The 72089-nt window shown below is 36.2% G+C and overlaps 1 protein-coding gene, 1 non-coding gene and 1 pseudogene across 2 annotated transcripts; 1 reads left to right on the forward strand and 2 right to left on the reverse strand.

Moving 5' to 3' along the window:
* The first annotated feature begins 18532 nt into the window (after positions 1–18532).
* Positions 18533–18606, forward strand: TRNAI-AAU (transfer RNA isoleucine (anticodon AAU)). The gene has a single exon. It is a non-coding gene; the product is annotated as a tRNA-Ile (tRNA).
* LOC149259924 (filament-like plant protein 6) lies at positions 18539–38958 on the reverse strand (annotated as a pseudogene).
* A 13242-nt stretch (positions 38959–52200) lies between these two features.
* On the reverse strand, positions 52201–52599 carry LOC149259925 (uncharacterized). Its single transcript, XM_089455740.1, has one exon. The coding sequence runs from the start codon at positions 52597–52599 to the stop codon at positions 52201–52203; it is 399 nt and encodes a 132-aa protein (XP_089311866.1).
* Between the last annotated feature and the right edge of the window lie 19490 nt (positions 52600–72089).

Here is a 72089-nt window from a genome sequence, read left to right on the forward strand (position 1 = left end):
CAGAGTCTAACCTTCTTGGTGAGCGAGACCCTGATACTTATGATTGTGATGTGGAGTATACAACTAGCTCTGATTCAATTGGAGTAAACTGCTGCTACTTGTGGTGTTTATGGTGTAAGTTGATTGAGTTGAGAAGTATCTAAACCATTAGAAGATGAGTCTAAATTCTTGATAGATGTATCATTTTCTCTTTATTTTCCATCTTTAGTATTGACATCACTTCCAACAGATTTCTGATTATGCACGAGAAGACTCATTATTTTTTTTGGTCCTCATGGTTAGTTATAATTTTTTCTTGTGTTTCTATCTGCCGCATTTATTATGGACTCATTTTCAAAAATTTGGATAGAATTAGTATCCTAAATGTTGTCATAGTCTGCATTAAGGACAACAACAATTACATGCATTTGACATCACTTCCAACAGATATTGACATCACTTCCAACAGATTTCTGATTATGCACGAGAAGACTCATTATTTTTTTTTGGTCCTCATGGTTAGTTATAATTTTTTTTTGTGTGTTTCTATCTGCCACATTTATTATGGACTCGTTTTCAAAAATTTGGATAGAATTAGTATCCTCAATGTTGTCACAGTCCCCATTAAGGACAACAACAATTACATTCATTTGATCTAAAGAACTATCTTTAGAAATATAATCATCTATAGAAATTTGAACCTCATTTATTGAGTGAAGTGCCTATGTTTTGACGAAGGAGTTTTAGAGCATGCTTAAGAATATGGTTCTGCATAGTCTTCTCCAGCTTCTTTGGAACTTTGAACCTCGAGTTTATTCCTCAATTCTAATGGAGAGCTTTGTTGACATATATAGACATAGTGTTCTAAAAGTGTTATACTACTATTATTTGCATTATGAGTATTTCTGCCATTGTTGCTTTGGGGTCAGAGCAAGTGAACCCTTATGTGAGTCAAAGGATGAATTCTTCAATAAACTTTAAAATCCTTCATGAGTCTCACATTTCATCAAAACCAAACGCTCAACAACATGCTCCAGAATTTATGGAAGATTGAGCATCTCCCGCTAACTTCATTGCAGTTTTATAATAACTATTGAAGATTGAGCATCTCCTGTTGACTTCATTGCAGTTTTATAATAATTTTTAGAATGGGATAGGTAAATTCCATTAATCTATCTGGAAACTTTTCTAAATTGCTACACATGGCTAATGAAAGATCTCTGATAAAGTATAGGTTGCAGAACCAACTGGTAGTTCTTTTAAACTTGAGCAACCTGACATATCCACTGATGAGGCCAATGCTTTCTTGAATACTTCTTAGTTTTCTACATCCTTTCAAATCTAATTTAATAAGTGACATTAAGTTTCCAAAGCGGTGATAAAGATATACTAGCCTTTCGCAATAGGCTAAATCCAATAATTTTAATGCTCCAAAATCTTTAGCCAATTTCCTTAAACTTAAGCAATAATTCGTTGCAACTTCTCTCAAATTTTGGAATTTAATCTGTTTACAAAATATATATTACAGATTAGGAGGCTGTTTGTTTTCTAAGCAAGCAATTTAAAAAAAAAATCAGAATCGGCAGGGACTACCCCTACCTGCAGGCCCTGTTCTTAGTGAGAGAACTCCAAATATTTACCTCATTATGAATTTTTTAGTTATTCTATTTAGTGAATTTAGAGAACTACGAGTGAGATATTCAAACATATGAATTATAGGCTTATTATGTGAACTGGTGGATCTACATGAGAATTAATCATAGTGCTTTTTATTGTGAAACATTCATTGTTTTGTGTGTTAATTGGCAAAGTCATATATGACTTTAGGAGTTGTGCATTTTGGTGGAAATCATATCGCAACATTTTGGATGTGTAAATAAAGGAATATCACATTTAGGTGGAGTTCTTATTGTAATATTTAGCATGGATGAAGATATAATACTTCAAATTTAATGAATTTTTTTATTTTGGTTTAGATCTTTAAATATCTATGTTTTTGAATGACTTTAGTATGTTTCCAAAATCATGGGTTGTTTAGATAAACATGTTGTAAGATATATTTAATAATATCAATTAAAAACTCATAGAAAAATGTATAAATTGCATTTCATGGTTTTTTTACAATTTTAGGTAGAAATATAATTATTATAGTTTTTAGGTTTTTATGGTTGGGATTATTGATTAATGGAGGAAGATCCATAAATCTAAAGGTTTTATTTGAAATTTTGTGTTGAAAATGTAGTAGGAAAAATCTCAGTTTGATTTGGCTTGGTCAAATTAGAGAAAATTCAAATTTCTATTTCAACAAATAACTTGGATGGGTTAACTTGTGTGACATGAGTTGTGTCACCCAATTAGCATAGTTAATTCGATTTGGAAGACTTGATTTCAGTTAAGCATGAGTGATTGCTAATTTGCAGTAATTTAATTAAGTTCAATTGAGTTGTTGTCAGTTAAACTAGTTTTAACTATTAGAGGAACTAGTGGAAGGACAAGTTGTGCATTGTGACTTTAGTCACACTCAGTGGTCAAACAATTAAGTGATTAATCGGCCCAAAATAAATGTTGCATGCAGATAATTTGGGTTACCTAGTTGAGGTGGAGGTTCCAAGGCAATGTACTATTAGCTGTATACTATTCCAATGTGTATAGGTGGTGCATGCAGTCAGAGGATCAACATAAAGGAATTGTGCAATCCAATTAAGAGAATTTCCTAATTAATAGGGGCTTAATTCCTCAAGGAACAACACAAGGAAATAGGATCTTGGAGGGCTTGAAAATTGGCTAAGCGTTGGCCATAGTCAGTCAATCAATTAGAGGGATAGACTATACAATTGTAGGTTGTGCTTAGGCTTGAGAAAACATATGTATTCATCTCTATTCTTTCATTAATGCAATACAGAAAGGAAGGGGTTTTGAGCAGTTGCTTTCCCCTAGATAAATATTTGTGTGTGTGCACGCTATTTATTGATGCATGTGTATGATATGTGTTCCAGATTGTGAATTGAATTCTACAAATAAGTAGAGTAGATTTGAGTCTTGTGACTTAGTAAATTTCATGAGTAGTTTCAAATCTACACATAATTTCTACATGGTATCAGAGCAGGATTCACAATAGAGCAGAAATTTTGAAGTTTGTTATTGCAGGAGGTTGCAGGATCAATTCTTCAGAGCTAGAAGGATGGATTTCTATGGACTAAGACTTGAGTATGCCCTTGAGGGCATCTTGAATTTTGTTGCTTGGAAGGATAACATGGAGACAATGCTGGAAGACAATGATTTGAAGGAATTTGTTGAGATTGAAATTCCAAAACCAGGGTCAGTTGATGTCAAGGATCTAGCAGAATGGAGGAAGTGTGTAGCCAAGGTGAAGAGAATAATATTGGAGGGAGTATGGGACCACATTGTCTCAAATCTCCATGGGAAAGAAACTTCATATGAAATGTGGCAAGCACTGAAAAAATTGTTCCAGAATAGTAGTGACCATGGGAAGTCGACGCTCAACGATAAACTTCGAAATATCAAGATGCAGAAGAATGACTCTATTCAACAATACTTGAGTAGGTTCACACAATGTCATGATGAACTTGGTGGAGTTGGTGTTACCATTGTAGAAGATGATTTGGTAAGCCTATCCCTTCTAGGCCTTCCCAAGAGCTAGCATAGATACCAATATTCGATGAACGAGAGGGAGAAACTACCAAAATGGGAACACTTATCGTTTGATTTGGTGCAGGAGGAAATAAGGCGAGATACTAGAGATGTTGCTTCATCCAAAGGAGCGGATGAATAAGATTTTTCTCTAGTAGAAAAAGGAACGAAGGACAAGGGAAAGAATTCCCAAGGTGAGGCTGATTTCAGCTAAGAGGGAAATAATAAATACTTGTCCAAAATTAAATGCTTCAATTGTATGAGTTTGGGCAATATGCTACTAATTGTCCACACAAAAATTCTAGCAATAATGAGCCTGCAGTAGTAGCAATAGGTGAAACTTTGGCTTCATAGTTCGAGCTTGACTTCACCCTTATCGCATGCATGGTGATCACATTTATGGTGAGTGTGTGGTACTTGGGCAATGGTGCCTCATTCCACATGATGGGGAACAAAAATTTTTTCAGTGAATTGGGGGAGAAATATCTCCAGAGGAACATTGAATTTGGAGACGACGGAAGGTACAACGCGACCAAGATTTGTACAATGACCTTTCATAGGGAGTTGAGCTCCCCTCTCAGACTCAATGATTTTATGTTTGTTCTGGGCCTAAAGAAAAATCTCATCTCAGTTGTAGTGTTGGAAGACCGTGGTGATGATGTGATCTTTAGCAAAGGGAAAGCATTTCTGAGACACGTAGCCACAAAATAGGTGAAGCAGATCGATGCTTGAGTCAAGAACCTCTATGCACTTGAGTAGAAGATGCATGAAAATGCTTCAAAAGCAAGCCAAGGGTTATAAACATGGTGGTTTAGAGGGAGAATGATTTACCTCTTAGAATGAAGACTGAGAAGGAGCCTCAAGAATTTGTGGAGTATCCACAAATGGAGAAGCAAAGAGAAGGCAAAGTGGAGACATCCACTAAAACAAAGACCTCCAGTATGGGGAGAGTTCGATCTAAGTGGGTAGAGGGAGCACATGCATCCATACCTCTAGGTGTGAGGTGGGCAATGTGAAGCCCTAGTCCCAGGAGTGTAGAAATTTGGGCGGGTTCCATTGAGGTGTTCTCCTCATGGATCATTACCTTGATACATGGGCCCACAATATTCAGTGAGAGGAGGATTAGTGTCAGTAAGATACTGAGAAGTGCAAAGGAGTGTTGACAGTAGAGTAGGAGGCTCAGTAGTAGATTCATCAACAACACAGTGTCCCCAGTATGTTGAAGAAAAATGTAACTAGGTTCACAAATATAATTTTGATCTTTGTACTTGTCAAGAAAAGGAAATATTATTTTTTTGAATTATAAGAATGATTTTCTTGCTCATTTCATGAATAAGTTTAGAAAAGTCAAAGAGTCAAAGAGCTCTTCTTGAGAATATATGTAATGTATATAAGTCTACCTAGTGTTTATATTAGCCCTCCAAGACAAGCACAATCCTCTTGAAGAAGAAAGAAAGCTAAGCGATGTAAAACGTAGTCATGTCGACCTGCAAATGAATTAAAAGGATGTCATCTCGGGTTGCATTAAAGACACAACTCTTCATTGGCTCAGGTCTACTAAATATTGAGGGAAAACCACTATATATAGCCAACTAGGGTATCTACAAAAGTGAGGCACTAAAAATTAGATTCCTCTGTGATTTCAGATGGGTACAGGATCTCGAAGGTCTCTGCAACTTCGGTGGTGATAACAGTGAGAATTACAGTCAAGTAATTTTTGCACTTACCTCTACAACATCGGATGGCACAGAGATACATGATTCTTGGATGAAGACAATAGATCAGTATTTCAGATAGTGAAGGATCTCTATGTTTTTCGAATACCTATGCTACTTCATGGGTTACAACAAGTAAGGGTATATCTCCTCATTGGTGACAGTATTGATCATGATCCTGGTGCAGGGAAAGATCACAATATTACGGTCTCAATATGTTTATGGTGAGAAGGATCACGATGATCCAACAATTGCATATACAGTCACAACGTATTTTCTATGATGAGGATATACCCTCGGATTGGTCATTGTCTCAGTCTCAACATACTAGACAATATCATACTATGTCTTGATACTCTTTCTAAACGCAATAATGAAGAAATCTAATGGTGACTTACTCTGTCTCGACATACTAGACAATACAATCATAATATATTCTATTATGATCTTGGTATAATCATGATCCTGGTTAAGACAAAGGTATAAGGTGGAGATCTCAGTGATGGCACAGAAACAATGATCTAGTTGACATGATGAAGATCTCATTGAAGGAACAAAAGAGTTGCAACAATAATGAAGATCTCAGAGGTGCAGTGGTGATGTCTTCAGTGTTGCAGCAATAATGATGATCCCAATAGTGACAAAGAAGAGGATTGGTGTCTTGGTCTTGGAGTGGCATAGTAGATCAAGGGTCATGGTCTTAGTATTCGTCAATTGGAATCTCTGTAAGAAGAATTTTGTGTGGGTTTTCCTCTCCAAGAGGGAGAGGTTTTGGCCTTAGTATAATGCCAACATCTTGTGTTCTTATCTCTTTGTTTTGGTGGCTATTTGATGAAATAAGAAGCACACACTCTAATAATGTCAAAGATAATATTGTACTAATAAGAAAATTAAAATGGCTCACAAATATTTATCAAGTCAAGAAGAATCTCATTAACTAAATGTGCCCTAGATTCTTCAACATGGTATCAAAGTTAAGGTGTTGAAGTCAAAGGAACGGCAGCAAAAGAGACATACAAGGATCAATCTTCAAGAAGGGCATCAAAGCAAGAGCTTTGTCAAGATTAAAGAATTACTCTACATCAGCAATCTTCAACAACAAAGGCTTTTGTCAAAGAATAAAGTTTTGATCACAAGTACTCAGAACTCAAGTTCATGGCAGCCGTTTTGATGCCTCTGACAGTCTTAGTCTATGGAATACCACATGGATCTCAATATAGAATGAAGGTGTTCATTGATGGGTCTCAATACAATAAAATGGTCATCAAGGCAAGAAACATCAAGACTCTATGGTTCTACACAATGCTGCATACTACAAGGTTCCATAATCCACTTATGTGATAGCAAGACAATGCCATCTCAAGTTCATCAACAATTTGTTAATCATAAGAATCAGATGTATAAGTCGAAGAAACTTGAAGGCAAGAAGGAAAACTTCATATCATTACATCAAGGATCTCATCCAGAGGAAGCAACAATGCATCTGCTTCAATCATCATCAAAGCAATCAAGGTGAATATTTCATCTTCACATGACAAGTAAGTATCTTTTCAATTTATATATTTGGTTAAATGACTTCATGATTTCAAGGACATCTATAGGTTGGATGGGTCATCAAGATTCCTTGCATGAAGAAGGAGGATAGAAATAGCCCTCTATATAGCTGAAGTCATCAAAAGTACTCCTCTGAATTCATGGAAAGGGATACTTATGAAAGATCCCCTCATATAAAAATATTGGAGATATAAAAGAAAAACTCACTCTTAGAAGGTGAAATTAAGAAGGTCACATGGAATACGATCTTCATGAAAGTAAAAGGGTATCAAGGGATGTAGGATATCTTCATAAGATCACATCTACAAATATAAAGGAAGGAAGATAACCATCATCATTCTAACTGATAGGCAAGGTAAAGAATGTCCATGAACAAGTAGGTTACCTCATTCAACAACTTGTGGTCTCTAGGCTAGATAGAGAAAGACAAGTTGATGACAAAAATATTGAAGGTTAAAAGAACTCAACCATGTGCAAAAAGGAAAGGCAAGGTTGGTCCTTAAGCAAGACAGAATAAGTATAGCTAAGATTCAATGCTATAGAAATATGTTGGAATCTCATATCATTGAAAGATGGAGGAAGCTGAAGAAAAGGGCCAAGGAAAGAGGGAGTAACAAATCTCTCCTATGGGTAACATAATATCCCTCACAAAAGGGTCCTATCATAAGCTCCTAAATCTTGTGTTATAAGATATGAAAATGATAATAAGATGCATCATGGCGTCATGGAAGCAATAGAAACAAGAGCTTGTGACCTCATCATGGGAATCATAAAGGACAAAATCCATGACAGACAAACATATAGGATATATAGCTCTTGGGAACCTCAGTGGACATTGAAGGAAAGAAAGGAGTCATCTAAGGCTCATCATACATCAAGTAAAAAAGGAAACATCTACCAGTTGGGGATATACAAGATCCTCAAAATTCTCTGATGGAATCTTCACTGTAGGGTTCACTAATATAGAGAGGAAGCAAGTGTTTCAATAGGAACTTCAACTTATGGAATCCATGAGACACTGAAATGATGACATAAAGCAGATCAAGGGATTGGATATCTCTTCAATCAAGAAAACTACTGGAAGAAGCCTCGATGACTTGAAGGTAAAATAAGGTATGTATGCATGTGTTTAATATTATAATTACATGTCATATGGTTGTCGGTAACATGGATCATTACTTCTATCTTGAGAAGCATGATCAAAAGAAAAAGGATCTCATCCTTTGAAAGGATGCAAGAAGACATTAGACACACTAGATGAAATCAAAATAATATGTCCTCATATGAAGTATGAGGTGGCTGATCACAACTAAGAAACTTTGATTAAAAGGCACCTGGGAATGGAATATGTAAGGAAGGAAGAGATAGTGAGATATGCAACCCCGATGAAGGTAATCAACCTCAAAAGGATCAAGAAGACTTGACTAGAAAATCTCCCAAAAAGATATGAAGACTCTGATGGAAAAGATGTAGACACTTAACAATGGATATCTTTGGGAGATGTGTCAATATGAATGCAAGATGTTGATACCTATAGAAAGATGTCATGATGAAGAAGCCACCTAGTAAGTTACGATTTGATTTAATGATATATTTTCTTGAATAATATATGGATAAGTTCATGCAAGGTTTACTTACAAGTACAACTAGCATTCATGTGATTAATGAAAGAAGCATGATGAGAAAGACGTAGTCATATGATGAAGGTTCCATATATGAAGAAGGCCACTTTTCATGAAGGAAGGAATGACATGACGAACTAAGGAGGAAAGTGATCAATGAATGTTTCCCTAAAAGAAAGAAGCTCAACTAACTTTCATGACATCAAGGAGAGAAGTTGATCAAGCAGCTGAAGGACCCATGAAGAAGAAGTTGTTGATGTATAGAAGAGCCCCTAGCTAAGAAGAAGCTTTGACATGTCCCTAATCAAGAGGGAGCTTGAATTAGATCACACCTGATTACAAAGGAGTGACAATTGTGTTTTTCTATTTCATGTGTCATGCACTAGACTAGGACTAATAGCCACAAGTCTAAGTGAAGGCCATGAACGGAAATGTAGACACATGATAAACACAACATTCTTGTCTTCACCTAGGAAGAAAGAATGGAGGCTTGGGTAATCATATGGCATCTGATGCTCTTTGAGGATGTGTAGGGCGTCCAAGATAAGAGTAGGCAAGAGGATTAATATTCTTTGAGGGTTGGGAACCCAAGATAAGAATAGTCTTAGAAGGTCATACTCAGTGAACACCCGGGTGGGTATGTACCTTGAGAGACAATGATAAAGGTGTCTATAAATCATTAGTTTCGCCAACATTGTGCTCTGATCTAATGAGAGATAGAGTTATCAGTCAAGGCCTTGATGTGGAAACAATGTTGGTTACTCTGATGCTATATAGATGGGTTACCAATACGATTCTTCTTATGAGAAATTCTTCAGATTGAGAATGACCAAGTACCACTATAAATACCTCCCTAATTAAGAGGGAGTGTTGAAGAAAAGTGTAACTAGTTTTGGTATTTACAAATGTAATTTTGATCTTTGTACTTGTTAAGAAAAAGAAATATACTTTTTGTGAATTATAATAATGAGTTTCTTGCTCATTCCATAAGTCTAGAAAAGTCAAAGAGTTAAAGAGCTCTTCTTGAGAATATATGTAATGTATACAAGTCTACCTATTGTCTAGATTATCCCTCCAAGACAAGCACAATCCTCTTGAAGAAGGCAATAAGCTAAACGATGTAAAACATAGTCATGTCGGCCTGAAAATGAATTAAAAGGATGTCATGTCGGCTTGCATTAAAGACACAACTCTTCACTGGCTCAGGTTGGCTAAATATGGAGGGAAAACCACTATATATACCTAGCTAGGGTATCCGCAAAAGTGAGGCACAAAAAATTGAATTCCTCTGTGATTTTGGATGGGTACATGATCTCGGAGGTCTCTGCAACTTCGGTGGTGATCACAGTGAGAAATTACAGTCAAGTAATTTTCGCACTTACCTCTGCAACTTCAGATGGCACAGAGCTACAGGATTCTCAGATGAAGACAATAGATCAATATTTTGGATAGTGAAGGATCTCTGTGTTTTTCGGATGCCTCTGCTATTTTGTGGGTTACAACAAGCAAGGGTATATCTCCTCGGTGGTGACAGTCTTGATCATGATCCCGATGCAAGGAAACATCACAGTATTACAATCTCAATATGTTTATGGTGAGAAAGAACACGATGATCCCACGGTTTCATATATAGTCACAAATTATTTGTAATGATGAGGATATACCCTCAGATTGCTCATTGTTTCAGTCTCAACATACTAGACAAATCATACTCCGCCTCAGTAGTCTTTCTAAATGCAGTAATCAAGAAATATAATGGTGAGTTACTTTGTCTCGACATACTAGAAAATATAGTCATAATAGATTCTATTATGATCTTGGTATAATCATGATCCTGATGAAGAAAAAGGTATAAGGTGAATATCTCATTGATGGGGCAGCAACAATGATCTAGTTGACATGATGAAGATCTCATTGAAGGAACAACAGAGTTGCAGCAGTAATGAAGATATCAGAGGCGCAGTAGTGATGTCTTCAGTGTTGCAGCAATGATGATGATCTCAACAGTGACAAAGAAGAGGATTGGTGTCTTGGTCTTGGAGTGGCATAGTAGGTAAAGGGTCATGGTCTTGGTATTCGTCAATTGGAATCTCGTGCAGGTTTTCCTCTCCAAGAGGGAGAGGTTTTGGCCCTAGCAGAATGCCAACATCTTGTGTTATTGTCTCTTTGTTTTGGTAGCTATTTGATGAAATAAGAAGCACACTCTAATAATGTCAAAGAGAAGATTGTGCTAATAAGAAAATTAAAATTCCTCACAAATAATTATCAAGTCAAGAAGAATCTCATTAACTACATGTGCCCTAGATTCTTCAACACACCAGACAATTGCAGATTGATTCAATGTTATTTTTTATTTTTTTATTTTTTCTTCTCAGTTGCAGATGTTGCAGTAGCAATAGCAACAATGAGAAGTGTTTCATGAAGTACATTCCATAGAGGCATGATAGGGTGGGTGGTAATCCCTTTCTTGCGGAGAGGGAGTGTTGAAAATGTAGTAAAACAAATCTGAGTTTGATTTGCCTTGGTCAAACTAGAGAAAATTCGAATTTCCATTTTAGCAGAGAACTTAGATGAGCTAACTTGAATGACATGGCTTGTGTCACCCAGTTATCTTTAATTCGAGTTGGAAGACTTGAGTTTAGTTAAGCATGAGCTATTTCTAATTTGTAGTGAACTAATTAAGTTAAATTGAATTGTTGTCAGTTAAACTAGTTCTAACTGTTAAAGGAACTAGTGGAAGGTTAAGTTATGTAGTGTGACTTCAGTCGTACTTAAAGATCAACCAGTTAACTGATCAATCAACCCAAAATAATTGTCGCATGTAGATAATGCGAGTGACCTAGTTGAGGTGGAGGTTCCAAGGTAGTGTACTATAATTTGTAGACTATTCCAATGAGTTCAGGTGGTGCATGCAGTGAAAGGATCAACCTAAAGGAATTGCGCAATCCAATTGAGTGAATTTCCTAATTAATGGGGGTCTAATTCCTCAAGGAACAACACAAGGAAATAAGAGCTTGAAGGGATTGAAAATTGGCTAAGTGTTGGCCAGAGTACGTCAGTCAGGAAGAGGGATAAACTATACAATTGCAAGTTGTACTCAGGCTTGAAAAAACATATGTATGAATTAGTTTCTGGATCCATCACATTGATATTTTGGTTAATTCATTGATGTTTTGAACCATCTGATGTGGTTCCTTTTCAAGATCATAAAGAGGAACCACATAATATGGTTTGAAATGTCGATATATTAACCAATATCAAGGCGATGGATTCAGAAACTAATTCACACAATACAAATCGCAGAAGCCTTAGATCTATAAAGCATATGTATTCATCTCTATTCTTTGATTAATGCAATACAAATAGGAAGGGGTTTTGAGAAGTTGCTTTCCCCTAGATAAATCTCCATGTATGTGTGTTATTTCTTGATGCATGTTTATGTTATGTGTTCTAGATTGTGAATTGAATTTCGCAGAGCAGTAGAGTAGATTTGAGTCTTGTGATTTAGTAAATTTCATGAACAGTTTAAGATCTACACAATTTCTACATTTCAAAACCACTAGATGAGTCCATCTTCAAGACACGAGGAATGATGAAGAGAAGATAGGGAAATAAATAGTGTGTGCAAAGTATAAGGTGTGTCATTCAACATCCTAACAACCGACCAAAAATAAGCCACTATTTGGAAAGTGAGAAAACATGAATGATACCTAAATGTTTAAATTATATTAGATCAAGAATAGAATATATATGTGGAACTTAATACTCTAGTAGTAGTAGTAGTAGTGTAGTAGAGAGAGAGAGAGAGCTATCCATGCAATTAAAATATGTGAAATCTAAGCTAAATGTAAAATAAATAAAACAAATAGGGCGGAATACATATAAAGGTGGAGAGGATAATAAATGAAGGATGAGATGAGGATCGGAGGGAAGAATGAAGGGAAGAGAGAGAAATATAGGTAGAGATGAGGGAAGGTAATAGTAAGAGGAGGAAAGGGGTCACAAGATGAAGGAAATACAAGGAAAAGAGATAAAATAAGAGAGAAGAAGGGGGGCCAAGGACCAAGAAGGATCAAGGATAAGGGAGGGAGTAAGACAAAGGAAAAAGGGAGGTCAAAAAGGAGGATTATTTATTATCATTATTAGTGGTTAATAAGGGTCACCAGATCTCAAGGCCACTAATATCCCTATTAATATTATTAGGGTGTTTTTTTATTTCTAGGAATTACCTTATTCGTCACTTGTAATAGCGATTTTCTTTAGTAACGATTTTGGTATTTTCCAAGCTAAAATGATGCTTTCTGTTCTTCGCATGTTCAGCAATGGCTAAGTTCTTAATCCTCTCATGTTTTATGTCAACACTATTTTCCTTAATCCTATCTTTTAGGGATCGCCTGGTTTCTTAGTTTTCTTAAGAGATCATATTTTTATTTTTTCATAAAATACATAAATAAATTTTGTTGTTAAATATTTATTTTTATTTTTTATATTAACTCCAAAATCTCATGTTTTAAACCTCTGCCCCATGCCTTGTAGCATCTGCAAAAATTATTTTGAATTTAAACATTACATAACTTACTTTTATGTAGACAACTCTAAATATTTATTTCATTATAACTTTTTGTTTGAATTGTTCTCTCTTTTATTTTTATTTCTTTTTCCTTTTTTCTGATTGGGAGAATTTGGAAAAAATCTTCAACCATGTGAAGAATAATCTTATCATATGAATTATTGAATATTTATGATTATTAATTAAAATGCTTATTATTGTTAAACATTCATTAATGTACATGTTTTTTTTGTGAATCAATTTGTGTTATCTTTGAACATCAAATTACATCAATCTTCCCCTAAGCACATTACACAACGTTACATTTTCTTCCTTCGTGGATTTATGTTTTAGGATTGTACATTGGTTTTTCTCTTTTGCCTTTCTTCTTCCAGACATCTATCCATCCCGAGGGACTGCCAAAAATAGATGGAGTTGAGACAACAACTTCATTTCCTTGAGATGTTTCCTTTGTCGAGTGCTCTAGCATATTTGTTGGTTCCTTGTCACTATCTAAGTGATATGATTAGTGGGTGTTTTTTTTCCCACTATTTGAAGGTACCAAAATCATGGGTAAATCTTGTGCCATATTGATCAAAGGGTGAGCTTCCTCTCCTAAGGGTTGCGATGGCATATCATGAGTCTAAGCTAAGTCTGGAGGAACAATATTGGCATCAGGTGACCTTTGATTATGTGAGGTATATATCTCGTGAGCCGTGGGGGACTTGGAACCTTTGGATCATTTTAGATCTTTCCATTTGCAATTCTTCTTCTTAGCATTTAGGTGCGAAGAGGAACCTTGTGAATATGGGCATGCATTTTGTAGGTGGTTGGGATGCTGACAAGTCCCACACTTGGAACCTTTGGGTCCTTTTGGATCTTTCCATCCACGGTTCTTCTTCTTGGCATTCAGGAGCAAAGAGGAACCTTGTGAATATGGGCATGCATTCTGTAGGTAGTTGGGTTGCTGGAAAATCCTACAGTTAAAAATCATATTTTCATAATCCATTAGTTATGAATAAACCCTACCTCTATACTTGAGCAGGATTTTTTTTGGAAATCCTTTACTGAGGCCCACTTCAACACATATATGAACATATGTGATAATTCCTTTTACGATCCTATAAGAGTTGATTTTGATGAAGTGACCTATTAAGTTTCCCACACATTCTAAGATAATTGCATGCGTCATATGGATAGGAAAATTGGGGAGTCTTACCCATACTAGAGTTACTAGAATCGATATAGAGAGAGGATTAAAATCTGGAAACCAAGATTGAAAGGAGAGGTTGAATTGACCCCAAAACCATGGTCCTTAATCAAAAGCCTTTTTCCAGTCCTCTAACTTGCGAAAAAGCACAATAAAAATTCCTTTTGAGAACAAATGTATCCTAACATCCTGAGACCAATTTTGGTGTACCCACTCACAAAGAGTTGATGATGTACTCCAAAAACCATTGAAACTACATATAATCACTTTCCATTCATAATTTGTGGCTACGGATTTGCAAGCAACATTATCTACTTCAAGAGAAGGGGTTTATGTTGTTTGTTCCGGCATGAATGTAGGTCTAGAGAGATATTTATGGTTTGCGAAAAAAATCGTGGTTTTGAAACATCCTTAAAGGATATAGGTGGGGCTGAGGAAGATGAACCCTGCCCCCTTGGCTCCACCTCAAATTCTTGCTACAATGTGAAACATGGTATCCTTGGTTATGTCATATTCTCTAAAGGGTTTTCGATCTTGAAGTTGTCGACCTCCATGAATAAGATGAAAACATCCATAAGGGATTTGCACCTTCTCTTGTATCCTCATCACAAAAGAAGAGATGAGATTTGAATTTGTACACTGCAAACAAAAAAAATCCCCGGGATTGGTTTCACCAAAATCGAGAAATACTCCAAATCTCATAGGGAAAGCCCAAGCCCAAGAGACGTGAGGGTTTTGTGATATGAACGTGTAAAGAATTAGCAAGAGGATGCCCATGGCTCTACCAATATCGAGCCAGCATTGGGCCCCGTAAGACAGAACTTCAGACTGAAATTATCCACCAAGAGACGGCCGTGTAACGGCCCTACAATTCCATTCTCATCTCGCTTTGCGATCTTTGAACCCTTCATCTATGTCATTCTTCACCTCCAAACTCTTCTCGCTGCTCCGTTATCTCATTTATTTACATATTAATTTGAAAAGCAATGTGTGTTTCACGGTAACACATTTAAATAGAGTTTTTATTGAACACTTGAATATACGATGGTAAAATTTAATCGGATTTAATTAAATATATGTTGTAGATTACAATTTTAGTTCTTTATGCCTATGCCTTTGAATAAATTCACTTTGTTTCCATAATTACGTAGAGTAGATTACACTACTTTCACTAATATGAAATCACATTGATATTGTTATATGGTTAAGAGCATGTGTTTCCTTCTAAGAGCTCACAGGTTCAAAACTAGAGGGGGTAGATTATATATGCCTTCATAGACTTAGCAATCAAATCCTTGTGCGGAGGTGGGTCCCTTGTCCCACAAACGAGGGGATCTCATACACAAATTTGGTGTTTGGCTTGGCCGTGACCTTAAAAATGGATATTATTATTATTATTTTTTATTAAATAATTTATATTTAAAATTTAAAATTTTAATATTTAGTTTATAGTATTTTATTGTGTTGAGAAGTATTTTCTAGTTTGATATGGTAAAAATGTTGTAACGTTTAATATTTTGGTTAAAATAAAACAAAAATAAATTAAATTAAAAAATAAAATAAAATAAAAAACATAAATTCTTTAGCCATGGTAGAGATGTTGTCATGTATTATTTAACATTTTCGGACTCTAGCTCATGGTTTTTCCCATGATATTTTTAATCCATATTTATTCTCATGATATTATTCTCTAATGTGGCCTATTTAAAGGCTAATAATTAAACTAGCCTAGATCCATCTTAACTCTGGATCTACCAAGTGCTAAGAAGGATCAAATCTCGTAATGTCTTATTTAACATTTTTGAACTCTAGCCCATGGTTTTTCCCATGGTATTTTTAATCCATGTTTTTTCCTATGGTATTATTATCTAATGTGGCCTATTTAAAGGCTAATAATTAAACCAACCTAGATCCATCTTAACTCTGGATCTACCAAGTGTCGAGAAGGATCAAATCTCTCTCTTGAGCTGCAAATCTCTTTTAGAGTGAAAAGAGATTTAATCCCTATCGACGCTTGGTAGATCCAGAATTAAGATGGATATAGGCTAGTAATATTTTAGTTTTCATTGCACATGTCATTATATCGCATTTTTCATATTCATTCTATGCATTACTTATTAATCAAATTCCAGACTAGTTATGTTGTTAGCCAAGTGAGAAACATAGTTCTCTAATTCTATAGAAAGAGACTATTTGTTCTAGATGTTGTAGTGCACTTGATGGGTGAAATCACATTCCACAAATATATGTTGAGTTGTCTCCTCCAAGTAAAAGGGACACTTGAGGATCCTTGAATTCCTTACCTCTATGAATTATCAATGATTAAAAAAATTTTGTGCACTAATACCTAATAAAATAACAAAAACTTAGGGATGCACTCTCCACTCCAAAGATCTTTCTAGATTGCCAACTATAGTCAAAGATATTTTTCTAACAACTTCTTCAAGTACCATTGCTTAATAGAATATAACCTTCTTTTGAGTCCCCATCCACATGATTCTTAGAGCTTAAATGTCAAGTGAGGAGCCTTGTGTAGGCAAATCAAAGTACCATTTGATCCTTGGTGGAGCTAGAAAGGGAAAATGATTTCTAACATATTCAACTTGCTAGCTATACTAGTAATCCCAATGTGGGAGATTGAACAAAATGTGGACACCGTGTTCTAAAATCCAACCCCTTATGCCAACTAAATCCTATTTTTGAGCAAGCATTGGGTTACCCAAGGTACAAATTATTATAGATCTAGATAGATTTTGATTCCTAAGGACTTGATATAAATATTCTCTAAAGATAACCATTGATTTTTTACATAATCACCATATGGGAGAGTCATCAATTATTAGGAGTGTTAATAACTTAAGAAGTCAAAGAGATCAACCATACACAACTTGTGAATGATACCCTCCTTCTTGAGGTTGTCTCTGTAACAATTCCTAATAAATTCAAATCAATTTTAGATATTTACATGTATATTTCCAAAGGTTTAATTAAAAAAAAAAATTCATGTTTATGGATAGAACACCCCCTCTCTATCGTAAATTAAATTACTCGAGTAGTAGAATTTTCCATAGACCATTAAATGGTCATCTTTCTAATATCTAAGAATCCCAATTTCCCTAAAGCATCATAAGAAAGAAGATTGGCAACCCATAGTTTAGAAGCTCAAAAATAAAATGGCATAGTAAGGACGGTAGTGGCTAAATCCAATATGGTACGTGACATTCATAAAATCAATCCTCTAAGCACTCCCAATTTTGTAGGGCTTTGCTCTTTAGCTCCCATCAATGTTACTCATCAAATTTGAAATGATATTAAAAAGTTATTTTGAAAAGGTGACAAAAACAAAAATAAAATATTCTTTAGTTGCTCTACAAACTCTTTGAAATAAAAACTCATTACACTAGAGTGTGATGTGTGAACCATCCTAAATTAATTTGGTCATTTTAGTGTGTCACTCTAAAACATTCAACAAAGTAATGTGCAATAAATTAATTTGGTCATTTTAGAGTGTGTCACTCTAAAACATTCAACAAAGTAATGTGCAAGAGCTCTCTGGATTTGTCTTTAGGAAATTACATCACATTGCATTTTGAATATGTCTTTTACCATATGAGTAGTTTTATATTTGCTAAGATCAAAATCTTTTATTGAAGTATATTTTATTTTGAGGGTTGTTTTGCTCATATAAGAAAATATGGACAAATAGATTTCTCAACTAATAAATTATTTACTATAGTGAAATATATATATATATATATATATATATATATATATTTATTTCACTATAATATCTTTATAATAATGGGTTTGATGGTTAAGAGTATGTGTTTTTTTCTAAAAAATCATAAATTGAAATCCAAAAATAGAATATGTACACATTCACAAATTCTAGTAGTCAAATCCTTGGGCTAAAATAAATCACTTATCCTACAAACAAAATACATTTAATGTCTAACTTAATTATAACCTTAAAATTAAATGATTATTATTATGAAAATAAATTTAATTAATAAAAAATATTTTTAAATGTCTTAAAAAACACCTATATAATATGTCAAAGTTTATAATAACCGTAACAAAGAAATTTTAATTCTCGGCTGCCAATATTTTTAAGCTCCGAGAAATATCGACTACAGCACCCATACGGAAATATTGAAAGGCTGTACATTCACTTCACTTCACTTTTGAGGTAAAAGAAAATTTTATTAACATCTCTATTATATTGAGAAGTCAACAAAATTGTAAAATAAGTGGCCTATTAGCTCAGTTGGTTAGAGCGTCGTGCTAATAACGCGAAGGTCGCAGGTTCGAGACCTGCATAGGCCATTCTCCAATAATGACTATTATTTTTCTCGTTGATGACAGTTGCCTTTGTCTGCGGAAAGGTTGCCGGTTCGAGAACTGCATAGGCCGTTGATGACAGTTGCCTTTGTCTGCGGAAAGGTCGCCGGTTCGAGAACTGCATAGGCCATTTTCTGTTGACCAGTATTGCTCGTTGATGACACTTGCCTTTGTCTCCGAGAAGGTCGCAGGTTCGAAACCTGAACAGGACATTGCCTGTGTGCACTAACACTGTTCTTCGCTGTGCTGTCTTTGATGACACTTGCCTTAGTCTACGACCAGTATTGACACTTGCCTTTGTCTCCGAGAGAGGTCGCAGGTTCGAAACCTGAACAGGACATTGCCTGTGTGCCTAACGCTGTTCTTCGCTGTGCTGTCTTTGATGACACTTGTCTTAGTCTACGAGAAGGTCGCACTTCGTAATTTTATTTTCCATTATGGAATTTACCCAAATTTAATAAAATGTTGCTGTGCTGTCTTTGATGACACTTGCCTTAGTCTACGAGAAGGTTTTATTTTCCATTATGAATTACCCAAATTTAATAAAAATAAAAAATGTTGGACATGAAGAAGAGGGATAATACCTCTAAATATTGTTCAGAGTTCACCCAAGTTTGTTTATAAAAACCTAGATTTAGAGATCTAAAAAGGAACAACAAGGTTTTATAAAATGAGGTTATACTAGATCTAATGGTCTCAAGATTATTGGTTTGGGAAAGTTCACTTATACAATTCAAGAACTTTCATTAATTTCAACATTTTCATTTTCCTTATTTGTAATTAGCTTTTATGTAAATATGAACAAAATTTATGATAGAAAAGTTGTGCTTCACCAAATCTTCCAATTTCATATCACTGGCATTTGCACTAAGAGGTGCAAAGGGCACACTGATAGTGTCTTGGGTGTTTTTACCCTTTGAATATATATACAATAACATTTGAAATAGAAGGGTTTCTAATGTATCTTTGGAGGTTGGAGATTCACCGGTTGAACAGGTTCAGAGGTCGGGTACCTCTTCAAAGGTTTAGTGTGTCAAAGGGCTCAACTATGTGGGATGTCATTTTATAAAAAGGGCCATATATCGATGACGAGAAACATGCCCCCATGTATCGACAAGAGCTCCTTGTTGCTAGCTTTGTTGTTGTTGGTTCTAATATTGATCTTGCATCTACAAAATGAAGGTATGTTGCTTAAAGCAGAGGAACTTGACCTAATTATTGATTTGAAACTGAAGTTGGGGGATGGGAGGATAGAACTGACCTCACCCACGACCTCGTTCTCCTAGTCGTTGATGATTCACTCCAGGATTACAAATTGGTAAGGAATAGACATAACTTTCTCTGTGAAAGTAGCTAATGTTGCTTGCCATATCCAATGGAGGATATAATAACCTTACCATTTCACCAGAACTAATGGATAATAGTACCTCCATTATTCGAAGTGCTATGAATTGTCATAATCATAACAAGGAGCATACCCTCGAACCAAGGGAAGGGAACACCGAAGAGGAAGAGGTTAAATTTTGATTATATGTAAATGTATTGAATGTAAAAGTAAAAATTCATTTAAAACAAGTGTTGTAGGGCAACTTAGTTCTTACCACTCAAGTTAGGAATTATGATCTAGAAAAAAGTTACATAAAACATTATAACTTGCATTAGTCAATACTATATTAACAATGGTTAATAGAAAAATCGAATCTTATGGTCTTGCTTTGGAAGGAGCTAATAAATTGAGATGTCTACACATTTACAATATGTTATTTACCCAAGTATGAACTATTTTTAAAGATTTTAATTTTGGATGGTTTTCTTGCAAAGCCTAAAAATGAAAAATCACTACACAAATATTTAATAATCATGCCTGAATATCTCAACAATATCCAAAAATGGTGGATAAAATATGTGAGGTAGTTATCCACATGGCATTATATTGTGCAAAGGGTGCAATAAGACCTTCAAGTTATGGTCGATTCAAATATTTTAAAAATAGTTCTTTTAATAATATAAAAAAGAATTATGTATTTTTCAAAGTTAAACAAATATTTAAATTAAATAATAATAATAATAAACTAAATTTATATAGATTATTACAATTCATAATATTTTAATCTTGCTTTGAACATGGTTGTGTCAAACATCATTTTTGCAAATACAATGGTAGAGCTTTTTGAGAATTAAATTTTGTTGAGTACATCATTCTCTTTGTCGCCCTCCTTCATTCTATCTCTTTTGGAATCAAACAATGGATGTTAAAATCCAAATAAAGAATAAAAACTATTTGTTAGAAGGCAAATAAACAAGAGAGGTTTGAAGAGAAATGATGCATCTTGGTTTTTACACCCTCAGACAAAATTCACATGTCCCTAAATGACTCTTTGAAGCAAGTTGCAACTCATCATAAAATTCAAACCAAGAATAATTCATTGTATCAAAGGTTTATTCATTTTTCTAGCTAGGCTCAACTAACTTGGCTTGCCAAATAAGTGGTAACTTGACAACATCTTTTGGATTGAAGAGATACTTGGCTTACCTTCCATCGAAACTTTTCTCTATTTATTGGCACTCATAACACAAAAAGAAACTCTTGCTTTAGTGAATCCATGCATACACTACTTATGAATCTTTTTGTTTGAAGGGATATATGTGCATCCTTTCCCATGTGTAGCAATGATCAACGGGTAAGCACAAATTAGAAAAAATATATCTTGGCCCTAAGGATTGTAGGCACGTTTATTTTATTATAATAGATGTAGCAAAAATATGAAATGTGGATAAGGACATAACTTATATAATGAGCTTCTTAGAACATAAAAGAAGCACTCTTGTCATAGTGTAAGGAAAAGACCATACAACGAGCTAAATTAGTGGAACCGAATTGAAGTTGGGGTGCCTTTGTAATAAAAATAAGTAGCCTCCTTGCTTGTTGTATATCCCAATTTACAATGCCATCATTGGAAGCATAGGCAGTAAGTCAAGTTGAAGAATAAAAAATTCATACAAGTGAGTTGTGTTCGTTTAATTTTCCTTTTTTCTTTTTTTTTTACTAGTTGAATTCATACTCTCTGTTCCTTTTCTGAGTATAGTTTATATTCCCCTTGTGTGTGGATACATTTGATGCTATCTATCAATTGTAGGACAATTATCTCTTAGATGACAACAAGGTGTGTGTTGCTTAATGCATGTGATTTAACATACCAATTGGACTTAGCATACCAAGTGGAAATAGAAGATTGCAACAACAATGCATGCTAGAATCAAAACATGGCAAAATGCCCACTACACTCTCCTCATTTATATATCAAAAGTAAAAAATGCACTATAAAAACTTTGATATATAGAATGATTGAAGCCTTAACTACATCAAAACCTAAATACTTACCACTCACAAATATGTTCTATTAAATTAATAAATAAATCTCATACACTAAATAAACTCAAATCACCCAATTAAAATTTCCATTAATAACCTATATAGTAAATAAAAAATAAATTGTTTTCACAAATAAATCAAATTAATATAAAAATACTACAAAATATAATACTAGAAAATATATTATACTCACATTAACTAATACCATAAACGGGCAAATCGAGCTTGTATGAAAAAGCTTCTGCAACATGTGTAACTTTTGAACACGACTCCAACATGGAGGTTATATACGTGTCTTTATGCAACGAATGAGTGCCACGACTCACACATCAAATGACACAGAGGTCACAGAAGGAACCTACCATAAAAAATTTCCATACCCAACTCCATTCAACAATGAACTTTCAATTAGAGCTTCATTTTGTTTCAGCACTACTCATGCAAGTCTAAGTTACACAGTAAAATATGGCTGGAAATGGTTGTGTTATGTTGATTCTCTATGCATTTCTAAGGTTGCAATCATTTGCAACTGTGGAATCTCATGGTCCATGGCAGGACAAATCTTTAAAATGCAGTTCCTTGGTGTTACGTGGCTTCAACCAAGACCGACGCCAAGTCAGAAGTCGAGGAGAGCAAGAAGGATTTGAAAACTTGGCCATATGGAACTGAGTTTCACAACCTTGGACCCTCAATCTATGTTGCTCCCTATGTCTCTTAATGGAGACTTCCTTTTCTACTTTCATACTAGTAAACTAATTCGAATTCCAAGGACTTACAGTAATAGCTTAAAATTATACTTTCATACTGGTAAACTAATTCGAATTCCAAGGACTCACAATAATAGCTTAAAATAGTCCTATGAGGGCAATGCCTTCGAATTTCAACAACTAAACTTTTTTGGTTTTTGTTTTTTGATTATACATAATTTTTGCGTTTTTTCCAAATTGAGCAGGTGAGGAAAGGCTAGATTGGGTGATGAATAATGGTTTATTTGAAAAAGATTTGAGTGTGGGAGACATATACAACCCCTATCATATCTATCTTTCATGTTTTTAATACAGGAAAGACAAAGAGGCTTTGGTTGATTGGTATTCTTGATAGAATTGGAGAGAAGAATTGGGCATATGATGGAACAAGACCAATCCCAGGTCAGGGAGGTTGTCCATAGATTTCTTTGGTACGTATCCTGTTACTTTGATCTATTTTATATAAAAATAAAAATAATTGTTTTGATTCCTGTGTAGAAGCAAGTTGCTCTTCCAGGTCTTTCACCATTTGCTAAGACTCAGTAAGTTGGTCTTGCATGTGTTCAAGTTTCTCTTTGGTTGCAGCCAGTGCAGTTTCTAGATTAGTATTTTTGGTCTCCAATCACACAAGATCCTTCTCTATATCTGATTTATGTGAAGCCATAGCTCCTAATTCATACTCTAATGACTGCTTTGATTACTTTGCAGAAGCAAGCTGCACTTGCAGGTTTGCCACCATTTGTTCAGACTTAGTGAGTTGGCCTTGTGTGTGCTCAAGTTTCTCTCTGGTTTTAGCCAGGATATTCTCTAGATTATATTTATGGGTCTTCAATTGCATAAAATACTCTAAATATGCATATATGTGTACATGGGTCTTCAACTCAGATTCCAATGCTGCTTTTTTCAACTTGAATTCTATCAAGCTTATGAATTATGTTTTAGCCAGGATATTATCTAGATTATCTTTATTGGTCTTCAATTGCATAAACTGCTACTTTAAATTTGAATATATGTGTACATGGGTCTTCAACTCAGATTCCAATGCTTCTTTTTCAACTTGAATTCTATTAAGCTTCAGAATTATGTTTTAGCCAGGATATTCTCTAGATTATTTTATGCGTCTTCAATTGCATAAACTCCTCCTCTAAATCTGCATATATGTGTACATGGGTCTTCAACTCAGATTCCAATGTTGCTTTTTCAACTTGAATGCTATTAAGCTTCCTAATTATGTGAAAATTTCCATTCAACAAGGGAAATTGAACGCTATTATTACTTTCTTGTCCCGAAAGACTATCTTTACTAGACCAATTATTGCACAAACTAAACTAGATTGTGTCATAGGGATAGGAAAGTTATTAGTTCAGTAATTAACTGTACAATTTTTTTTTTCCAAGTAAAAATCGATTCACTAGTTCAGCAAACTCCAAAATTCTAGCATCTAGCCTATGAACTTTAGAAGCTCTGAGTTGTGTATTTCTAGGTTGTTGAGTTATACATTGTATGAAGTTGACAACATTGGAAATAAAAATTGCCAACTCTACTTCAATAACACGAATTTTACTTCCAGAATCAGAAAGAAAAGTTGATTCTACATTCATTAAAGGTTTACTGCAAACATAAGGATCAGTTCCACTTTCATCAACTACTGTTGGATTTCTTACATCCTTCAATACCTTGTGCAAGTCTACACCCTTAGCTTCAGTATCGAGGATTACATCAAGCTTATCCTAAAGACTAACTAAAGCAGATTCATTCAAAACATTTTTAGCTTGCAAAGCAATCAATTTTTCTTGCAAAGAAGTTAGTTTTTTTTACCAAATCAAAGCATTCCGATTGGCGGCTAGAAGCTCCAACTCTCTTTGTGCAGGAGTATCTTCCAAGGAAGCCTTCTCTTCTTGAATAGATGAAGCACTTAAACCTCCTACAACATTCTTCTCATTCAATTTATCTTCTTTTTCTATTCTTGTCTCTCTGAATCTAACAGAAGGCATGAAGGCCAATTTCTCCATCTAAAGAAAATCATCCATCAAGTCAACCTTGGGTGCATCACCAAGCTTTTTGAATTTTCCAGAAACTTTTTCTTTTCTAAACTGATCTAGTTCTGCAATCAGTGTTGAGGCCCATGACTTTGCACTAGGATCACCATCATTCCCATCTTCAGAAATTAAGGTTGAGTGCTTGGTGGATTGCTTGTACTCCCACTTCTTGATCCTTCTAAATGTAACTCCAGAGTAGGTTTTTTCCATTGTCTCATAAAGGATTCTAATTGCTAACTAGCATTCATAAGATATTCAATCTCTTTATGAGCATGTTCCCTGTGACTATCATTTGATAACTCTGTAGAAGAAATAGGTGAAGTGGCACCCCCTACCAAAAGACTTCCTAAATTTCACTTCCCCAACTTCCTTTCCAGTTGTCTCTACTTCAAGTTTCATTTGAGCCAATGAAGCAGGCCCTGGAAACCTTTTGTGCACTAGACCCCTTAGTCTTTGGCACTCTGCCTCCAACTTAGCAGTTTTTTTAACAGTTTCTGAATGTTGTTTGTTCGCTACCTCTGCAACTTTCTTGCATATGTCCCTTTCATCAATATCGATTCCATTTCCTTATTAAGTGAATGAAGAATGAATTTTGTATTTGATGGAAGTATTTTCACTTTCTAATGATTCAATATTCACTTGAAGAACTTTGATCTCAGTCTCAGCTTGATTTTTGGCTTCATGTATTTCCCTTAACTTTGAACTTTCTTGCAGAGAATGATCCATTGTATTATGCTATGCTTTTTCCTCAGGTAGTAGCTGCTCCAATTCAACTATTCTTCCATCAAGATCAAACTTCATTTTGTCCCATTCTATGGCCTTTTTGGTCATAACCTTGTGAATTTTCTCTTCATTTTCCTCTCTTACCTGCTGAAGTTGCCTCACACATTCTTTCCAAGCACCATCCAAATGGCTAACTCGACCTTCAAGTGCAAGTTTTTTGTTGCATTATGGTATCACACTGTTGCTTTAAAGTCATTTCTTTTGTTTCAGACACAAATTATTCAACTACTGTACATTGTGAAATGGATCATCAAACCTTCAGCTACTGGATCAAACACATCACATTGCATCACATCTAGTTGCTACCATTTATGGATTATGTGATGCATTTGATCGAGATCTAGTTGTTGTGATTAGCTTCACCTCATCAATTGTCTCTGGGGATTAGCTTCCCAGATTTCCGACATCAGTTAGTAATTTTGATGGTGGGTATGCATGCACTTGGTCTCATCTTATTCGTGCTAGCAGCTGTTAGACTTGGCAGAGATATTTTCTCCTTTTTTACTAGTCAGCTTTCGCTTCCCCTCTTCCTGCATGCTCGGTCAAACTTCTTGTTTCATATGTGCGACTAGTTAGGTATACCAATCCAAACTTAAATGCGCAGAACCAATTCAAACTTCAAACTTAAAAAATCCCATACATGTCATTCTTTCATTTGCCCGAATTTGACCATACATCTCATCCTTCCATGGCAAGTCTCATCCTTCCACGACGTCGACGAAGCTTGGTGGTAACACTTTGTTCATAATTAGGTGGACACGTGTTAGATATTGTGTCGAAGAAAACGAATATCTACAGTTTCGGAAATAAGACCCTCACAATAAAACACCTATCGATGTAATTAAACAATGACATCTAAAGAATATTGTGCAAGCCTATTTTCTTATCATCCATTAAATATTTAGTTTGGAGAGTCCTAACCACATATTCTTTTGTTGGATTTAATAAAATAATTAATGTCTTCCACTCATCCATGTTATTTATATCTACAAAAAAAACATCTTTGAAAAACTCTATCTTATGAACTTTTTAACATAAATAACTTCCCTTACCGAAAATAAACCTAGGGTGCTTTTACATTCATCATCAAAGAAAACCTCAAAATGTGCTTTATCCACAATAAGAGTGTCTATTTTCCTTGGTACTATATCCTTTGGAGTGAGCTTAACTATTTCATATAAAAACTTTATTGGATGATACAGCTAGAAGGGAGGGAATTGTTTGTCTTAAAAATAATATAATTTCTTTCCAACCCAATAATCGTCAATTTAATCAAAGGGAATATATAATGTGAATCTTAAGAGATATGTTACCAAACCAAGAATTCATAAAATTAAGTAGGGAAACCTATTATAAACATCCATGACCTCTAATTAAGGGAAAAATGACACTCTGAACTTACTTTGCATAATCACATTGTACTAGTAAATGATAAATTGTTTCCTCTATATTCTTATGAAGAAACACATTCCAAAGTCCTTTCCTTGCCCTTCTTTAAAACACTCTCCATATAAAAGGTTTGTTTGCTAAATCTAATTATATAAAAAATTATAAACATCAATGGAGATTTTACTTTCTAAATATTTTCCCACCCCCAAGGAGAATATGTTATCCCTTAAATAACCATCACCTTGTATCCTGTTAGCCTCCTGTTGCAACATGTGTTCATCTTCCATGATTGACAGTTCTACATGCCAAATATGTCATCTTTCATGCTGTCAAGTTCCATATTTGCAGAAAAAGGCCAAAGAAGAGGCCATCAAAGTATGCCAGTCCAAATGCCACTGCTGTCTTCCAATTTTGATGACTTAACCATTTTTGAAGAATGTTATGTTAAGGGAAGTCCAAACAGCTTAATCTTGGCTTCCCTATGTTTCAATTTCCTGTTTTAGAATATAGAGAATGATATCTGTCCAAACAGCTTAATTTTCGCAGATTTATAGATAGGTAGAGAATCAAAGGAGCCCAACTGCTTAATCTGGGCCCTTGGCAGAAATAAGTGTAGATTTAGATAGGAGGGCAGTCAAAAGAAAAATTGTGACGCTGGGTCTGCAAGTCTAAGTGCACCTACCAAAAAGAAGAAAAAATGTTAGGAAGGTAGGCTGGGTAGGTAGCTGTGTAGTTGTAGAATCATGACTTGTGATCCACTTTTTGTTGTCAAGTGTCATATTTATTCAGATCACAAGTTGGAGGCAGTCTTCCATTTGGAGGAGCTCAAACTGGACATTACTAACTTCCCCTTCTTCTTCTTTCCCGAATCACTTACTAACTTCCCTGAAGAGGTCAAGATCTGCTTGATTCCTCTTAGTTTCATCATTTTCCATTATATTTGCCTAAGTGAAGGTCCTCTTGGCTTAGGAGTACTATTGTTTCACTCTATGAGTCACTTTTTCCCCAAAATAGCCTAAGGTCCCATACTTAGCGCTTTCTGGTCATGTTCATATTAACTCCTAAAACTCTATTATCTAACTCCCTAGTCTATTCCCTTATCGCCTATTATGCAAAATATATAAAATCCCAAAAATATTAAATACCCCCTCCCTGGCACTATAGCCACATAATATCAAGTTTGGGAAATGCTGAGTTCACCAAGAACTTGACATTAGCCTTCCACGTTCAAACCCTGGGATTAACTTGGCATCTGGTTAAGTTAATAACCTTTTCTTTCCCCTTTACCCATAAACATTTCATCATTCTCACCCCCTCTCTCTGATTGTTTAAAGTTTAGTGTTAAAATGTTTGAATAAACATTGAACTTTACCCCCGGTGCGCAAACCATGTATAAAACCCACTTTTCCGCCCTTATCCTAAGGTTTTTCTCATAAACATTTAACCCCCGCTCGTTTTTAACCCCATAACCCACTTCCCTAATGTTTTAAACCCCCCGTCACATAATAAATTAATCAAAAGGCGCGCGGGCCCCATCCCTTATCCCTCCGCCGCCTTACCCGTCCCGCCAACCGTCCGATCGCCCGTGCCCGAGATCAACGGCGGGCGGGCTTTTTCATCTCTGAAGCCGCCGATGTTTAGCGTCCGGGAGTTCGGCGGTTTTCCCGCCGTACTCCCGCCACGCGTCGCCCTCCCGGGTGTGGCGGAGCCCCCTCCTCCCAAACCACTCCAGTGCAAAGGCGGTGCGCCCGAAACCGCCAAACCGCCCTCCCCTGGGTGACGTCAGCGCCACGTCCTCCGCCCAGTGACGTCATCCTACTGCGTCATCTGCCTGCGTCGGCCTCCCGCCACATCACTGCCACTGTGTACCGCCACGTCACCCACTGTACTGCTGACGTCATCAGCTGACATCATCCCGCCACGTCACCCGCCGTACTGGGTCCCACCCGCTGACATCATGCTGACATCATCACTCACAAAGGCGCAAAAGGCGAAAATCGTGCTTAGGAAGCCCGGATTCAGATTCTGAGGCAGTTTTTCATGCGCGATTAGCGCTAATCGCGCATGGCTATGGGAAATGGGCCAAAATGGAAAGCCCCTCATTGCGCAGCCCCCAGCAAGCCCAAAAGGCGTAGAATGACCCGTTTTTCTTCGCGAAGCATTCAGAAAGGAGCAAACACACTTTTTAAAGCAACAGAGGGTTGCGCAGCTGCCATGAAGGATCGATGGGACAGTCTAAACCATTCAGAAGATTCTAAAGACTCTAGAATCAGCGCCAAAGAGTATCAGGAAGCGGCAGAGAGTATCAGTTCAGCAACATCAAATCAGGTGAAAATTAAAAACCTTCATCAAAGTCAGCAAAGCAGTTAAGGCCATTTAAAAGCCTATCTGGTCGGGATTAGTGCACATTAATGCCAACAAAACAATAGCAAAACCAAGTTAGAGGTGGAGATAAAGGACAAATCACAGTTATTACAGGAGGACTGCACCGGGCTACCCAGGACAGACATTAACTCAGTTTTGATACAGCTGCCCTCAGCGCAGCCCAAAGATATTTTCATGCATTTATTTCTGGATAAGATTAGGTTAAAGTAATCATTTTCTTTCAGACCTGTTTAGGTCGGTTGTAATAGATTAGTTTTTGGATAATTTTCCCTATATATACCGACCCTCTATATTGTTTAAAGGGTTGGTTGGTTGATAATCCTCATTAGAGACTCGCACTGGATATCTGAGATGTTTTACTTAATCAAAGATTGCTGAAAAGCTTTGGAGGAATGACTGTCTGCTCTGTGTCTAATGGTTTGAAGAATTGAATGCGGAATTCTTGTGCTACTATATGAACCAATAAGTTTTCGTTACCTCTGTTATGTCGATTTCACATATGCTCACTTCAAAGAACAAAGGATTGGTTTAGAATTTGCTTGGTTGCACTCTATGCTCAGTTTCTGTGGCTTCTTAATGTTTTCCTCTTGAATTAGGCATAAATATGAATTCTGTTATGGCTCATGTTTGACCTATTTTCATATATGAATGACTGTTATCTAGGAATTCTTAACTGCTCCTAGATAGGGCTCATTTGTTTTCTTGCTGCTAATCTGAATGAGAGATTCTTAATTGCCCCTCATTCCTTAGCCTCTAATCCATCTCTTTTACCTTGAATGATTGTTTCATACGCAGCTAGCTTGCTCCATATTCCTTCCTGTGACCAAGAAAACGCACCAGAAGTCCTACTTCTCGACTCCATGCCCAATGGTTCTATAACTTTCATGCTGTCCCTGCCTCTTTACTTGAAAGCATCATCCTTCCCACCAAAAACAAAACAAAACCCCTTGAACTCAATAACTAGCCTAAAAACATTATCAACAAAGCTAAATCCGAAAGAGAGAGCCCTCTCTGATTGCAGGTGGGCTAGACCCTGCAGTCCAAAGATTGGTCTGTGGTTACCTTGGCTGTATCCTTTTGATGCTGACCAGAAGGACAACCTGAGTGATAACATAATGGCGACTCCGCTGGGGACATCCTCAGTTATTTTCACAAATCAAGTTGGAAAACTCCGGAAGAACAAAAATCAATGCTGTCTGTTCCTTAAAACTACAGATGAAGTCTGAATGTCGGCCAGGAAGCCTTTGAAACTGTTCTTGCTTTGCAGTTACAGGAGTAAATAAATGCTGCTTCAGTCAATCTTCATGCTAGTTTTAAACTACAGATAGCTGTCCCCGAAATTTAATTAGTTCCTTGCCAATTCTAAAAAACATTCACAGAAAATACCAAAACAAATTCAGAATCTGGCTCCCAAAAAGAATTCTCGTTATACTAGGTCAAATCCAGACCCAAATCCACCAGCTGCTTTTGAAAATCCGAACTTAATCCCAAAAATCCTTAGGAAGAAAGAACAAAGAGAAGATTTTGCTAATAATAGTCCTCAAGCAGTTCGCCCAAGCAGCGTTCCAACCCCTGTCAAAGTCTTATTTCATTCAACCCCTACTTCCCCTTGTTCATCATCTACTTCCCAAAGCACTCCTTCCACACCTCCATTCACTACACATACTCCCATTACCACTATTGTTGTTCCAATTGTCCCAGTTGTTCCACTTATCCCTGTTGTTCCGGTCGTCCTTGTAAACATGGCCAATAGATATGCACCCCTGCAATTACCTGCAAACCCTGGGGCTATGCCTCAGGATTATCAAACTAAAATCACATATTTTGATGGAACTGGCACTTGCACAGCCCTTCAACATACAAAGAAAATGCAAGACTACTTTGAGAACTACGAAATAGATGATGATAGTGTGAGAATGAAAATTTTTGTTCAAAGTCTAACAAGTGATGTAAGAACTTGGTTCAGATCACTTGCTGCAAATTCCATAACTACTCCGAATGAGCTTTACCAATCCTTTACCAACAGATGGGAGAAAAAGAAAGACCCCTTGCACATACTTGCTGAGTACGATACAATAAGAAGAGGCCCTCAAGAGTCTGTCCTAGATTACTGTGCTAGATTCAATAATGTCTATAATGCAATACCACAGAACCTGAGACCTCCACCTGACCTTGCCTTGTATAAATTCCCTGATGGATTAGACCTAGATATGGCCTACCAGTTAAAAGAAAGAGCCCCTCAAACCCTTGCAGACATGCAAAATGTCGCTGTTAGCATAGAGGCCAACCTGATTGCCAAAAGAAATAGAGCTAGAATGGAGAGAAGAACCACTTTCAAAGAAGAACCCACAGCCTTAGATCAGAAACTTGATGCTATTATCAATGGCATGCAAAGGCTGGGAGACAGAGTAGAAAGTGTTGAGAGGAAATCATCATGGGAAGGACAACAGTCCAATACAATAAGGAACCCAAATTTCAGGAAAACGCAGAACACAAATGCTGGTAGGTCTAGTCCAGACCATGATATAAGACCACCTTTTCATGAAAATTATGCGGAAGCATCTACATCTAGTGAACCCCTAGAGGACACTCACATGAACCTGGTGGATTCGAGGCCTGAGCAACAGATTTTCCTAACTCAACAAGACCAAGATGAGCATGACTTTAATCAATTTCAGACTAAGTCTGGTGAGTCTTTTGATTTTAAACAGGGCTATGATACTGCTGTGTATGAGGTCCACAAACAATATAAGCTGAGAACTAGGACCATTGACATTCCTGAACCTAACAAACCAAAGGATGGCAAACAACCCAACAAGACTAGAGGCAAGGCTGTCATAACAGAACCAGCTGATATACCTGTCCCAAACCCGCATCAAGTGACTGTAGAGGACATAACACAAATGCAGCCTTCTATTGACCAGCCTCGGCCACCTTCCTCCTCGAAAGAAAATGTGAACAGCATTCCAAAAAGCCCTCCTAAAACAGAAAAACCGCAATCAAACACTTCCCATAACACTGATAAACAAGACCAAGCTGCTGATACTCCAATGGAAAAAGGGAAACCTGCTTCTCACATTACTAAAACCCAATCTGAAAAATCATTTGACTTAGAGGCAGAAATAGGTAAATTGAAGATATCCATCCCCTTATCCAAACTGGCCAAACATGATGTGTATAGGCAACAAATTCAAAGGTCACTTCAAATGCCGGAGGTAAAGGATGATGCGAATGTTCTTGATGATCAACCTGAGCTGTTTTTTGGTCCAGAAGTTAAGGGAAAATCAACATATGGATCTGTCTCGTCCTTTTATGTCAATTTACATATACATGACAAAGTCCTACACAATGCCATGTTTGACTCAGGTGCCTCACACAACCTTATGCCCAAAGCCGTAATGGAAAAGCTGAACCTTGATGTTACAAGACCCTACAAAGATCTATTCTCCTTTGACTCAAGTCAAGTCAAGTGTTTAGGCCTCATCAAAGACCTGTGTATCTCCTTAGTCCAATTTCGTAACAAGACAATCCTCATGGATGTGGTGGTTGCTGACATTCCACAAAAGTATGGCATGTTACTGTCAAGATCTTGGGGAGCAAAACTCCAAGGATCCCTCCAATTAGATCTCTCTTATGCCACTATATCTGTCTTTGGGCAACCAAAGAGACTGTATAGAGAAACACTGATGAAATATGTGGTAACTAGTGAGAGCAAGCCTGAAAATTTTCCCATTTACTCAATCCATTATGACATGGATTCTTTTATTTTATTTAATGATGAAATAAGTTCTCCAATTGATGACAAGCCGTTGGCTTTAGGAATGAATGCACACATCAATGAAGAATCAATTGCCCATACTGATACAACTGTCAAAATAATCAAGGCAACCAGCTTACAAGAAGAACCTCCCCAAACAGAAAATTCAAATCTGTCCGCTGCAAGAATGACTGAAACTCTTGACACTAACCACAGGCAAGAAATCGTATGGTATTTAGAGTTTGATGGCTCTGTCAACAAGTTAGGAGCAGGGGCAGGTGTCTGGATTCACAATACACATAACAACCATGCAGAAGGCCATGCCTACAGACTAAAATTCAAATGCACTAATAACATGGCAGAGTATGAGGCTCTCCTCTTAGGCCTTAAACTGCTCAAAGCTCTAGAAGTTGCAAAAGTATCCATTTTAGGTGACTCTGATTTAATCATACAACAGATGAAAGGTAATTTTGTTACCAATGACAATAGAATGAGGGCCTATAGGATTGCTGCCACTAGTATACTCAACACATTCATTGAATCCAAGCTTGCCAAGATTTCAAGAGAGCATAACATTCATGCACACAACCTGGCCACTTTTGCTAGTACATGCAAGATTCCCTTTGAACCAAATCATCATTTCATTGCTGAAATAAAACATAGGCTTGCTGTCCCAAATAATGTTAAAAATTGGCAAGTGTTCGAGAATGATGCCCAGATTAACAATTTCCTCACCCTTGAGCATGAGTTTTCAAATATTAACATTGACATGGATGCTATGACAGATGAACAACAACAAACCAATGAAAATCAGCAGGCTGTAACGCCTATAACGGCCAAACGAATGTTGAACCCAACTGTTTTTTATAAAACAAATATAGAAGAACTGAAACTGATGCATTTGGAGGAAATAGCCGAAACAGAGGCCAAGATCGTTGATCTGAAAGACAACTTACTCCCTGCTGGCCTCACTCCGTTGGAAGACATGTTTGATGCTAATGATGTTCCCAAGAAACCAAAAATGCAACCCCTGAACGCTGCTATAGAAGAACACAACATTGGGACAACAGAGAATCCCAAAATGATCAAATTATCCAAAAATCTACCATCTGATCAAAAGCCCAAATATATTGATTTATTCAAAGAATTCCAAGATGTATTTCCTTGGAGTTATGAGGACTTGAAATCCTATGACACCTCAATAATCCAACACACCATTCCCTTAAAACCAAACCAAAAGCCCTTCAAACAGAAACTGAGGAGAATCAATCCCATGCTTCTCCCTTTGATTGAAAAGGAAGTGAAAAGAATGTTTGAAGCAGGTATCATAGCACCCATCAGATTTTCTGAATGGGTATCCAATCTTGTTCCTACAAGAAAAAAGATAGGAGAGATTAGGCTATGCGTAGACCTAAGAAATTTAAACCAAGTCTTCCTAAAAGACCACTACCCATTGCCCAAAATGGATCATATTCTACAGAGAGTAGTGGGACTATCTAGAATTTCTTTGCTAGATGGCTTTTCAGGTTTCAATCAAATATTGGTTCACCCGGATGACCAAGACAAGACAGCCTTTACCACACCGTGGGGAACATTTAAGTATGTGAAGATGCCATTCGGACTTAAAAACGCCGGTGCTACCTTTCAAAGGGCAATGGATATTGCATTTGCCAAAGAAATACATGATTTCCTAGTTGTTTACCTTGATGATCTAACCCCTTTCTCTAAATCTGATCAAGAGCACCTGAAGCATTTAAGACAAATATTCATGACATGCAGGAAATATGGCATTTCCTTGAACCCCAAAAAATCCCTCTTTGGCCTTGAAGAAGGCAAACTCCTTGGCCATATCATATCACGGGACGGGATTAGAATTGATCCTGAAAGAATCCAAGCCATTCTACGAATCCCATACCCAAGAAACATAAAAGAGTTGCAAGCATTCTTGGGAAAGATCAATTTCCTAAGGAGATTTATTCCAAATCTAGCTAAGCTAATAAGACTGTTAAGCAACATGTTAAAAAAGGATGCCAAGGTAAGATGGTCTCTTGAAACCAAACAAGCCTTTGAGGGCATAAAATCTGCCTTAACCCAAGCCCCTGTCCTTACAAGTCCAAAATTTGATAGGGACTTTATCATATTTTCTTTTCCATCTGATCACACCATAGCTGTTGTTCTTCTGCAAAAGGATGATCAGGGAGGTGAAAAGCCAATTGCATTTTTTAGCCGAGCCTTGAGAGATGCCCCTTTGAAATACCCAATCATGGAGAAGCAGGCCTATGCCCTGGTCAAAGCAATCAAGGCTTTCTGAGTGTACATTTTATATTCACATGTAATTGCCTATGTCCCAAATATTGTTATAAAAGAAATATTAACCCAAGAGGGATTAGAGGGCAAAAGAGGCAAATGGATTGCAAACATCCTTGAGTATGACATAGAAATAAAACCAACCAAGCTCATAAAGGGACAAGGTTTAGCCAAATTGATGTCCGAAGCAAACTTTCAAGCCTTAGACATTAACCAATTGGATAATGAACAAGAGCTGGCGACTCCACAGATCAGTGAAACCTTTTTGCAATCCCCATGGTATGCTGATATATGCTTTGTTTTGTTAAACCTGTTTGCTCCCCCAGGATTGTCCAGAACTAAGAAAAGATTTTTAAGAATGAAGGCTTCAAAGTTTTGTGTCATAGATGGTGCATTATTTTGGAAAAATCATGAAGGTATATTGCTTAATTGTTTAATCATGAATGAAACTAACAATGTCATGAAAGAGTTCCATGCAGGTGACTATGGAGGGCATCTATATTGGAAATCCACTGCTGATAAAATTCTAAGGGCTGGTTTCTATTGGCCCTCTCTTTTTTCAGATGTAAAGAAGTTTGCCATGTCATGTCACAAATGCCAAATCTTTGAAGGCAAAAGAAAGCTGTTGCCCCTGCCCCTTAAACCCATCTCAACTGAAAAGCCTTTTCAACAATGGGGTCTTGACTTCATTGGAGAAATCCATCCCTCTTCCTCAGGCCAGCACAAATGGATTTTAACAGCCACCGACTATTTCACCAAGTGGGTTGAGGCCATCCCATGCAGACAAGCCAATGACACCATCATTATCCAATTCCTTGAGTGCAACATCCTTTCTAGATTTGGCTGCCCTGAGAAGATCATTACTGATAACGCCGTTGCTTTTAAATCCAAAAAAATGATCAATTTTTTCCACAAATTTCACATCACCTTGGGGCATTCCACAGCCTATTACCCCCAAGGTAATGGCCTGGCTGAGTCATCTAATAAGAGCCTGATTAATATCATAAAGAAAGTACTAGAAGAAAACAAGAAGAACTGGCATAGAAAGCTCACAAATGCCCTATGGACAGACAGAATTTCAACAAAGAAATCCATTAGGATGAGCCCTTGTGAGCTAGTATATGGTATGGAAGCTAGGTTTCCTTCATCTTTGGGCATCCCTACTATCAGACTGTTACAGGAGATTCAGGCTGAACCAAACGACATTCAACGAAGAATCAACCAAACCATTCATCTTCAACAAACCAGAGAGCAAGTTTATGACAGAGCTCAGATTTTGCAAGAAAAGCTCAAAAGGATGTTTGATAAGAGAGCTAAGGCTGAGGATTTCTATATTGGTGACAAAGTTCTAAGGTGGGATTCACGAAGAGAAGACAAGGGAAAACATGCAAAATTTGATTTTTTATGGAAAGGGCCATTCATTATTTCTGTTGTTCAGGGAAATAACACATATTTTCTCAAATATGTAAAGGGCAGCACAGCTGAAGAAGGCCCTGTGAATGGCCGAATGCTGAAACATTACCATGATCCCTTTTAAAGGGATACAATCCAACTCTGTACATATCTCTTTGTACATTGATATTTGTATATATCAGCGCTCTGTTTTTTAGTTTTTGTGTAAGCAATCTGAGTGTTAGAGGAGCAGCAGTAATGTTTGTGAAGACACAACCAATTGCCAATATTCCATTCTTTAAAGCTCTGTCTCTACATTAAACTCGGTAAAACAACAATAGTAGCACTGTCATATCACAGAAATTTATGGTGAAAGCAAATAGTGGGCAGCTTGCAGTCTTCAGTCAAATAGTATCAATAAGAGGAGCATTTTTTAAATTTCACATCAGCAACTGTTTCTAGACCAGAGCTAAAGGAAACACATCAGTTTTGACCTCTGTTTTTCAAAGGCACAATGCTCAAGCAATATTGTACATAACATCAAGCACGCAGAAGAAAGCAGGCAATGCTATGCAGTTTACAGTAATTCAGTTGAGGAGGGAGTTGTTCATATTTCAAAGTTTCACACTATAACAGCCAGAATAAAGAAGTTTTTCAATCCACCGCAACAATAGAAGATCAAGGCAGTCTGATATGCTATTCTTAGATTTTCACAAGGAAAAGCCATCCTCAAGTGGAGCCACTGTTAGCCTCTTGTTGCAACAGGTGTTCATCTTTCATGATTGACAGTTCTACATGCCAAATATGTCATCTTTCATGCTGTCAGGTTCCATATTTGCAGAAAAAGGCCAAAGAAGAGGCCATGAAAATATGCCAGTCCAAATGCCACAGCTGTATTCCAATTTTGATGACTTAACCATTTTTGAAGAATGTTCTGTTAAGGGAAGTCCAAACAACTTAATCTTGGCTTCCCTAGGTTTCAATTTTCTGTTTTAGAATATGGAGAATGATATCTGTCCAAATAGCTTAATTTTGGCAGTTTTATAGATAGGTAGAGAATCAAAGGAGCCCAACTGCTTAATCTGGGCTCTTGGCAGAAATAAGTGTAGATTTAGATAGGAGGGCAGTCAAAAGAAAAATTGTGAAGCTGGGTCTGCAAGTCTAAGTGCACCTACCAAAAAGAAGAAAAAATGTTAGGAAGGTAGGCTGGGTAGGTAGCTGTGTAGTTGCAGAATCATGACTTGTGATCCACTTTTTGTTGTCAAGTGTCATATTTATTCAGATCACAAGTTGGAGGCAGTTTTCCATTTGGAGGAGCTCAAACTGGACATTACTAACTTCCCCTTCTTCTTCTTTCCCGAATCACTTACCAACTTCCCTGAAGAGGTCAAGATCTGCTTGATTCCTCTTAGTTTCATCATTTTCCATTATATTTGCCTAAGTGAAGGTCCTCTTGGCTTAGGAGTACTGTTGTTTCACTCTATGAGTCACTTTTTCCCCAAAATAGTCTAAGGTCCCATACTTAGCGCTTTCTGGTCATTTTCATATTAACTCCTAAAACTCTATTATCTAACTCCCTAGCCTATTCCCTTATCCCCTATTATGCAAAATATATAAAATCCCAAAAATATTAAATAACCCCTCCCTGGCACTATAGCCATATAATATCAAGTTTGGGAAATGCTAAGTTCACCAGCAACTTAGACATTAGCCTTCCACGTTCAAACCCTGGGATTAACTTGGCATCTGGTTAAGTTAATAACCTTTTCTTTCCCCTTTACCCATAAACATTTCATCATTCTCACCCCCTCTCTCTGATTGTTTAAAGTTTAGTGTTAAAATGTTTGAATAAACATTGAACTTTACCCCCGGTGCGCAAACCATGTATAAAACCCACTTTTCCGCCCTTATCCTAAGGTTTTTCTCATAAAAATTTAACCCCCGCTCGTTTTTAACCTCATAACCCACTTCCCTAATGTTTTAAACCCCCCTGTCACATAATAAATTAATCAAAAGGCGCGCGGGCCCCATCCCTTATCCCTCCGCCGCCTTACCTGTCCCGCCAACCGTCTGATCGCTCGTGCCCGAGATCAACGACGGGCGGGCTTTTTCATCTCCGAAGCCACCGATGTTTAGCGTCCGGGAGTTCGACGGTTTTCCTGCCATACTCCCGCCACGCGTCGCCCTCCCGGATGTGGCGGAGCCCCCTCCTCCCAAACCACTCCAATGCAAAGGCAGTGCGCCCGAAACCGCCAAACTGCCCTCCCCTGGGTGACGTCAGCACCACGTCCTCCGCCCAGTGACGTCATCCTACTGCGTCATCTGCCTGCGTCGGCCTCTCGCCGTGTCACTACCACTGTGTACCGCCACGTCACCCATCGTACTGCTGACGTCATCTCGCCACGTCACCCGCCGTACTGGGTCCCACCCGCTAACGTCATGCTAATGACATCGCTCACAAAGGCGCGAAAGGCGAAAATCGTGCTTAGGAAGCCCGGATTCAGATTCTGAGGCAGTTTTTCATGCGCGGTTAGCGCCTAGCGCTAATTGCGCATGGCTACGGGAAATGGGCCAAAATCGAAAGCCCCTCATCGCGCAGCCCCCAGCAAGCCCAAAAGGCACAGAATGACCCGTTTTTCTTCGCGAAGCATTCAGAAAGGGGCAAACACACTTTTTAAAGCAATAGAGGGCCGAGCAGCTGCCATGAAGGATCGATGGGACAGTCTAAACCATTCAGAAGATTCTAAAGACTCCAGGATCAGCGCCAAAGAGTATCAGGAAGCGGCAGAGAGTATCAGTTCAACAACATCAAATCATCCGGATACATCGCATTAGATTTCCTTCTGATCGACGTTTCGAACCAGCAACGATGGTTCATCTTCAGGATCTGAGATATTATTTGAAAGATTGTTCTCAATTTTTCTTCATATATATATATGAGATGCTTGGCCGACAGATATTAGAATTTATTTATTTTATTATTATTATATTTTTATTTATTTATTTATTTTTAATTTATTGATTTATTAATTAATTTATTTTATTATTTATTTATTTATTTATTTTTTAATTTTATTTATATCACAGGAAATAATCATCAATTAATATCTTAACTATAAAATCACAGGAAATAATCATCAATTAATATCTTAACTATAAAATCTCCTCAACCTAGGAAAGTAGGCAATAAACCCTAAACATATAAACTTAACTCATAATTAAAAATTAATGTGATTAAAATTAATACAAATTCAAAATAAAATATAAATAACCCCAATAAAATATCAATAACTATATATTAAAACAAAAATTAAAAAATGAAATTAAATAAATAATAAATAAATTGTAATAAATATAATTATAACAATTAATTAAAATGAATATAATATTTATAACAATTAAGAGTAATAACCATTAAAAATTTATAATTAAAATAATTCCAATGTAAAAAAAAAAAAAAAAACTTCCATTAAAAATCAATAACAATTTAAAATTAATAAATATGACAATTGAAAATAATAAGCGAAAACTGGATTCCAGTCCTATCTTCTAAACCTAACTACAATCCTCTAATTAACCTAGAACATACATGAAAGTTCTAATCCATTATAATTAAATAATACACTACTTTAATAAAATAGAAACTAACATAAATCACAGTAAATAATCATCAATTAATATCTTAACTATAAAATCTCCTCAACCTAGGAAAGTAGGCAATAAACCCTAAACATATAAACTTAACTCATAATTAAAAATTAATGTGATTAAAATTAATACAAATTCAAAATAAAATATAAATAACCCCAATAAAATATCAATAACTATACATTAAAACAAAAATTAAAAAATGAAATTAAATAAATAATAAATAAATTGTTGAATTGAGGCTTCTGTGATCCATATCAGGTTTATGAGAAATTCTTCGGCGTAAATCACAAGATAAATCATTTGTCGACGCGTTTCGAACCAACAAGTGTGGTTCATCGTCAGGACAAGTTAACCACACTTGTTGGTTCGAAACGCGTCGACAAATGATTTATCTTATGATTTACGCGGAAGAATTTCTCATAAATAAATAAATTGTAATAAATATAATTATAACAATTAATTAAAATGAATATAATATTTATAACAATTAAGAGTAATAACCATTAAAAATCTATAATTAAAATAATTCCAATGTAAAAAAAAAAAAAAAACTTCCATTAAAAATCAAGAACAATTTAAAATTAATAAATATGACAATTGAAAATAATTAGAAAACAAATGAACATAATCATAAATGAATATGGAATTAAATATAATTATAACAATTAAAATCAATAATTAGGTAAAACTAATATAACAATTATAACAATTAATATTAATGACAATTAAAATTAATAATTATAACACTTAACATTAATAATTAATTGCCCACGGGGCTTTGGATTGACGGTGAATGGGTGTGCTGTTAAGGCACTCCTTGCGATAGGTCACTGGTTCAATTCCCCGTGGGTACTTAGTTTAGTCTTAACCTAGAAAAAAAAAAAACATTAATAATTAATTAATTAAAATAAATACTATAAAAATAATTAAAAAAAAATAATAATTAAAAGTAATTAAAATAAAAATAATTAAATTATAACAATTAAAACTAATATAACAATTAAAATAAATAAAACAATTTAAACACAAATAAAAAAAATAATAAAAATAACCCTAAAAGAAATTTATATAACCATAATAGTCAGATTAAAAAAAAAAAAAACTATTATAAATCAATAACAATTTAAAATTAATAAATATGACAATTGAAAAAAAAAAAACAAAAAACAAATGGTTATAATCATAAATGAATATTGAATTAAATATAATTATAACAATTAAAATCAATATTTAGGTAAAACTAATCGAATAATTATAACAATTAATATTAATGATGATTAAAATTAATAATTATAACACTTAAAATTAATAACTAATTAATTAAAATAAATACAATAAAAATAATTAAATAATTAAAAAGTAATTAAAATAAAAATAGTTAAATAATAACAATTAAAACTAAAATGACAACTATAACAATTTAAAATAAATACAACAATTTAAACACAAATAAATAAAATAAATTAATAAAAATAACCCTAAAAGAAATTTATATAACCATAATAGTCAGATTAATAGAAATAAAAATAAATAAATAAATAAAATTTAAAAAAAAAAAATAAATAAATAATAAAATAAATTAATTAATAAATCAATAAATTAAAAATAAATAATAAATAAATAAATAAATAATAATATAATAATAATAAAATAAATAAATAAATAAATTCTAATATCTGTCGGCCAAGCATCTCATATATATATATGAAGAAAAATTGAGAACAATCTTTCAAATAATATCTCAGATCCTGAAGATGAACCATCGTTGCTGGTTCGAAACGTCGATCGGAAGGAAATCTAATGCGATGTATCCGGAAGATAATATAGACAATGATGTAACTCGCAGAAACCTCAAAGACAAAACATCAAATCAGGTGAAAATTAAAAACCTTCATCAAAATCAGCAAAGCAGTTAAGGCCATTTAAAAGCCTATCTGGTCGGGATTAGTGCACATTAATGCCAACAAAACAACAGCAAAACCAAGTTAGAGGTGGAGATAAAGGACAAATCACAGTTATTACAGGAGGACAGCACCGAGCTACCCAGGACAGACATTAACTCAGTTTTGATACAGCTGCCCTCAGCGCAGCCCACAGATATTTTCATGCATTTATTTCTGGATAAGATTAGGTTAAAAGTAATCATTTTCTTTCAGACCTGTTTAGTTCGGCTGTAATAGATTAGTTTTTGGATAATTTTCCCTATATATACCGACCCTTTGTATTGTTTAAAGGGTTGGTTGGTTGATAATCCTCATTAGAGACTCGCACTGGATATTTGAGATGTTTTACTTAATCAAAGATTGCTGAAAAGCTTTGGAGGAATGGTTGTCTGCTTTGTGTCTAATGGTTTGAAGAATTGAATGAGGAATTCTTGTGCTGCTATATGAACCAATAAGTTTTCCTTACCTCTGTTATGTCGATTTCACATATGCTCACTTCATAGAACAAAGGATTGGCTTAGAATTTTCTTGGTTGCACTCTATGCTCAGTTTCTGTGGCTTCTTAATGTTTTCCTCTTGAATTAGGCATAAATATGAATTCTGTTATGGCTCATGTTTGACCTATTTTCATATATGAATGACTGTTATCTAGGAATTCTTAACTGCTCCTAGATAGGGCTCATTTGTTTTCTTGCTGCTAATCTGAATGAGAGATTCTTAATTGCCCCTCATTCCTTAGCCTCTAATCCATCTCTTTTACCTTGAATGATTGTTTCGTACGCAGCTAGCTTGCTCCATATTCCTTCCTGTGACCAAGAAAATGCACCAGCAGTCCTACTCCTTGACTCCATGCCCAATGGTTCTAGAACTTTCATGCTGTCCCTGCCTCTTTACTTGAAAGCATCATCCTTCCCACCAAAAACAAAACAAAACCCCTTGAACTCAATAACTAGCCTAAAAACATAATCAACAAAGCTAAATCTGAAAGAGAGAGCCCTCTCTGATTGCAGGTGGGCTAGACCCTGCAGTCCAAAGATTGGTCTATGGTTACCTCGGCCGTATCCTTTTGATGCCGACCAGAAGGACAACCTGAGTGATAACATATCCTAGTCTTTCTATGAGTTTACCTATAGTAGGGTTTATTATCAGACTTGTATGTCTTCCTCTTGTCTTAATGCAATGGAACTCTAAACCAATATCCTAATGTATTCATCCCAAGATTCTACATCCTGTCATTCTAATTCCAATGCCATTGCATTGAATGGACCTTCTTAGAAAATTGCAGCATTAATTGCATTTGTAATCAGTGATCTAGCATTAACTTTCCATGATCATTTAAATATTTTATAATATGTTGAGGGAGATGGTACATTCCTGTACATCTAACCTAAAAATCACTACTAGTCTCCTCTTCTTTCAAGCATCCACTCTCCATACTAGCTAAATTTCAATAATGGGAAAAGTTTGGAAAACGTATTTAAAGATAATTGGAACATTGAATATTGATTTATCCTAAAACCAAATCCATTCATCATAGGTTAAAGGATAGATATATGTACTTTGAATAACATTATGTTGCATATCTTCATAATAATAAGCCTCCATAATCTTTTTGTTGCTAGTGCTTTACCAAAGTGATGAACATTTTTAATCCTTATCCCCTAGTTGCCCTGGGTTTCATTATTTCCTTCCAATTAACTAGAGGAATCCAATCTTTATTCTTCCTACTAGCCCATACCAAGTGAGAAAACTTTTTTATAATCTTATCCAACATTCCAACTTATATATATGACATAGAGAGCCAATTGACTGGTATTGCTTCAAGAATTGATTTGAAAAAGATCAATCTACCACCTATAGACAATACTTTTTTGCACCAAGTTGTAACTGTTTCTCCCACTTTTTGGTGCAACCTATCCAATGTCAATATCCATAATCATTTGGATTTAACATAAAACCAAAATAATTCAATCCTTCACCAAATTCGATGCATTGAAAGCCAAATAGTCTAGTGATTATCTTTGCTTGCCCTTGAGTAGTCATATTGAAGGTAGCCAAGGACTTTTATTTTATTTTTTCATTTATTTGCATATTGGTGGTTGTACAATACAATACAAGTATTTCCTTGAATTTCACGACTCCTAGTAGAGTGTCATTACTAAACAAGAAAACATCATTGACAAGAAGAAGAAGAATTCTAGAAAGCAACTTTGCTACCTTAATACCTCCAATAGATCCACTTCTTTGGAAATTAAATAATACCTTACTCAAATCTTCAACTACTACTAAGAACAACAAGGGAGATAAGGGAAACCCCTATCTAATTCCTTTAGAGGGCTTAAAATATTTTGATGATGAGATTTTTATAAGGATAAATAAAGATAAGGAGGTAAGGCATCCCATTACCCAATATACAATAGAGACTCTATACCCAATTGAATAAGAATCAATTGGATATACAACAACTTATATGATCCTATACTTTGGAAAGATCTAGATTAATCACACTAGCTCACATCTCTTTGGCTTAATTGAGTGAAAGGATTCTTAGGCAACTCCAGTTGCATCATGAATCAATTTATTTCTAAGAAAACTAAATTTCTTGGACAATGAGATGGAGTTAGATAACAACCCCTTAAATCTTCTAGTAATAATATTGGTGATAATCTTGTACAAATCGTTGCAAATAGAGATTGATCTAAACTCTTGAAAGGGTGTATGCTCATCCTTTTTAATGATCAATGCTATGACAATAGAGTTGATGGAACCTATAATTTTATCTACTAACCACCGATTCCTCCACAACATTTAACCATTTTTCTTCTATAAAATCACAAAATCTCGTCTAAAAGTTAATAGACCAACCATATAGATTGAGATTTTTTCCTTTCAAAAGGCTTCAACAACATTTATTTCTTCCTTTGATGCTTATTCTATTAGGTTATCATTCATATCTCCCTCTTTAAAATTATGGAATAAGGAAACCATCTTTACAATTTCTACAATTTGTTTTTTTGTAAATTGGCACAAAATTTTCATTAATCAAAGGATGTTATCAAAATATACATGGCTATAAACCAAATTATCTGCAAGTGCTTAGCATCTCTATCCATAACAACTATTAGCTAATCAGAGAGAAATTATGTTCTAACAACTGGCTCTATCATTACAATTACATTACATATGTTCTCTTTGAATCTTCTTATCCAAAAATTACACTGTAGATTTCTCTCTTGTGAATGCAAAGTGCAACAAAATTGCAAAAAACAAAAAACCATAGAAATTGTTGGAGGTAACCATAGAGTTGGCAAGGCCAAAAATGCACAACTATTGTTGGAGTTGTATAGCAATGGTTTCCGTAAGCTATCGATGTTGGAGCTGACGATCAAAAAACACAAGGCAATGAGCAAGGAACGCTAATTTGAAATAACCACCAGAGACATTGGGTCTCCATTCACTGGAGGGACCAAGTCAAGAGGAGGAGCATTGTGGACCAAAGGAGTGTCAATGATAGCAGGAACATCTGAGATGTTTCCTGAGTCATAATCTGACTCTAAGACAACATACCTCTTGACCCTCTGAAGGCATACTATAATATCATCTAAGCAATACCGAATGCTTCTGAGTGGACCTTTCAAGTCTCCCTGTCCTGCAAAAAGCCGATAGTGATCCACTTGTTTACAATGGATGACCAAGCAGAGGAAGGAGTCGAGTTGTTGATAGATTGCAACTAAGTGTAAGAATTAAAAATTTTTCTTCCTGAGTCTACCAGGGTCAGGAATCCACTTGAGTTCCTGATTCCCAATTTCAGAATTTGAAAATTAAGGTCTTTCCCCAAATTCCTAAGATTCCAACTTTCGAATCTCCTGACAAACTTCTAGAGGTATTGACTCAAAAAGAGATGCCACAGAAGTCCACCCACATAGACACCTAGGTTGAGTAGTAGTCCTGGAACTTCCTCCTATGTGACTAACCATTCTCTAGCGAGGTGGCATTGTTGCATGGAGGAATACATGAAACAGAAGAATACAAATACCAAGACTTAGGAGAAAATTCAAAGAATACAAGTATGGAGGGTTTAAAAAGAGAACGATATTGTCACCAAGACTCACAACATAAAGAGCAGTATCGTCCAAACAATTACCAAGACTCGGGAGAAAATTCAGAGAATACAAATATGTTGGGTTTGAAAAGAGAATGATATCATCACCAAGAATCTCAATATAGAGAACTGGGGACAAGCCCCACTTTGTAAACACACTTCTGGATAGATAGGCAAATGAAATTAGGATTGACACCCCCTGTAGAGTCAGGCCTCCATATTGTAAAGAGATCACCCCAAAACCTTTGATATTAGAAAACCTTCTGGATAGCTGAGAGAAATCGCAGAAAACCTTGACACTACAGACAATTAATTGAAATAGTAAAGGAGGACGATATACGAAAATTCGACACACAACAAGGGTTTTGTAATCTACATGAGACTACCAGAGGAGAAATTTATGGCTATAAAAAAAAATAGAAAAAAATCAATCGCACATTGCAGCCAAGAAGGTACAATAGGACTTTGTGAGATATTGATGAAACAGTGACATTGAAACTATTAAAATGAAATTGAAAAATTACCAGGGTACTGTTATCACTCCAGGAAGCTCTACTAGGTTGTAGCTCAGAGATGCCTGGTAACATATAATCTTCAATATTGTTCTCGGAACTATTGGAATCGATGAAGGTTTGGATCAAGCCAAATAACCGTTTCAATTCTGTTTTCACTCCAGACATGCAAGAACACCCTCAACTTGACAAGGATTTAGACCACTAATGCTCAATAGTTTATAGATTCAATGGATAGATGGAGAATACTAACTGTACCGATAGATACATACATAAACATATATGAATGGCTAGCTATAGGAAGTAAATGAAGCTTGCAAATATAATTTATCAATGCAGAGATAAGATGATAGTTATTTGGCATTAGACACAAAATAAAACATGAATAAACTATCCAAGTGCAAGCTTAGAACATAAGAGAAATGGATATTGAACATATAGCAGCAAAAGAAGCTTGTATTATTGGAATGAAGATGAGACGCTGCAAGGAACAAAATATCCACAGTCTCCAGAAGTTGAACCATTGTTACTCTGATCTTACAAATATTTATAAGCCTGTTTACAATGCTCTCGAGCCTTTTGAGGCTTGAGAGGTCTTAATCTATCCCTCTCTCTTGTTAACTGTTTGATGCCCTAGCTAGGTAAGCATAGGTTCGGAGGTTTCTTCTTCTGACAGAAGAGTAACCACATTCTGCTAATTTGCTGCGCTATCTAGGAGCTCACTCGTGCAAGCGATGCTCCATGATCGTTCTGTTTGTTTGGCTAAGCTGCGCTGTCGATGCTCCATGATGTTTCCGTTTCGGGCTGCATCATGTTGTGATGCTCCATGATCACTTTCCAGCCTCTGTCTCTCGGCAACTATTTCCCGACCTCTGTTTTGTGATAGAATGGGTCTTCAGGCCTCTGTTATCCTTTTAAATGTGAACAATGACTCTTTTCTATTCTAAACAGAAAACGCTGCAACTGTGAGAAATCTCGCCCATCTCTATTCATTTCGGACTTAAAAAGTCCTTAATCATGGCCTATTCCTCTATCGGGTCCACCCTCTGGGTCATTATTGCAAGTCGCTAGTGGCCTATTACAATCTTCCCTTTGTATTTTTGGAATGTGTTTAAAAACACTAAAAACCATGAAAAATCGGCTTTGACGGACCTGAAAAATTATATATTTTCATTCTCGAACCACTTCGGGTCTTGGTCTTATCGCATTGGAGCTGCTCCAGGGTTCCCTTTGTATTTCTTTGAAATACATCTCAAACTCTGAAAATGCATTGAAAAAGGCCTTTCTGCAGATTTCAAATTTTATGAAATATTATTCAGAACACCATTGGGTCCGGTTCATCGGGTCGCACATATACCTGTGCATAGGCCCCGCCCCATGGTGCTGCTCCGTTGTGATATAGCAATGCGATCTGATCGCAATCGCATATCACTCATGCCTCGAGCCCATGGCTAGCGCTCCTTAGTTATCTATGATAGCGATCCTGCGATGCGATGTGGGTCGTCGATCTTCACACTTGATCGACGGTCCACATTGCATCGCTGATAGCAATCGCAAGTTCCACTCGGTCTGCGCATACTCCGCCTACTTGCCTCCACTGATTGCGACCTGCCGATTCGATCATCAGAGATCGCTGATCAAGGGTGTCTTCCGCCCAAACTTAAGTCCTTTGTGCTAGCCGATTGCGATTTTCCGCTTAGATCTAGGCCATTGATCGACCAGATCTGACGGCTGCTATGCATTGGACTGTGTATGCCTTCAATACATGGTTTTTTACTATTTTTGAGTGTTTTAGCCTCCCGATAGTGCTTTTTCGCCCTTCCAAGGGCTCTTGGCATGTGATTATTTCGATATTTGGATGATCCTCAAGCAAATTTTGAACACTTCGAGAGTGTTTTGGATCCATTTTTGGGCCAAATGCCAACAAGGCTAACAGGAACCATACCCCACACACCAAGGTCATACAATTGAACAAAATAACTGGAAAATCTAGGCTCTATAGAGTCAAAGAGGGAAGAACCACCACGAGTTGAAATATCAGCCCAAAGGATGCACTATGTAAAAAAATATGAAAAACATTGACGTGGATTTCCTTGAGGATAAGGAGGCTCCCTGGTCTCAAACATTTCTTTCAGCAAGGCTTGGATGAGAAAACATCGAAAGTGAGGGAGCATTGTACCTAGCGTATGTGAGCATATGAAGATAATATGAAACCATAAACCTTGCATTGGTACAAAGTACCACGACTCATCGCCATTGCCACCCTTGACATCCTTGTTCTTTATAATACCATGGGTGAAGAAAACTACATGTGTTCAAAAGATTGTTACTCTACCTAGAACAACACAATGGAGGATAAGTGGTTTGTTTGGCACACCTCTTTAGATAGACATTATCCTTGTACTGCGAATGAGTTTTAATGCATAGCAAGCCTGCTGAATCTGCTTCTATGGTGCTTGTCAGGCCCATTAATACCCACCTTACCAACGATGAATGATATGAGATCCTCACTCTTTCCAAATGCGTGGATATATGTTTTCTGACCTCTATCATTGTCTAGTTTTTATGAGGGAATGTTGTCAAATGTTGTATTGGTAATCCCATCATGTTTGCCACCCACGTGTCTATATTGACAGGACCCTTGGCCATTGCATGTGGATTTCATGTCTTCCTTGGGTGATGTATTGGTTTCCACCCCCATTAGGGAAAAAATTATACAATGTTTGCTTTGTTGGTTCCTAGCAAATATTTTAGAAGTGATCCCAATAGTAATGATACCTAATTAATTATACCTTTGAATTTGTGCACTGATCTTCAATTATATCCTTTCATATTTCAAATGATATTGATGTTTATTCTCTACTTGTTATATTAGAAATGACTTAGTATTCTGATCCCCTTATGATAACTAAAAAACGTTGTTCATTAGAAATTTGGAATCCTCCCATTTTAATACTTTTCTTTTGTTTTCCTCCATAGATTTTAACTACCTTGTTTCTTCTTTTATATTAATATGACGTTGTAATTTAGATAAAAAAATAGAGTTAATATGTTAAATTCCACTTCTCTTAGTTATTCTTTTGAATTCTAGTATTTTCTTTGGAACAAGATAATTTTGAATTTGATTTATGGAGTGTTTTATATATTCTATGATCTAGAAATAAGCTACCTCCTATATAGACAAGGAATAATGTCTCCATTCCTCCTAACCAATCCTAAAAAATATAATTTCTTATAGACAAACAAGACTAGACATGAACAAACCTATTTGTTTATCATTGTCCCTCTCAAGTTTAAAAATAATAGGGGAGTGGTTTGAGAAGCCTCCAAACCCAATCCAAGACCTTACTCTGTCATAATATGATATTAATTATTTTGACACTAAAAATATTTATAACCTTTTAGAAATATCCTCATTCCCCACCCTAAATATTCAACTCCTATATGGGCACTATAATTATGTGGAGGAGTGGTGGGCTTATGGGTGTCTTTTAGGGATGTAGTGAAAATAATTCTATCACTCCTAATGCTTAAAATTCTTTACCTATTTCTGGTGTCTATATTGTAGAGCATGTTGAGGAGGTACCAATGGTTGAGCTTATAGCATTGGAGGCCAATCATCTACATTTGTTAATTGAATGGGTATTGATGTCCTACTTTGGCTTTATATTAATTGATTCAGTCACCTTGGACAAAGAGATGTGATATCTCTCTTTGCTCTAAGGGTTTCTTTTATTGCATTAATTTTTTGATCACATTCATTATCACATTGTTTTTTAGGAGGGTTCTTAGTTTTGGGAAACATGTAGCTTTTTATAACTACTAAGTTCCTATATTTTTATCCTAACTATATGTCAATTACTAAAATCCCAATTTGGGTTCATATTCTTAATTTGACATTACATTTTTGGTAGTCACTAGTTTTTGGGATATTTGGACACTTTGGGCATTTTTATCAAATTCCATCTTGAGAGAGATTTGATGGGATATACCTTAGAAAGCATCTTCTATACAAAGTGCTTCTCAAAATAAAACAATTGAATGCATATGCCTTAGGTTATGAGAATTTTGCAACATTTTATTACCGAATATGTCAACTACCAAGTCATCTATGCTTCATGTCCCCATGCTTGTGCTCATCCTCCTAGGAAAACACCAGTACAAAATGACTAATTAGTTACTAAAAAAAAACTAAAATTGCATATAAATGACCATTTTTCAGTCGGTGACCAATAGTAGCTAATTACAGTATCGTACAACGCCACCAACTTTTAGTCATTTTTAGCTTAGTCATTAATTGGATTCCTCAATTTTACCATCTAGTAATATATTTAGTCATAAATTTGGTCTTTAATTTTTCATTGGTTTAGTCATTAATTGTCGCAATTAAGGACCAAAATGTTGGTCGTGTTATAAGATACTGTAAATTAACTACTAATAGTCACATATATGCAAATTTTTGTCATCATTTGAAACCAATTAATGACCAAAGGAATATGACTAAATTTTAATCGTGTTATAAGATACTGTAAATTAGCTACTAATAGTCGTATATATGCAAAATTTAGTCACAATTTAATCAAAATTTATCATTTGCAGTAGTCATTTATCTTTTTTTGGTATTTTCATATTCATTATATAAACGACTGATTTAGTAGTTTCTATTCATTTCATTTAATTTCATTCATAATCATTATAAACGACTAATTTAGTCATATATTCATTTTATTCGTGTTCATCATTAATTAATACAAACTACAAATTTAGTAGTTACTTATTGATTTTATGTGTTCATTATTAATCAACATAAATTAATTAGTATGTTTTTGCAACTAAATTTTAAAAAAATTCCATACAATGTGCATGTTTATTTAGTATGATAATGCAGAGTTACATATGTTAATTACAAGAGTAAATAATATCAAGTGCAAATAAAAATAATTTCAACCATATAATTTTTTTATTTTTTTTACAAGAATAGGTATGGGTTTATATTAGAACTGTGGCTAAAATGCCTTTCATCAGTTACAATAATTCAGGCCAAGCCCATGAACTTTCTTCCACCAGATGATCAAAGGCCCCAAGATTTGGGTGCCAATGTTTCTTACTCGGAACTAGAGAATCTATTTCCGTTATTTTCCCTATCTTATGGACACAAACAAACTGATTTAGTATAATGCAGTAAAACATGAGAACAAGATTATGGAATGGAGTCCCACTCCTCGACCCCATCTCTCAAGAGAGAGCCAGCTGTAAGAGGCACCACTCTGTTGGCTTCCGAGTCAACATCCTTATTGTTCTCCCTCAATACATGAAAGAAATTAACAGACTGAAGAGATTTCACCAAAAGTCTGATTCTTGACACCACTCTAGCTAATCTAAGATCAGCAGGAGGAGAATTCTCCACTATGACTTTAATAATGGACTGAGAATCTCCGATAACATTTACCTTTGTTAAACCAAGGGCCTTGCCTTGCTTGAGACCTTGAAGAAGTGCCAAGGCTTCAACTTGGATACTTGTGGAGTACCCTATTCCCCAAGCAAAGTTAGTCACAATTCTGCCTTCCTTGTTCTTTATAACTCCTCCTTCCCCTGCCATATCGAGGTTTCCTTTCGCTACCCCATCAAAGAACAAGGTATGCCTGGATTACCTGGTGAGCCATTTTGATAGTTCATTTTCTTTCCCTCTGAATTGCCATTATTTTTTTTCCTTATGATGTCTTATTTCTTGAGAGAAATGGAGATCCAACGAAGCGCCCCAATCTAAGTCCCGCTGACTTAGGTTTGAATCTGAAAAATGCTCATCCAAACTTTCTTTCCATTGACTTTTTATCTTGATTATGATGAATTTCAGATTTTTCCCTTCATCTCTGAAAACTCTTCTATTTCTCTCAAGCCAAATTTTCCAGCAGATAAATTTTGGCAAGGAGAGCCAAGTAGCCTTAAAGCTTTCATTTTTTGGAAGTGTTTTTGGATAAAAATTTCTCCAGGTTGCAAATAAATCAGAGATAGAAATTGGCAAGATGAACACTCTTTTCCAGTGGCTCAAGAGATTCTACCAGATTTCTACTGAGTATTTGCATTCCAACATTAAATGGTGGGCATTCTCTTCGCTGTCACAACACAATTGGCATCGTGAGGGTCCATGGAATCCTTTCTTCTTTAACCTGTCCTTAGTAAGAATTCCTTTGTGGCATAACAGCCAACAGAAAAAGTCCACCTTTGGCATGGTCTTGTAACTCCATAGACCCTTCCACACAGCAGGATCTAGTGGAACATGTGGATGCTCCTGCAATGATTTAAACCCCTGCGCTACTGTATATGTTCCAGGCTTAGCTCCCCAGCCATGGACATCCTTCTTCCCTGCATGCAGAGGTGCCTTCCTATTCAACAACGTGAGCAGAGTGTCCCGATCATTGGTCAACTTAGCTGGCATGGGCGGCAGGTTCCAACGCAGCCAAGTGTTGCCTATCCATGTCGAGACGTCCCAAAGTGTAAAGAGCCCAGTGCCATCCAACCACGAATGCAGCTCTTGAAGGGATCCGTTGCTCGATAGGGGAGGGTACATCATGATACTGTCATCCCAGAGATTGATTTCTTTTCCATTACCGGGTATCCAAAACATGTTGTTTTTAATTAGAGGAATTGCTTTGTGATAGAGTTTTAACAATTGCGAACCAGTGGTGGGCAGGGAATTGTGCAAGCATCTTTTTCGCGCCCCAGTAAAATAATTCTTCCATAATGTTCTTTGCGACCAGCTTGGATGAGGACCAATGATTTTCCAAAATTTTTTGGTTCCCATGGTTGTGTTTTGAAGACTGAGATCCTTAAAGTTCAGACCTCCTTCATTCAAGGGCTTACAGATTTTATCCCAGCTTACTAATGGGATTCTTCTTTCATTGTGATTGCCACCTTTCCAAAAGAATTTGCGAATGAAGGCTTCCATTTTCCCGATGATGCCAGTTGGAGCTAGGATAACAGAGAATTGGAAGATGGGTAGACTACTGAGTACAGATTTGATGAGAACTATTTTGCTGGCAAGATTTAGCCAAGTGAATCCCCAAGCTTGAATTTTTGCCTTGAATTTGTCTAGCAAAGGGAACTAGTCTTTGTTGTAGGCAAGTTTGTGGAAGATAGGAAGGTATAGATAGATAAAGGAAGTCCAATTGAGGGAGGCAGAGAAGCCTAAAGTTCTAGAGATGGTGGTGAGGGTGCTGGTAGAGATATTCCAACAGAAAACATTGCATTTCCCTTTGCTTAAAATGCTTCCTGTAGCTTCACAATATTCATCCAGTACTTCCTTGAACCTTAAGGTGGATCGGGCGGAGGCAGCCCCTAGCAGGAGAGTATCATTGGCAAACAGAGCATGGTTTACATTTTTAACCCCTCTGGCAATGTTGAGCCCCAAGATCTCTTGATCAACCAGCTTCTGATCTAAATAGAAGCTCAGGACAGAAACATGGAGGACAAAAAGAAGCGGGGAAAGGGGAAAATCCTGCCTGAGTCCTCTTGATGCTTTGAAAAAGTCTGCTGCTCTCCCATTCACCAAGGGAGCGATCCGAGGATCAACAATACAAGCTCAAATCCAATTGATAAAATTCATTCTAAAGCCAAATTTTTGCATGACTTCCCAAAGAAAACTAAGTCTAACTCAATCAAAAGCATTTGCCAAGTCTAGTTTCATTACCATACCTTTCTCTTTGCATTGTAGGCTTGAATGAATTGGATCTTGAACTAGGATGAAGTTGTCCGCAATCTGTATCCCTTGAACAAACTCGCCTTGATTCTCTGGAATGATGGCTAGGAGGATACCTTTTAGCCTATTGGCGATCACCTTTGTGATTAATTTATATCCAATGTTGCAAAGAGAGATGGGACAGAACCTATTGAAAGCCTTAGCACCCTTTTCCTTGGGGATGAGGGCAAGGAAGGTAGAATTGGTGTTGCCCCCTATTTTTTGGCAATTTTGAGATTTCAAGATCATTTTGTAGAGGTCTTTTTCCATAATCTACCGACAGGATTAGAGGAATCTTGCAGTGAAGCCATCTGGGCCTGGGGCTTTGTCGGGCTCCATGTTGAAGAGAGCATCCTTTATTTCTTTTATAGTGATCTTTGCTTCAATATGCTGATTCATTATGGGGGATATCTTAGTAGGGACCGCCCCCAAGAATTTGGAGTTTGGGTCTATCACTCCTTCTTCACTGTAAAGTTTTTTAAAGTGAGTGAAAGTTGCTTTCTTGATGCTCTTGAAATCCTTGTGGATAGAGTTCCCTTCCTTAATTTCTACAATAGATTTGAAGCTCTTTCTAGCTTGGGCTTGTTTGTGGAAGAAGGTGGAATTTTGTCTCCCGCTTTAAGTCATAGACTCCAAGACTTTTGTCTCCAATATTCTTCCTCCGAGAGGCAAACTTTATGGAAATTTTGTTGAAGATTGGCCTCCTTATTTAATACATCTCTAGTGATTTCTTCATCTTCATTTTGAGCATGATGCTAATTGAGTCTGTCTTGGGCCAATTTCCTCTCTATTGCAGGGTTGGGGAGGGATTTGGCCCATGATTTTAGGACAACATTTAGTCTTCTAAGCTTTTCCTCCCAGTGGTAGAAGGGGGAGCCCTTCACTGGCATTTTCCAATAATCTTGAACCAAGTTCAGAAACTCAGGATTCTTGACCCAAAGTGGACTGAATCTGAAAGGAATAGGGCCAAGATCATTATGATCCAGTATCTCAAGCTTAATAGGCTTGTGATCTGAAACCCTACAAGGGAGGATGTGCATTCTGGACTCGAGACCAAGCAAAAGAAAGGAACTCTGCACCAGAAATCTATCAAGTCTTGCAGCAATGTGTCCGGGGCCTATACTTTTGTTAAACCAGGTGTACTTACCATTGGAAGGAGAAATGTCAAGCAGATACCAGTCCTGCATGAGATCCTCCACCCACTCCCTTGCTGGATCCCTTATGATACTACCTCCTCGCTTTTCCTCTGCATGCAAGGTGAGATTTAGATCTCCAGCAACTATGATGTTTTCCAAATTCTCTGATTCCGACAGTTGCCTGATGGAGTCCCAACAGGCCCTTTTCTCCCCTGCGTTCACTGGGACATAGACATTGAAGAGACAAAATTCCTCCCTTAAGTCCACGTGCTATAGCTTCAGAAAAAACTAATGGGTATTGTGGATCTCTGTGACCAACAAATACTTGGATATATTCCAGAGAGAGCCCAACTCCCCAGAGGCTCCCCGTGCTGAGATGGCTTCACCTTTGTCTTCCTTCCAAAATTTTTTACTGATTTGGAGAAACACGCTGTCCTCCATTTTTGTCTCCTAAATTAGAAGAATATCTGGGGCTTCTATTCTTATAAGACTTCTCATTTCTTCTTCTTTCACTCTACTCCCCATTCCTCTACAATTCTAGGAGACTATCTTCATCATTTATTTTTATGTTGATGGGCCCCCTTGGAACTTTGTGCCTGATTTCTTGTCACGTTCCGATTTTTAGCAAGGAGTTTCTCCAGAGTGGGCTGACTACCCTGAAGCTTGCCTTTGTAGGTTTCCTGTCCTCTCTTTTCTCTAGCAGATTTGCGGCCCCGTGACGATCTTCTGACCGATGTTTGTGAATCTCCTATTTCCCCTTCCTCCTCTGATTCCTCCGAGACTTGTTCCTCCTCGTTGGCTTCTGCTTGTTTTTCCTTATGTCTTTCAGTAACACTTTCTCCTAGCCTTGATCCTAATGAGGTCCTTTATCTTGGGTTTTATCTTGCATTTCCTCTTCCTGTGGAACCTCTTCTGCAGAGCTTAAGATCTCATACCTGTTTTCTTGGCTTTTCTGTGGAGGTCCATTTTGGGCAGAGGCCGGCTGAGGGCCTTGGCCATTTGGGGCCCTAGTTTTCTTGTGAGAGGTCTTTGTCCTCTTAACTTGATTCCAACTGTCCTCCTTCCCTTTCTCTGCTTCTCCTTTGTTCGGGCACCCTCTAGCAAAATGGCCGTAGATGTGGCATTTGCGGCACTTGAATGGGAGTTGCTCATAATCCAGCTTTTGCACATGCGTCCAGCTGCCAACATTTATTTTAATGGCCTTCGGAAGTCCCACCTCTAAGTCGACCTCAACACATATCCGAGCACAGTCATAGTGATCCTTGTTGTTTTCCCTATTGATGAATTTTCCCAGGGCATTGCCTATGTGCTTGAGGGAATCGCAGTTGTTAGATGATCCAAAAATACAAATTTTATCATAGGTTATAAAATTAGAATAGAATAATTATTAATTTAAGATATTAAATTAATAATTATTATTCTAGAATGTTTAATTATTTAATGGAGACTTTTATAATTAGCATATTGTTGTAACTAGATATGACTCTCCAAATGTGTCGTATCTTAGGCTCTATTATAGGAGATTAGTTAGCTAGTTGGTTTGAATAGCATTTATTGTAAATGGACACTTGTTATTTAATAAGTGATCCATAATTAGAGGTAGTTAGGACATGGAGCTTATAAGTAGCTCATTGCAAGAGTGTTTGGTTGTTCGGGTGTAAACTCTTGCAAAATCAATTATGTAATTGTTTTTTTTCTGATTAATAAAATTACGTGTCTGAGGACACTTCTGCCATTATTGTGGTATCAGGGCTCCAGTAATGCTGCAGTTGATTTGAGGAAGAGATTCCAGTAGTTGATTTGAGGAGAAGATTCCAGCTCTATCAGATCGTGGAAAAACTCAACTCCGTTGAAGTGATCAGCAAAAGATTGCTGCAAATGAAAATGTTGCTTCTGCGCGTCAAGAGAGAACGACTAGATACAAATCGAGGTATCTTTAAAAAATTCAGAAGAGAACTGCATTGGTTCCACGGATAAGGTAACTTTGTCACGTTTGCGTGTATGGCTTTCTGAACACTTCGCCTTTTAAGATAGGTGTATATATAGTCTTCCATGCAAGGATCATATCCCGGAATTTCAATTTTTTTTCTTCCTTCGATAAATTTTTTGAGCATAAAGGAGCATAGATGCTGTACGGATCGATATTTCCCATCTCCGTATACATTTTTTTTTCAATTCTGTGCACAAATTCGAATTCACATCTGCTTTAGTACAGCTATCGATTAGAGCATTATAAGTTTCATCCGATATCAATGCATGTGTCCACGGGTACATAAATTCTCCAATGCCAGAACATGATATCGAACAAAAGAAGCTTCTAGGAGGGGAAATTTGGTTTTGCGGCCGTTCGAGGAGCTTAAATTATTGAATGCTGATCCCTGCTTCAGAGGCCGTACATAAAAAAAGGGAAAGGTTTGGAACGTCTTTACACTGTGGATCGTCGGAATCTTGATTCCAGCTTTCGTTTGAATTGCTGGAAATTTGCGAGTTTCTGCTTTGCAGTCTCTTCTTTCTGTTAAATAAGCGAGGCTGCATGCATTTGAAACTCTTCCTTCATTCTTGACTGTTTATATGGGGGACCACATGCTGACGGATGAGTTGTCAAGGTGGAAGAAAATGTATTGACATGAACAATGGCTCTAGCCCGTATTCAACACTATGTTCTTTGTCTCCAATTATTCTAGCGCATGGTTGGAAAACTGGAGATTTTTTTTTTTTTTTGAAACATCAAAATAACTACCAGCAGTGAAAGTGCCAAAGTTCGACTAAAAATGTGGAGACGGGACAAGGTGTGGCCATCAAGGTGCTCAACAAAGAGCGAATATTGAAGGATAAGTTGATGGAGCAGCGTTGCCAGCTTGCCAATTAGTGAAGCCAGCGTGAGCCAACTTGCCAACAAGAAGCCTGTCAGCTTGGATCATAAATATTTTTTTTGTAATATTAATGCATATTGTATTTTGGAGAGATCTAATGATTTGTAATTTTGGGGATTTATTGTTAGTGGAGAAATAAAGCCTTAGCTCTTATTAAATCGTCTGTGAATGATGAAATGTATGTTCATATAGAAAATGCCACGGATGCATGGACTGCCTTGAAAACTTTTAAAATTCCAACAGTGCACTGGGAGGTTCGGGAGCCGAACCCAGATAGGGACTACCGTCGGAACATCCACAGTAGGATCAAAGTCTGGGGTCCATTTTTTGAGGTAGAGGCCCCGAGGTCCCATGAAATAGGGACCATTCCTGAAAATCAAGTCTTTATCCTCCTTTGTGTTGAATTCAAACAGAAAGTAGCCTCTTCCCAGGAAGTATGAAGTTACGTTGTTCTTGATCAGCGGGATCCAGTTCTTAACAACCCAGATCTCCGTCGATTTTGGATAGGGCCAAAGGCTCGTGAACTGACCCACTAGGGCTCGATCTGCCAGGGACAAGGCGACCTGGATCGGGCCCTCAGGAGGAAGGGTGAACTCTAGTACATCCTCAAGCTTTTTGACAAACTTGGCGGCTTCTGACTTCTTCTTCTTAGGCAAAGAAGCTAGCATCGAGTTGAACACAGCTTGCACGACAGGGGGAGGAGGCGGCGAAGGAGAAAGAGGCGATCCCTGGGTCTCCATGATCTTGTGTTATGAAACCAGCTCAAGAAAAGATAGAAAAGATAGATCAACGCCTTAGAATTCAGCCTCTTCGAGGGGGCAACCTCCTTTACATTACATAAATGAACAATTCTTGGATGATACAAATGAAAAGACCTCCTTTCTATAAATAGGAGTCTAAGGGGTTATAACATAATCAGAGCCGACGTAACAATAATAATGTAAGGGCACAATAATAACAATAGTGGGCTTCTATGGGGCACAACAGTAACAATATGGGCACTACATGGGTACATCAATATAATAAGTGGGTTATACTAATAACAATAAGGGGTTACACTAGTAGTATAGGGGCCTAACATGCCCCTCTCCTTCAAAAAGCATTGTCCTCAACGCTTGAGTAGTTCTTGATGCTTCTGTATAAAATTCTTGTCCTCTCATGTGGAATATTCAGCGGTTAAGTTCTTCCACTTGATGAGATACTCTGAAATTGATCGATTTCGTAGCTGTCGGGTTCTTGTTTCTGTGACTGCTCCAGGTTCCAATATGATTTTTCCTTCCTCTTCAATTTCTTGCAATATTGCTTGAATTGGGATCTTTTGCAACTTTTGAATAAGTGGCCATACTTCTTCGTCCTTCTTCCATTCATCCCTTGCTTCGTTTATCCAATCTGGTTGGATAATATAAATAGCACAAAACAATGCTTCCACGTCTTCATCCTTGAAGAGTCTTCCCATTCAATAAGGTCGCCATTTTTTAAGTGCATGTAGTATTGCCAACATTTCCTTCTCATAAATAGCTTGCTTGAGATGTAGTAGTAAAAATACCCAATCACCTACATCAAAACATTTTTCACTACGATGTTGATCTACCTGTTGTTTCGTTTGATTTTGCACCGAAGTGGCGTTATCCTTTAAAAGTTGGAGAACTTGCTGTTGATGCTCGATGTGATCTTTCTCTGCTTGAACCTTTTTCTTCTTGATATGTCCTTCTATCTTTTGAGGAGTGGTAATTTCTTCCAGTCCTTTACAAGATATGGTCGGATTCATTTCTTGATGCTCGATGTGATCTTTCACTTCTTGAACATTTTTCTTCTTGATGTGTCCTTCTATCTTGATAGTTTGAGGAGTGGTAATTTTGTCCATTGAATTACAAGATATGGTTGGATTCATTTCTTCTTTCTCGATGTGATCTTTCACTTCTTGCACCTTTTTCTTCTTGATATGTCCTTCTATCTTGAGAGTTTGAGGAGTGGTAATTCTTGCCAATGCTTTATAAGATATGGTCTGATTCATTTCTTCTTTCTCTGGGGTGGTGTCCTGGCATATATCCTCTTCTTTTGATGTTTCTTGATCCTTTTCTTCCTCCTCTTCATATTCTATGTAAAATAATTTCTTCTCAGCACACCTATGACCTTTAGTGCATTTGCTATCACAATTGTAACAAAGCCCTTTTTCTCTTTTTTCTTCCAATTTTTGTGGTGTAACCCTTGTAGGTTGTGGAAGGCTGGGAGAAACAACACTTCCATCTTTATAGTTGTGAGGGGTATGCTTCATGGTTTCCATAATTTTGCTTTCCATTATGTCACAAAGCCCTTTTACTCTTTCCAATTGTTGTGGTGTTTCTCTAAAGAAGGTGTTGCTCTTTGTATCCTCATAATGTGCTATCATGTCCTCCGTGAAAATTGACCATGTAACAAGTTTTTTACGAGAACAAAGCCCTTCATACCATAAAAATTGATCTGGTTCTAAATATGAAGATGCAATACATACCTTTTGTAACAGTTGTACACCATGTAGATCAAAATATTGCTCCATCTGAAGTATCCAATTTACCGGATCCTTGCCATCAAACTTCCTCATCTTGCTTTTTCTTGATTTTAGGAGCTCAACCTTGAAACGACTGTAACTATGTACTTTCAGATCTTTAAGTTCTAAAATTGTGAGCTATAGTAGCCCTCTGTGTCCTCTTTCCAATGCCACCATTCTGATCCAAATTGGATTCTCTAAGAAAGAGTTATGCACAATCTCCCAAGATGACTTGATTATAGACCTTTCCAGAAGAGCGAAGTTGTATGAAGTGCCACGTGTACAATTTTCAATATTTGGTTCTGAAAAAGATATACAAGAAACTACAGTCCGTCATCTTTCTGTACCTTCTTATGAAATTTCAATCTGATTCCCAGAGAGAAAGTTATGACAATTTTCCCCAGGTCACCTGTTTTGAATGTAATTCAGGAGTCTACAACAAGACCAACTTCCACAGATCATATCTCCGAAAATATCGTGTGAAAAGCTCTGAAATTCGGACCCAAGGTTCAGCGTGATTTCTTCTCAAATGGGTTTTGTTTTGTGACTTCTGAAACATCACAGAAAAAAATTTATAGTGAAAATGCCACGATGACCTGTTTGGAGCAGCGAAACCCTAGAATCCAAAGCTCTGATACCAAATGTTATGAAACCAGCTCAAGAAAAGATAGAAAAGATAGATCAACGCCTTAGAATTCAGCCTCTTCGAGGGGGCAACCTCCTTTACATTACATAAATGAACAATTCTTGGATGATACAAATGAAAAGACCTCCTTTCTATAAATATGAGTCTAAGGGGTTATAACATAATCAGAGCCGACGTAACAATAATAATGTAAGGGCACAATAATAACAATAGTGGGCTTCTATGGGGCACAACAGTAACAATATGGGCACTACATGGGTACGTCAATATAATAAGTGGGTTATACTAATAACAATAAGGGGTTACACTAGTAGTATAGGGGCCTAACATCTTGAGGCCCGTGTAGCAAGCAGATCTGATCAAAGATTACTACTAGCCCTAGCTGTGCTTTGACAAGCAGCAGGGAGACGCTGCATCTCACAGCTGAAGAGGGAATCACTAGCAGGATCGGATCAGAGCACGTTCAGAAACGGTACTGAGGGGCGTGATGCCCAGACCATGAGCATGATCGACTGAGGAGGCTACATCCCTAGCTGCATGCAGAGCAATGGTAACGCAACAACTTGGAGGTGCAGCGAAAAAATTTCAAGAATATGATATGTTATCTGTTTAACTTATCCTCAACCACATAAATTTTAGTATATAAAATATCAAGTATTACAATGTTAGTTTCCAACTTAATATCAGTTGGACTACAATTTACACATGAAATATTGTTTCATCATTTCAAAAAATTATCACCGTGTTGCCAAAGCATTGCAAGTGAATTCACCAACTTTAAAGGCTTGACCATCAGTCTCTATGAGTGTGTCTTATGGAATATATTGCCGCCTCTAAGTTTATCACTAGACAGATTCTCTTCTCTCTCTCATTTTTCATTTGTCGCTCTAGTGTTATTGTTATCCTCTTTCTTCAATTGCTGCTTCTCACATCAATATTGAGTTCCTCTCTTGAAAATGAAAGAAGATACAATGCAGAATATAAGACATGAAAGACGATCAATACTTGAGTATAAAATAATGTAGACTGTAAAAGATTTATACGACATATACCTCAACATTCGATAGTGGAAACTATGCAGCTAGATGACCTATATAAACAAAGAAAATAAAACATCACCATAGAAAATAACACCTTAGGAACTTAGTATTCAACCTTCAACAAAACCTTAGGCACAATCATACCAACTAAGTTACATGTTAAAAATATCAGGCAATATATAACTTGTGAAAACAAATGGAAAAAAAAGACCAGTGTAAAAAATATCCTTATTGCTTGTTCTAAAAGAGTCATGTTCCTTAAATTTGGATATTATTTTTCCCACAGTAAAAGTTCCTCGCTATTATGACCTATGCTTTTAGGATCATGAGATTGATCCAACATCATATTGGATTATGGAGACAAAATGATTCAACTTTCCAAGATGAGTACCTCACTTGGTTGAATGAAGGTGTTAGCTGTGAGTAGTGTCAAAACCTTAGGGAAGAAGAACACTAAGGCCTAAGAAAATATATAACCACTTGTCCATTGAAAGAAAAAATTTCAATCCCACAATGGCCTCTAGGAGTACATTTCATTGGATGGATATCGCACTCTGAGAGATTATTGTCTAATACAATGAGAAGTGTACATATATTGTCACAATGCCCCTCACAGTCAGACCCTATAGTTGTGTCCTATAATATCAATCATATTATACTATTTAATTATAAATTATGACTATCAAATAATTATTAGTTTGAATAATTAGTCTAAAATTATGTTTTTAGTATTTTTGTATACATGAAAATATTCGGAAAAAAAAAAAAACCTTTTGTGACTAGTTAATTTCGAGTGAATCTAAATACATAAGAAAGTATGGTGCCTCGGTGTTTCTCTAGCAGTTACCCGCTCATTGTACCAATTTCTCCCATGTCCTCTACTTCTTTTAGTGAATTCCTCTTTGATGATGTTAATGCCAATGCAATGGAAATTTATCCTTGATGTTTTTCTGAGCCAAAGGGAAGCTCCAAAAGTAACAACCAAAAGGTGGCCTCAAATATATTATTGGGGGCCAAAATGCAGTAATTATATGACAAGTCAAGAAAGATTGCACATTAATAATCTTCCCTTTAATATTGATTAATAATTTTTTTGCATGATCATGTAATGCTAAAGTGTCAAGTAGGGACAATTAAAATGAGTCATCCGTCAATATCACCTTTGAGAGTGCTCAATAGTTAATACTTCCTATTACACACACATTAGATCACCAACTTGAAGGATATCAATATAAACACAACAAAAATGAAATTAAAAGAAATGCTAGGATGTCAAATGTGACTAATCTTGAGTCAAGAAAATACCAAGCCCTTCACATTATCAAGGAATTTTTAGGCACTAAAATAGAAATCCTTCCATTGCATCATTTTCCCCTTTTCTGTAATTTATTTAATTGAGAACATAACTTTCAGAAAAACAATTCATTGAAAAAGGTCTCAAAATCCTAACAAATGCTTGAGTGATTGTTGTATCAATTAAACAGAAAGGAAATCGTGCGATATGATTTTAACTTATGGAATATATTGAAGAATATGAATCTTTCTCATCCCTTGCTCCTAATCAAATTGTAATCTGTGGGTTCCAATCAAGTAATCAATTTCCCTCCAAGAGAGTTAAGAGATCACTTTGGAGAAGGAATTATAGAAGCATTGGGATAGTAGAAATGGAATTAACTAGGAGAAAAATGAAGCACTTTAGTGGGTGCTCCAAAATATTTGAATGCAACTGAAAATGATTTTATACTCCCTCCGCACATTTTAAAACAAAAATCATTCAGTTGCATCTCATTTATTTTCCACTTTTCTGTAATATGTAATTCTTTGTGCAAGAATAAAGCATTGATAAATATTGTCACAAAAGAGGACTCTTCATAATCCTAATAAGTCGAGCTCTAACAAATAAACAATTTCATGTAGTGAATAAATCTTACATGGTAGATTTCAGTGATTAAAATGACAACTTTATTCTTAATCTCATTACAACAAAAATAAATTCAACCCTAACTAGTTGGGATCTAACAAATCAAGAATTTCATGTAGTAAAGTAAACTTACATGGTAGATCCCAATTATTTTCAATGACAACTTTATTCTTAATCTTATTACAACATAGATAAATTCAAGAGTACATACATATTTCCTTATCTGAGACAAACTTTGAACACATTCCAAGATTTCATAGAAATATAATGATATGATTTACCTATAGGACATGAGAAAGCTATCTACATCTAGCACCCGTCACTGGACAATAGTGTTCTTGAGATACCATATCATGGCATTAGAATCATTTAGATAGATACTGCTATAGAGAGACCTTGCAACACCTATTCAACACTACCTTCCAGCTTCAAATTCAATTGATCTACTTTAGTCGCAAATTCTAGTGGGATTTCATTAAATACAACCTGACAAAAGCCATTTATGATAGTTGCCATTGCCTTCTCTGGATCTAACCCCCTCTGGAAATAGAATAACTGATATTCCCCAATTTTTGAGTTACTTGCTTCATGTTCAACATGGGTTGTTGGGTTCTTCACGTGGAAAAGGTTGCAAATATTATATGTATAATGGAAACAAGCATGCAATTCAAGGTTGCTCCTAAAGTCTCTTGGGTGAACTATAAAACACCATCTACTTAAAACATGATATATGGTAGTAACAAAAACCTACCCAAGATCCAAATTAAGAATTCAAAATGTTGAAAATAGGAGATGTCTTAAACAATATCAACTATTTAATTTCATAATCACACTAATATAGGCAAATATTTAAAATGTTGAAGAGTGTGAAAAAAATGAAGTTGGAATATTATAGTTATGTCAGGGTAGATATAGCTATGTAAAATGTAACTTCTATCTAAAACACGTAAATGTAACTTCTATAGCTACATGAAATTTAACATCTATATAAAAAATGGAGTTGAAATATTATAGTTACGTCAAGGTAGATATAACAACGTGAAATGCAACTTCTATATAACATTCTAAATATCCTTTTTCAATCATTTGAGAGACTAATATTTTTCTATCTCTGGTTAATAACTTAATAGTCCACCAAATATAGCATTGAATTTGTTCTTTACCAACCAAGGGGAAATTTTAAACCAGTGTGAAAATGCTTACTCATTCCTCTGCTATATTTCTGATATTTTATTTGTGTGTGGATTTAAGCTAGTGTAATGTAACTTCTACATATTTGACAATTTAAACGTAAAAAATTACCTATATTTAAGTTATACAATTAACATATGCACAATAAAACACGATGTGCATGAGTTATAAGTAATATGACGTTTACATGTTATATCAAGACAAACTATTTCTCATCTCATTAACTCTTATCTTATAGTTGGTGATGGATATAGCATTTAAAATTATGAGCCTTATATCTTATATTTAAAGATGGATATAGATTTTAAAAGCATCAACCTTGTTTATTATGTTATGTACGATCAATTTAAATGGAAGTGCTCATAATTTTATTCAATATTATCTTGTACAACTGGAAATAAAATGATGTGGGGGTGGTGTTTCTAGTGATTTTCAAACTTGTTTTAATTACCTAAATTTAGCCTATTTAAAATAAACAGGGGTGGTGTTTCTAGTGATTTTCAAACTTGTTTTAATTACCTAAATTTAGCCTATTTAAAATAAACAGGGGTGGTGTTTCTAGTGATTTTCAAACTTGTTTTAATTACCTAAATTTATCCTATTTAAAGTAAATAGTTGCATTGACCATCTTATCTTCAAGTCAGTAACTTTTCTTGAGGGCATCTTCATGACATCCACCATCTTTGAAAATTATGAAATATTAGTATTATCTTGCACTAAATAGATAATGTTGGCATAGAATATTTTATTGTGTTTTTTTACTAGGTGTCACAAATTTATTAATATTTTATGATTCTTGGTTTCAATTTCCATGTTAAGACTGGATTCATCATGCATACTAGGATTTTTATTTGTGCACACATCATATTGCTCACTTCTAATTGTATAAAAAATAGAGAGTATGCACAATGACATGTAGTGACATGTGGGTGTGTATTTTACTCAATGATATGCTTGATTTTTTAACCCATCCCAATCCTACCACAATGAAATTAAGAGAGACAAGGACACAAGAAGGAATATCAATAAACGGAATTAGAGACTTTAGAATGCAACTCAAATTGTACCTGAATGTAAAAATAAGTATTTGCAGCTTCCTAGTCACTGATGAGCATTGAATCACACTGGGAAAAATTCCTTGCATTATGAGAATTTGGTTGCACCTTCACTAATCCTTTGTAGTAGTTCCTTGACTTGAATATAGATATAATTTTAGAAACAATCATACTCCTACAATTCTTCCCTATATGAATCATCTTTGTCCCCCCTATTGATAGTTATTTTTGAAGGAAATAGAATAGAAATCTCCAATTACATCATCGCCTTTCAAAACAATTCTTGAGTATTTCCAGGTGATTGTCGAACTAGTCTCTACTCAAGTCCATGAAATCCTTGATTTGTCTCCATCGCACAAACCTCTTTTCATAATAAAATTATAAATCCCATGTTTTCATTCCTCGTCCCCGACATACCAATTCTTTACAGTGGAATACTTTATCGTTGCTCCCTCGGTGCAATAGAGATCCACTACTGTGGCATGGAGATAATTGGTGTCATAAAATGGTGTAGTGCATCCTTCAATATATGTCACATAACTCCTCTCACCTCACAAAAATCCTCTCATCTACAACAATAAGAGTCCTCTCAAACTGCCTGGTCTCCATCTCAGTCATCCTGAAATAAGTGGATATTTCTCAGGTGACAAAGTGTGCTTGGGGATTTAATAGAAGGATCTATCACTAAAAAAGAAAATACATTGCAACATAATAGTTATCAGTATGAGGAATAACCCTACCAAGCTACTTCATAACTAGATCAAGATACTCCTAAATTAACTCTTATAACGAACAAAAGATAACTTCAACTCCCTATAGAGTGTACCTATGCATGGTAGCAATGAAAACATTGTCAAAAACAACATATAAAATAACGTTGGACAATCTCTTATTCTAGTCAAGGGCATGCTTAGCTTTTGAAAAGTATCAAGCAGGTCAGGGTCCACCTCATCACGGATCCTCTTCTTCTTCTACTCTCTTTGTTTAGGTTCAGAATAATAGCAAAGGTCTTGGAAATTGATGGGCGGGTAAAAGTTATCAGACCATTTTGGTTCTTCCATTTTTAATCATGTCTATAAGCATTGAGTCTAAATTGCAAAATCCATTCAGGTCCTTCTTTTTAGCTGAAATTAACCTAAGATTTGTAGAGTTGTAAGGTTCAATGGATCTAAGTATATTCTACTTAAAATATACTATCATGTTTTAAAATTGTAGGCATTGAGATCATAATCTAAGGATGGAACATAAAAGATTATATGTTCATGATTACAAGAAATTTTAATTTCATGTAACAAAGTTTGAGGAAGGTATAGTATTTTCATCCTACAAGAAATTTTTCTTGCATCACTCGAGCCCTTTGAATTTGGGAATGATATATTCCATTACACAAACAATCAAACACTAAAAAAAGGTGAAAAGAAAAAATAAAGGTTAAAAGAAAAAATAAAATTTCATGCATTCTAACCCTAGAAAAGTTAGGGAGAAGCACACTGATTTGTACGATAAGTACATGAAAAATTCTCACTTGTCCATTGTCTTTTGATGAATTGTTAGCCACATTAAAGATCTACATTATAATAATCATTAAACCCTTTGTACAATAAGGACATGCAAAAATCTTACTTGTGCGTTTCCTTTTGATGAATTATTGGCCACAATAAAGATCTGCAATATCATAATCATTAAACCCTCAACTATAGATGAAATTTATGCTTTGATCATAGAAACCCTTGAAATTGTTTACCCATAAGAACAAAACTCATCTTTAGTAAAAAGGAAGAACTCTCCATAGTCCAAATTCATACCCATGTACAAATGGCCAAAATATCGATGCCTAATGACCTTGCCCTTCCTCCATCTAATTGTTGATGCCCTCCTAAGGTGTTTCCCATGATAACTCTGTCTGGGGTTCGAATCCCATGAAATCCATAGATCACGTTGATAGTCTTCCTTCTTCTAGCATTTCCACGGAGATATCAACAAGGAAGAGAAAAATGCAGTGCTACAATGTGATGTTGTAATATGTGAATATTTTATTTGAATCGAGTGCTATACTGGAAATGAAAAAGAAAAGAAATATTTATAATAGAAAAAAGAAAAGAAATATTTATAATATAAAATAAAATATATAAATTGCAATTAGGTTAAATTATTTATTTTTAATAAGAATTTGTTATTTTTGAGGAAGAAGACGAAGTTAAAAATGATATTGGGATGAGTGTAAACATTTAAATATGGCCTCAATTAATAATAAAAAATTAAATTAATAAAAATAATAAAATTCAATTTGTTATATTTCGATTTTGTTATTAACTTGTGAATAGGCTTTGTTACAATACCATGGGCCAATACCATGGCTTATGAATACTACAAGCTCAAAAACCATAACTTATTTCACAACCAAAATATTTTATAACAATATGACAAGATTCTTAACCGTGATATTCACTCCCACATTATGGTACATATTATTAACTTGTAAAAAATATCCTTTATTACCATGGGTCAATACCATGGATTATGAATACCACATGCCCAAAAAACAAATTATTCACAATCAAAATATTTTATAACAATATGACAAGATTGTTAACCATGGATATTCACCCTCACTTTGCCATGGATATTAACTTGTAAATCAGATTTGTTACAATACCATGGCTTATCAATACCACATGCCAAAAAACCATAACTTATTTCATAGTAAAAATATTTTAATTTAATTAATTTTACAACATTTTTTTAATTGAATCCAAAAGGGAAAATGTTACAATTTGAGATATATCTCAACCCTCTATCCTCACGACTACTAAAAATATTCTCATAGAAATTAAATTAAGGTTTTAATAAAATTAAGCTAAGATGGATCTATGCCCATTCTTTATATACCGACATAGATCCATCTTAGCTCAGGATCCAAGGGATGAGAGCAAGAAAATTGACTAATTATAATATATTAAATATAGTGCATGATTTTTTAAAGTTTTTCACTATTATATTTTCTTTGACATGATTGACCCAAAATATAGGTTTAATATTTTACAACCAATTAAGTTGTTTTTTTTTTTAGATAATTTATTAAACACAATACAATGTGATCAAATTTAAGAGAGAGTTGGGGAGGGGGCGGAGAGAGGGATGGAGATAGTGAAAAATTTGGAGGGAAGAGAGAGAGAGAAAGAGAGAGTGATGGGGCAGAGAGAGAGTGAGGTGGGAGAGAGGGAGCGAGAGGAAGGAAGAGAGAGGAGAGAGAGAGAGATAGAGTTGGAGTGGGAGAGAGAAGGAGGAAAGAACAAATGCATAGAGAGATAGAGGTGGAGAGAGAGGAGTGAGAAGGGAGAGATGGAGAGAGAGTGAGGGAGAGAGGAGAGGAGGGAAGAGAAAGAAGAGCAGAGGATGGAGATAGGGAGAGAAGGGGAAGGGAGAGAGATGGAGAAGGAAAGTGAGGGGGGGAGATAGTGATAGAGTTGGATGGAAGAGAGAGAGAGATAAGGAGAGTGATTTGGGGGGAAGAGATAGAGGGAGGTGGGAGATAAGGGATAGAGAGGAAGGAAGATAGAAATGAGGAGAGAGAGATGGAATTGGATGGGGTAGGAGAGGGAGGGAAAAATAAAAACATAGAGGGAGAAAGGTGGAGAGAGAGAGGGGGGTGACAAGGGAGTCATGGAGAGAGAGTGAGGGAGAGAGGAGAGCAGGAGGGAATAAAGAGAAGGATATAGATAGAGAGGGAGAAAATGGAAGAGAGAGATAGACAGAGAAGGGGCAGAGAGGGAGAGAGAGTGTGTGTATGTTTGGGGGCTGAGATAGAGAGAGGGAATAACAAAGAGAGACAAATACAAATATAGATATTATATAGTATTATATAACCAACCTAGATCCATATTAACTGTTGGAATTTCTAATTCTAACCTGTTAGAAACCCTTCATGTACTTTCTAATTTATTTCTGCCTACTTATTCTGATTAATTAACAAGTTGTTTACCATGTAAATACTGAAAATAAATACAAGTACATGCTCAACACATTACAGATCATCAAATGATGGAAACAAAATAAGCACACAAGTGACACCATTGTTTTTGGACCAATATCCCCGGAAAAACCCAGTGCGGGAAAACCAATGTAGCTATCTGAGGGTTTTATTATTATGCAGTTTTTGAATACAATCTAGGTGGCAAAGCCGACTCACCCAACAAAGAATAATCTCAGCAGTAGTACCTCTTAGTCAGAGAGAGATGTTCCAGTTGAAACCATGGATAAACACTCCGACAGCTCCCAGCTCCAATCTGCCCCACGAAGAACCATAATGTCAACCTTTAGGGACTATGTCAGCCCTTTCTGGCCCAGCGTCTGCCCACGGTCACCCTAGCTCGCCTTGCATCAACCTTTAGAGGCACTACATCATCCCTTAGAGCCTCTGCATCACCCAGCATGGCTCTCTGAGGCACTACGCAGCTCCTAGCTGGCTCTGCGTGAGCCCTAGCTGGCTCTGCGTGAACCTCTAGCTGGCTCTGCGTGAACCTCTAGCTGGCTCTGCGTGAACCTCTAGCTGGCTCTGCTCCCCTCTCTCCCGGCTTCTACGTTGATCCTCCTAGTACTATCTCTGCCTCTCTGCTTCCATATTCACTACCCCTCAGCTGCAACTCTGATCATTTTTTCGACTTCCTCAGCAAACCCTACCCCATAAAATCGAAATCTTGATCAACTCGGTGTGTTCTCCAAGTGACCCTCAAGCTCCTCTTATACTTTTCTCGTTGCCAATTCAACAGCCAATATTAAGTCCCTAATCAATGGCTAAGATTAAATCTAGCTTGATCCACGACTTTTGGACCCTTCTAACACAGTTTTATATTAATTCACATTAATATTTTATTTTCCCTAATTTTAAACTTAGGGACTCCATTAAAAATATTAATTATTTTAATATCTCCCAAAATGTTTAGAATTTGCCCAAACCATTTCTGG

This window comes from Pinus tabuliformis, chromosome 6 (assembly GCF_031772625.1).
Source record: "Pinus tabuliformis cultivar Carrire ecotype Pingquan chromosome 6, CPIR1, whole genome shotgun sequence".
Classification (NCBI taxonomy): Eukaryota; Viridiplantae; Streptophyta; class Pinopsida; order Pinales; family Pinaceae; genus Pinus; species Pinus tabuliformis.

Bases quoted from the DNA above. Each gene is read 5' to 3' on its own strand.
- LOC149259925 (XM_089455740.1), bottom strand. From the start codon at position 52,599: ATGGCAGGGGAAGGAGGAGTTATAAAGAACAAGGAAGGCAGAATTGTG.